The sequence below is a fragment of the Gymnoscopelus microlampas genome (genome assembly GCF_963454915.1).
Source record: "Gymnoscopelus microlampas genome assembly, chromosome: 11".
Classification (NCBI taxonomy): domain Eukaryota; kingdom Metazoa; phylum Chordata; class Actinopteri; order Myctophiformes; family Myctophidae; genus Gymnoscopelus; species Gymnoscopelus microlampas.
The window spans coordinates 30009610-30079175 of NC_139948.1; the positions used below are offsets into that span (position 1 = coordinate 30009610).

The window sequence follows — 69566 nt, forward strand, 5'->3', positions numbered from 1 at the left end:
CGTGCGTGAAGTGCGCGCAATTGTTTTACATTAATTAATTGTATACGTACGTGCGTGCCGTGCGTGTGGGAGGAACTAGGGAGGGAATAGTAATAGTAAACCCTCCAAAAATATATAGAACACACCACTGACCAGAACTAAATACTTTTACTCCTATACACCTATACAAGATGTACTGTAACAAAGAGGCGAGCGGAGCCAAAAACAGGCTAGTGTGAGAGCAGAAGTTAGGCCAATTGCATTTTAGGGAAGAAAGAGAAATTGCAAACCTAAAGGCAAAACCGCACCAATGCAACTCCTTGCAACATTCGGCAATCGTTGGGGAATGGGGATAATGGTTGCAAGTGGTTGCATGTTGCAAGGAGTTGCATGGCGAATCATTGGTGTGGATGTGGAGTGGACTTAAAAGTACTCAGTACTTTACAGCCTACCTAGAAATGTACTTGAGTAAAAGTAAAATATTTGTCTTGGAAATGTACTCAAGTAAGAGAACTAAGTATCAAAAAAATCTAATACTCAAGTAAAGTACAGATCCTCAGAAGATGTACTCAAGTAAAGTACTCAAGAACATTTACTTTATTTACTGGAGGACTATGTGTTGTCATAACTTTACTGCTGTAGCTCTCACAATACAGACCACCAGCTCCTCCCACCCGCTCGAGACAAGCAGCTTTTTTGACCCGTGAAACCACTTTTTCCCCTGTTCGTCTTGCAGATGACCACCCTCAAAACCTCATCTCCTGCCCCCGCCCCAATCTCCCCCACCCCCAATCTTTTTAAATAAATAGGCCTACATCAGATACAGCTGTGCAGTCAACTTCACACTTGTCATGAGGAGGCAGGCAGTGAGTATTGCCTATCCTACGGCTACATTTCGATTTGTCCAGTGTGTCTTTCTTTATTCAGCATATAATGAGTTTTAACCTTCATGTTGTGACCTTGATGCGGAAACTCAAAAATTCCATTTTGTTTGAATTATATGTTCTAATTTAACGTGACAGAGAAATATGTTATCGCATAGGGTAATGACAATGTAATCGGTCTTATGTGTCTTATTGAATGGATTAGAGTCCACTACATTTTCATCTTTATTTCCACCAGAGATTACATATAATCACGTGACCTCAATCTTCATGTATATTTCTTTTTCAGGGTAAACCAGAAGTTGCATCCATCAACCAACCGAACAGAAATCATGTTTCTGTTAAACATTTGCTTCTGGGCTGGTTTCATGATCTCCTTCCCTCAGTGCAGTTTTCAGGCATGTACGGAAGGGACAGCAAATGAGTGTAGAGAGGCAGAATTTGCCCCAGGTACCAATTTGGCAGGGGAAGGCTTTGACATCTCCAAAATGAGACGCAAGGGAGCCTTTGTCATTGACATGAGCCTTTGGAAACATGAAGACAAGACTTGCACCCTGTGTACCAACCCCTTTCTGGAGGGGAAAAAACAGAAGCTTCCCTTGTCAGTGGTAGATTGGCGGCCAAACCAGAAGTGCAGTTTGAAAGTGTCCAGTAAACTCTATAAGTCCAGCGAGTCTCTAGTCAGTTCCATCACCTCTGCAGTGAATAACAACTGGAAAGTCAATCTAGATGTTGATGTGGTTTTTAAATCAGGCTCACTGATGACAGCAGGAACTCAGTCTAAACTGGCTGAATACTCCATGGAGAAAACCAAGAGTGACAAGTTTACTTTCACAAGCCACAGCACGTCTTGTGAGTTCTACAGGTAAACAAATATGTTGCTCCAAAAAATATTCAGCCTTGAAATGTTCCTGAGATGTAAAGACTAGCATTACATGCATTGTTAAATAATGTTACTTATGTCTTGCTCCTCTGTGGAAACAGGTATCGCGTGTCTGGGACACCCAAGCTGCACAGGGAATTCCGTGCAGCAGTGAACAAACTACCCAAAACCTATAGCAAGGACAATAAACAACGCTATTATAAGCTGATTGACAACTTCGGCACCCATTACATCACAAAGGTGAACCAGATAAGAGTTGTTGCAAAGAAAACCATTTAATCCACACATCTCTATGGCAGGAGATTTATAGAATGTAACCCATTAGTAACAGTCTGTTCCATTATTCTGTGTGCTGTCAGGTGAGGTTGGGAGGAAGTGTGCAGTCTGTAACCAGCATCAAACAGTGCCAGGCCAGTTTACAAGGCCTCAGTGTGGAAGATGTGCAGCTGTGCCTTGATGTGGAAGCATCTGCTAGCATAGGTCACGGTGTGGGCAAAAAGAAGTCTGAAGCTAAACACTGCAAGGCAGATGTGGACAAGACAGAGAGCAAGTCTAGCTTCTCCAGCCTCTTCAATGACAGGTAAGGAGTAGGCTATTTTCTGTAGTATAAAGCACTTGCTATTTCCATTTCCCTCATACACTTTGATCGAGTTCTTGCAGAATGCGGCTGTTACAGTCTCGTGTCTTTCAGTTGCCAAAATGGGTTACCTTCTGTCAAAAAAAATATTCTGCTCTCTCTCTTTATGACAGGTTCACAGAAATAAAGGGTGGCCACACCACAGACCCAGAGCTCCTCTTCTCTGCTGATAAAGACCCAGCTGCCTACAAAGAATGGCTTAACACACTGCCACTGAATCCAGACGTAGTCACCTACTCGCTGGATTCCCTTCACGAGTTGCTGCCTACCAACACCTCAATTCGGAAGAACCTGCGCTCTGCCATTAGCCATTACATCCTAGAGCAGGCCCTGTGGAAGAACTGCAGTCAGCCATGTCAGGAGGGCATCAACGACGACAGAGATTCCTGTGTTTGTAACTGCAACAATATCCCTTCCGTAGGCCAGAACTGCTGTCCAACCAAAAAGGGATTGGCACGGGTGATCATTACTGTGCAGCGTGGTGCTGACCTGTGGGGAGACCCAGGCACTGCCACAGATGGTTATGTAAAGGTTTCTTTCAATGGACAAATGGTTATACGTTCCCCAGTCATCTACAACGACAACCACCCCCATTGGAACATGACCATTGACTTGGGCCCCCAGGATCTGTCAGTGGGGAGCAAGGTGAGATTTGAGGTATGGGATGAGGACAACCTTTGGGACGATGACCTGTTGGGAGAGTGTGAAAAATCCCTTACTGCTGGAGTGCAGGAGGACCTTTGTGTTCTCCAGCATGGCCGTCTGTACTACAAATGGGAACTCACTTGTGCTCCGAGTTTGGGCGGTCCCACATGTAGCGAATATAAAGCCTCTCCAATGAGTCAGGATCTGCAGAATGTGTATGTGTCACGACATGCTCACCCTGTTCCGAAGGCCACCCTGATGAAAATGGGAGTGTTTGTGGATGAATGTCGCCCAAAGGGTAATCATAGTCTTATTGCCAGTAGCAAACAGTGTGGTGGAATTTAATTGTATTCACAGTTCACACCCACAAGAACTGCTGTATGCTCACTCAGAGTGCATACATATTTTAAGTTTTAGCAAAATATCTATGTTGCTGCAATAGAGATGTTTTACTAAAACAAAGGGATGCTTTCTGGATCTTTATCTTTACTCTGCAAACTTTGCAAAATCTTTAAATCTAATGTTATAGTCTTAAGATATGCTTTAAAATATTAGATGCTAGCTTTGATTGATTGATTGATGTTTTTGACAAAAATGCATATTCATGACATGACCACATGTTCTTATCTCAGGTACCATGTGTAAATATGTGGATAACGTGTTTTTTTTTTATTCTCTTGTTTGATCTCCTTTCCCCCTTGCGCCCCCCCCCCCTCTCTTCTTCTTCCCTTTCTTTTTTTGGGAAAAAAATAATACGATAGGAATTATGCACGAAAACAAATGTCATCCACTTTTTTACTTCTGTAAACCTGTGATGTGACAATAAAGCTGATTCTGATTCTGATTCTGATTCTGATTAAGGTCTTGTACCTTTTTTTTCCTTCTCATTTTACATGCATTACACAATTTCTGGTGTTCAGATTTAAGTTTTGCTAATGCGCCAAAAAAAAAGGGGAAAAAAGAAGCCATCTCTGTAATTGACTTGATGTTGCTTACACAGAATAAGCATACAATACAGAGAGACTGGGTTTGTGATTTCAAAAAATAATTGCCATTATATTTTCATTTCCCCCAGAGATTACATTTGTGCATTTGACCTAAATCTTCATGATCAGTTTTCTTTTTCAGTGTAAACCAGTAGATGATTTATTGAACGGTCACTAAATTGAGTACTTCATTAGTATTCAAATTGCGCGTCAGACGGTCATAGCACAGCAAAATCTTGAATCTTCAATACAGTTTGTGTCTTCAATGCCAAGTTAATACTATTCGATACAGGAATTAACACTGCTATTATATCTGATAAGCCTAACCAGCATTTATTTATAACAATCCTTGCACTATTCTATGGTAATAATCCATACTTTGTATTGAAAATGCATCTAAAGCTAAAAAACACGGCTTGTGTGAGAGCAGAAGTTAGGCCAATTGCATTTTAGGGAAGGAAGAGAAATTGCCAACCTAAAGGCAAAACGGCACCAATGCAACTAGCCACAACTGCCATTGGGGAATGGGGATAATGGTTGCAAGTGGTTGCAAGTAGTTGCATGTTGCAAGGAGTTGCATTGCGAATCATTGGTGTGGATGTGGAGTGGGCTTAAAAGTACTCAGTACTTTACAGCCTTCCTAGAAATGTACTTGAGTAAAAGTAAAATATTTGTCTTGGAAATGTACTCAAGTAGGAGGACTATCAAAAAATGATAATACTCAAGTAAAGTACAGATCCTCAGAATACGTACTCAAGTAAAGTACTCAATTACATTTACTCCGTTACTGTCCACCACTGCACAGGGTTAGGGGACTGGAGGCCTAGCTGTCAGCTATCCTATAATACAATCCGAGATAAGTCGCATGCGTGAAGTGGGTTTGTAAGTTTGTCAAAAGTTTGTCAACACAAATGCGCACTGCGCATGTGTATGCATGGACACACTGTCTCTGTGCCGTTCATCCACTTGCGAGGGATCATATTTCACCGTGCGGGAGCACCTTCGTTGCCACATCCGTGAAACGGGCAAGAAACAAGCGCTGCCGTGGTCTATGCAAACTAGCCCCAAAAGCGCGCCCAAATAAGCCCAAAATCACTTATACAAAAGGCAGACCTGGCAACACAGGCTACGCCAATCATGTTCGAGAGATCTACAGGCTATGGGGCAGAGACGCTATGTGCCTTGTGCCACACACCGTATCTTAGCAACAACGAAAGCGCGACCTCTCATTGGTCGTGTCATGCTGAGGGCAGTTTCCAGATAGCAGCAGCATCCAAAACTCTCTCAGACACACAGCTCCCTGTCCCTGCCGACATCACAGATGCAGTAACGGCAGGGCTCCGTGATAGTTTGGCGAGCTAAGCTGGACAGACTAATAAATCGCCCTGTCATTCCTATTGTCAAGACGTTTAGGTCACTGCAGCCTGCTACTAATGTAACAAATGTTTATGTCCACTACTGTGATAGCGTTTGTTGTATTTGAATGATTAGTGGCCAGGGGTGCTTAACATGAGCCGTTAGCATGCGGCTAATGCTAACGCACTTTTACCGTAGCATGTAGCTAACGCTAACGTGGTTGTCGTGGCTGACGCAGCTGTGAAATCACGTTGTCAACAATCACAGTTAGTGTGGTGCATGTTACTATTCCTGCTCAGTTAGTCCATTGTAGATGGTGTGCCCACATAAGCCCAAAATCGCTTATACGACAAACAGACCTGCCAACCCTCATCGTACACAGTAGGGTTGCCAACAGTCCCGTATTAGCCGGGACGCCCCGTATTTGAGCCAAAAGGGGCGTGTCCCGTATGGGACTTTGTTTGTCCCGGACTCCGGTGCAAAGGGAAAAATAAAAAATATATTTCTGTTTGCGCACACTGCAGTGTGTCTGGCTGCGTGTTTGTGTGCTGTATGCGAAGGGCACTAGGACCGCTCAGTTGACAGGGCAGGCACAGTGCTCGCACGAGTGCTTGTGTGTGTGTGTGTGTGTGTGTGTGTGTGTGAGAGATTTTCTCCGGTGGGAACGGCATCATTGTTTGTGTGGCATGTCAGCCTGTTCCCAACCCTAACCCTAACTCTAAAACCGAAATAAAGTAACAAAAAAAGTAACTTTACCCGCGGGAAACCCGAAAAAAATCGCGCGGGGGACCCATGCACGCGCGCCCGTTTCTCCAGTTCTGGATGTTGCCAACCCTAGTACACACACAGCATTAGCTGCTAACGTGGCCTGCAACTTGGATTCTGTTGCTGCTGGTTGTTAATGCAGCCTGCTAATAGTGTCTAAAGCATGTATGTGAATGTTTATGTCCATTACTTAGACCGTCCAGAAAAATGCGTTTATGCGATCGCAGAATTTACCGCATAATCAGCAAAATGGCGCATAATTATGCAGGGGTAACGTTTTTTCAAAAAGGCCGCATCGCATAATATGCGCATCGCATCGCATAATATGCGATTCGCATCGCATATTTCCGCATATTTCACAACTTTTAACATATTTCGCAACTTTTCGCATATCGCATATTTCGCATATTTCGCATATTGCCGCATATTGCCGCATATTGCCGCATATTTCACAACTTTCCGCATATTTCGCAACTTCCCGCAATTTCACCGCATAAAAGTGCAAAAAAAAATGCATATTTCGTCACAGAATCAAGGATTTTAGCCCGCATAATCAAGAGTTTTAGCCCGCATAATCAAGAGTTTTAGCCCGCATAATAAAGGATTTTTGCCCGCGTTTTTCTGGAGGGTCTAATTACTGTGTTGCCGTTAGTTGGGTTACATGACTATTAGCCAAGCGCTGCCTATAATGAGCCGTTAGCGTGTAGCTAAGCTAACGAACGAGTAGCGTTAGCATGCGGCTAATGCTAACGCTGTTGTCGTGACTGAAACGGCTATGTTACACATCGTACCAACAACCTGTATGAACGTTAGTCTGGTAAATGTCATCAATGCTACCTAATTAGCCCATTAAAGAGTTTCATTTTTGTGTATTTTTTGTGGGTTTTTGGGACACAATGTAACGGCAGCGACGTAAGACTTTGTGAGCCCCCCAGACAGTTTTAAGTTGCTCGATTCAGTATTTAGATGTCAACAATGAACGTTAGTGTGGTGAATGTTGTGTGTGGTGCTGATGTTTGTTGTGTGAAGCTCATCAGAGTGTTTGTGTTGGAGCGCCTCAGTGCGGGTGCAGAGTTCATGTGCAACATCTTGCACGCGCGGCTGTGGCTTTACAGTTTTCCTTCGCCGTGTCTGTAGGTCCCAGGGACCCCCAAGGGTCTCCAGGGACCCCTAAGGGGGGGGGGGGGGGGGGCCTGGGTATTTTTTTTATCCCATGATTTTGTACCCCCAAACGATCGGCCCGCTTGTCTTATAACAGGATGTTTGGTGGAAGTGGCCATATGTCATGTTACAACAAATTGATAAACTTATAAGCTCTCCTTGACTAACTTTCAATTCTGAGAATTTAGAGTAAGACATCTTGGGTTTCGATTCCTCGACATATACCACCAATTCCGAGAAATGACAAGCCTGTGACATATAATACTTTATTTACTGGAGGACTATGGGTTGTCATAACTTTACTGCTGTAGCTCTCACAATACAGACCACCAGCTCCTCCCACCCGCTCGAGACAAGCAGCTTTTCTGTACCTGTGAAACCACTTTTTCCCCTGTTCGTCATGCAGAAGACCACCCTCAAAACCTCATCTCCTGCCCCCCCCCCGCACCAATCTTTTTAAATAAATAGGCCTACATCAGATACAGCTGTGCAGTCAACTTCACACTTGTCATGAGGAGGCAGGCAGATAGTGAGTATTGCCTATCTTACGGCTAAATTTCGATTTGTCCAGTGTGTCTTTCTTTATTCAGCATATAATGAGTTTTAACCTTCATGTTGTGACCTTGATGCGGAAACTCAAAAATTCCATTTTGTTGGGGAATTATATATTCTAATTTAACGTGAGAGAGAACTATGTTATCGCATAAAGTAATGACAATGTAATCGGTCTTATGTGTCTTATTGAATGGATTAGAGTCCACTACATTTTCATCTTTATTTCCACCAGAGATTAAATATAATCACGTGACCTCAATCTTCATGTATATTTCTTTTTCAGGGTAAACCAGAAGTTGCATCCATCAACCAACCGAACAGAAATCATGTTTCTGTTAAACATTTGCTTCTGGGCTGGTTTCATGATCTCCTTCCCTCAGTGCAGTTTTCAGGCATGTACGGAAGGGACAGCAAATGAGTGTAGAGAGGCAGAATTTGCCCCAGGTACCAATTTGGCAGGCGAAGGCTTTGACATCTCCAAAATGAAACGCAAGGGAGCCTTTGTCATTGACATGAGCCTTTGGAAACATAAAGACAAGACTTGCACCCTGTGTACCAACCCCTTTCTGGAGGGGAAAAAACAGAAGCTTCCCTTGTCAGTGGTAGATTGGCGGCCAAACCAGAAGTGCAGTTTGAAAGTGTCCAGTAAACTCTATAAGTCCAGCGAGTCTCTAGTCAGTTCCAGCACCTCTGCAGTGAATAACAACTGGAAAGTCAATCTAGATGTTGACGTGGGTGCTAGATCAGGCTCACTGATGACAGCAGGAACTCAGTCTAAACTGGCTGAATACTCCATGGAGAAAACCAAGAGTGACAAGTTTACTTTCACAAGCCACAGCATGTCTTGTGAGTTCTACAGGTAAACAAATATGCTGCTCCAAAAACACTCAGCCTTGAAATTTTCCTGAGATGTAAAGACTAGCATTACATGCATTGTTAAATAATGTTACTTATGTCTTGCTCCTCTGTGGAAACAGCTATCGCGTGTCTGGGACACCCAAGCTGCACAGGGAATTCCGCGCAGCGTTGAAAAAACTACCCAAAACCTATAACAAGGAAAATAAACAACGCTTTTATAAGCTGATTGACAACTTCGGCACCCATTACATCACAAAGGTGAACCAGATAAGAGTTGTTGCAAAGAAAACCATTTAATCCACACATCTCCATGGCAGGAGATTTATAGAATGTAACCCATTAGTAACAGTCTGTTCCATTATTCTGTGTGCTGTCAGGTAAAGTTGGGAGGAAGTGTGCAGTCTGTAACCAGCATCAAACAGTGCCAGGCCAGTTTACAAGGCCTCAGTGTGGAAGATGTGCAGCTGTGCCTTGATGTGGAGGCATCTGCTAGCATAGGTGTGGTCGAAACGAAGTCTGAAGCTAAACACTGCAAGGCAGATGTGGACAAGACAGAGAGCAAGTCTAGCTTCTCCAGCCTCTTCAATGACAGGTAAGGAGTAGGCTATTTTCTGTAGTATAAAGCACTTGCTATTTACATTTCCCTCATACACTTTGATCGAGTTCTTGCAGAATGTGGCTGTTACAGACAGTGGTGTCTTTTAGTTGCCAAAATGGGTTACCTTCTCTCAAAAAGAATATTCTGCTCCCTCTCTTTATGACAGGTTTACAGAAATAAAGGGTGGCCACACCACAGACCCAGAGCTCCTCTTCTCTGCTGATAAAGACCCAGCTGCCTACAAAGAATGGCTTAACACACTGCCACTGAATCCAGACATAGTCACCTACTCGCTGGATTCCCTTCACGAGTTGCTCCCTACCAACAACCCATTTCGGAAGAACCTGCGCTCTGCCATTAGCCATTACATCCTAGAGCAGGCCCTGTGGAAGAACTGCAGTCAGCCATGTCAGGATGGCATCAACAACGACAGAGATTCCTGTGTTTGTAACTGCAACAATATCCCTTCCGTAGGCCAGAACTGCTGTCCAACCAAAAAGGGATTGGCACGGGTGGTCATTACTGTGCAGCGTGGCGCTGACCTGTGGGGAGACCACAGCAGTGGCACAGATGGTTATGTAAAGGTTTCTTTCAATGGACAAATGGTTAAACGTTCCCCAGTTATCTACAACAACAACCACCCCCGTTGGGACATGACCATTGACTTGGGCCCCCAGGATCTGTCAGTGGGGAGCAAGGTGAGATTTGAGGTATGGGATGAGGACAACCGTTGGGACGATGACCTGTTGGGAGAGTGTGAAAAATCCCTTACTGCTGGAGTGCAGGAGGACCTTTGTGTTCTCCAGCATGGCCGTCTGTACTACAAATGGGAACTGACTTGTGCTCCGAGTTTGGGCGGTCCCACATGTAGCGAATATAAAGCCTCTCCAATGAGTCAGGATCTGCAGAATGTGTATGTGTCACGACATGCTCACCCTGTTCCGAAGGCCATCCTGATGAAAATGGGAGTGTTTGTGGATGAATGTCGCCCAATGGGCAATCATAGTCTTATTGCCAGTAGCAAACAGTGTGGTGGAATTTAATTGTACTCACAGTTCACACCCACAAGAACTGCTGTATGCTCACTCAGAGTGCATACATTTTAAGTTTTAGCAAAATATCTATGTAGATATAATAATAGAGATGTTTTACTAAAAACAACAGAGATGTTTTACTAAAAACAATAGATGCTTTCTGGATCTTTATCTTTACTCTGCAAACTTTGCAAAATCCTTAAATCTAATGTTATAGTCTTAAGATATGCTTTAAAATATGCTAGCTTTGATTGATTGATTGATGTTTTTGACAAAGATGCATATTCATGACATGACCATATATTTGTACATGTACAAATATATGGTCATGTCATGAATATGTAGTGAAAAGAAAACCTTTTGACACATACGTACCGTATGTATACGGTACATAGGTATGTGTCAAAAGGTTTTCTTTTCACTCTAATTATGTGATTATTTACCCCGTCATTTGTGGACAAGGGTTCATGCCCTTTAATCAAATTTTGCGCAAGTAAGTCGCTCTGGAAAAGTGATTATTTGTTTCATATGCCGGTTTGTGACTATTCATTATTCTATATAGATGAAGCCTGATTGACTTTCATGCAAGAGCCAATTGCATGCACCTGTCTGCACTCCTCCACTCTGGAGAATATATTTTTGTAATTTCATTCTCCACATGTTCTTATCTCAGGTACCATGTGTAAATATGTCGTTTTTTTATTCTCTTGTTTGATCTCCTTTCCCCCTTGCGACCCCCCCCCTCTTCTTCTTCGCTTTCTTTTTTTTAAAATAACGATACGATAGGAATTATTCTCGAAAACAAATGTCACCCACTTTTTTACTTCTGTAAACCTGTGATGTGACAATAAAGCTGATTCTGATTCTGATTAAGGTCTTGTACCTTTTTTTTCCCCTTCTCATTTTACATGCATTACACAATTTCTGGTGTGCAGGTTTAAGTTTTGCTAATGCTCCAAAAAAAAGGGGGGAAAAAGAAGCCTTCTCTGTAATTGACTTGATGTTGCTTCCACAGAATAAGCATACAATACAGAGAGATTGGGTGTGTGATTTCAAAAAATAATTGCCATTATATTTTCATTTCCCCCAGAGATTACATTTGTGCATGTGACCTAAATCTTCATGAACAGTTTTCTTTTGCAGTGTAAACCAGTAGATGATTTATAAAAAGCATTTATCAACAGGATTGTTTAGTTGATATCACAGTGTGTTGTTACCCCATATAGGAAAGGAAGTGGCAGAACTTCCTGTGAACGGAAGAGGCTCACACCATGAGAACAAAGTGACAGACACAAAGTACTTGGCCACGGTAAATATAATGTAAAATCCTTTGTCCCAGGAACAAATATTCATTCAACATTATTTGGCAGATAATTTATTTGCTTAATAAATTTAACATTTATCTAAACGTCACCAAAATTAACAGAATGAGGAGACTTGCAGGTAGCTTATAGGTGCTTTCTTGCCTTTAGCATGGATATGACAACAAACACTCCAGTAACAGACAGAGGACCATAGAAGAAGATACCAAACAAAGACAATAGCACAAAACCGAGGAAATATAACAGAACAAGATAGGACAGGACACGACAGAACAAAACTGGGACAAAATGGAATGAAACAAAGAAGAAGCTAAAACTTTTTTTTTTTTTACAATCATGAAAAAAAAAACGATTCACTTGGGTGTGTCCATGTCGTTTCAATTAGCCTGGGTAAAGAAGGAGATAGAGGGAGCAGGGTGAGTAATGAGTATACATTAAAGGGGAAATCCACCCATTTTCAATATTTAACTATGTCATTAATATAGCATAAAGGAGTTGTGTCGAAATAAGAAAAAAGTTCCCCCCTTTCTGTATTGCCTTGAACTGGAAGATTGATTTTGGGTTTAACATGGCAAATTACAACACGATGAGTCATCATGTTGTAATTTGCAATGTTAAACCCAAAATCAATCCTCCAGTTCAAGGCAACACAGAAAGGGGGGAACTTTTTTCTTATTTCCACACAACTCCTTTATGCTATATTAATGACATAGTTAAATATTGAAAATGGGTGGATTTCCCCTTTAAATGGCACACCAAACAACAGAATTTAATAGTGCTGCAACACAGTATCTGAGTCATACATTGTTGCACAATAAACCACCCTTCCTCCTCACCTTTGTATCCAGTTCCAAGGACACCATTCAGTGCGCCATATTTTCCACCTTGCCCTCCTGTGAAAGGATCAACCCACATTGTAAATGTGCTCATGGAAGGATAGCAGTAGTGAACAAATAAGCTGAGAAGGTTTGCTTATATGACATCCTAAACATGACCTAAGTCCAGCAGTTGAAAATATGCCAACTTTGTCGAAAGGACAAAGTATACATTGCCTAAGTATCACTTGTTTGATTATAGAGCACACGATCAGCTAAAAAACTAAACTCTCCTGGACCTCATCTAGTCCCCATACAAATACCTATTTTACAGTAAATTGTCTAAATGTAATTGTTTGCCAATGCGCTATGTATAGCAAAACAAATTTCAGCTCAGGCATTAGGTGGAAGTGGCTATACATGCCATACTGGCACCCTGTGTGTGTGTGTGTGTGTGTGTGTGTGTGTGTGTGTGTGTGTGTGTGTGTGTGTGTGTGTGTGTGTGTGTGTGTGTGTGTGTGTGTGTGTGTGTGTGTGTGTGTGTGTGTGTGTGTGTGTGTGTGTGTGTGTGTGTGTGTGCGCGCGTGCGTGCGTGCGTGCAGCGTGCTTGAGGTGGTAGGTATACAGTATGTTATACATGTATTGAGTGAATGAAGTGAACGATTACCAGCTTGCTGAGCTCCATAGCCTGCTCCTAATACGACAAAAAAGACGCAAACATACATACAGTAAGAACAACAATTTTGAAGTTATAATTAGACAAACATCACACAACCAGCACCTATGTGCCTATGTTACATATTTTACAGTAAATTGTCTAAATGTAATTGTTTGCCAATACGCTGTGTATACACAATGCACTCTAAAAGTCATGTGTGTGAAGTGTAAATGTTTTGTAATAAGACATAGGCCATCAGAAGGAGTGAACTGGAAGGAGGATACAATATGAGCTCTAAAAGCTGTGAGATGCAAACCGTGTCAGCCCTTTTTTGTTGTTGTTAACAGTGTCGTCAGACTCTTGTCTTAAGACTCTAAATCCGCCTTAAGAAACATGCTTATTGCTTACCACCATAGGCATCCTGTCCTGCACCTTGCTGTGCAGCATAGGCTTGGTAAACACATGCAAGAAAAAGGAACAATATAAGAAGAAGTCAAAAGACATTATGCAAGACATTTGTATCACAAACACTTTTAACTCCTGATGCTATTAACTATGTCTGTGCAATGCTATAAGATGAGTCTGATGCTTGATGTGCTGGGAATCTGCTCCTCCCTGCTCATGTCATTTGTGAAAGTGACTGCAAAGTTGCAACGGAGCCCCTGTGTGTTTTAAAAGAAAAAGCTCAGCCAGGATATGAGGTTAAGAGTGTGTGTGTGTGTGTGTGTGTGTGTGTGTGTGTGTGTGTGTGTGTGTGTGTGTGTGTGTGTGTGTGTGTGTGTGTGTGTGTGTGTGTGTGTGTCACAAGCTTCAGCTCATCATTTCTCTGAATTGGCAGCTCTGGTCATAATTAAAGGTCACTCAGAGAGAGCTTGATGACGTCTAACAATTTCCAGCTCAGGCATTAGGTGAAAGTAAGTGACTATACATGCAACTGCCTTACTGGCACCCTGTGTGTGTGTGTGTGTGTGTGTGTGTGTGTGTGTGTGTGTGTGTGTGTGTGTGTGTGTGTGTGTGTGTGTGTGTGTGTGTGTGTGTGTGTGTGTGCACATGTGTTTGAGGTGGTAGGTATACAGTATTGTGTACATTGAGTGTATTGAGTGAATAAAAGATTACCTGCTTGCTGAGCTCCATAGCCTGCTCCTAATATGACAAAAAAAAAGATACAAGCATAAAGTAAGAACAACAATATTGAAGTCATAATAAGACTTATACACAAGCAGCATAAGAGCAGCCACATGGCGAGGTAAACAAAACATATAGAGCGACAGACGGACATGTACACATAGACATGTACCATTTTTGCATTTAGGCTTCCCACCAGTACCATCAGCCTCCAGTCCATAAGCTTGGCTACCCAGAGGCAACCCACCATCTTAGAGAGATGGGCAGATTAATAGGCCCAAAGAGAAAGTAGAAACAAGTCAGATTTTGGAGAGCAATGTGGAGTGTATGCTAAAGTAAACCGGCAACCTTGTGTTCAGTATTATGCCATCCATCATGTAAAACCTAGATTGGCATCTCTTATATACTCAGCGAATTGCTCCACAACCTACACTTTGCAATTAGCTAGTGGGTCGCATGTCAATGTCCATTCTGTAGTTGGCGTGGTTCTGTGTTCAGTTTTAATTGTTGGGTTGTCATTGCAACTCACTCTGTGTACTAGGGTGTGTTCTGTTTCGATACAACTGCCGTCATGCAGAACCTTTCGTGCATGCACACTTCACGAGCGCTCTCACACGTATCACAGCATACTTTTGCACAGTGAACATCACATACAGATAAAGGCTCATTCTCACCATATTTGCTGGCAGATTTGGCAGCCTCCGCCCCCAGGGCAAGTTGTTGAGCACCATAGCCAATCTCACCTAGGTGAAAGAGGGATTATGTTTTTGAGAAGCAAAGAACTCAATTTAATTCAGTTGTAACTTGCAATCAATACGATTACAAAGATGTTATGTTGCATGCACGTGCAGGGCAGGGGTACACCCAGAGTTCTTACCTTCCAGTCCAGTTGGAATGACTGGAGCACCACCATAAGGACCAACTCCTGCCCCTGTAACAAACAGATGAGTGCAATGATATCCCTAATCTGCTTGCCATTTTACCTCTATGTTCTCTGGTAAAACCCTGAAATCCTGAAAGAGACCACTCTACTGTAATTCTTTCTCAAACCTGCTTCTTTACATGTTTGGGCGGTCATAGCTTAGTAGGTAGAGAGGCCGTCTGATAACCAAAAGGTCACTGGTTTGTCTCCCGGCCCCAGTATGTGTGTTGAAATGTCCCTTAGCAAGCTTAACCCCTAACTGCTAAACCCACCCCACCCGCTGAGTGCTTATCTGATGAGCTGGGTGAAGCTGAAACTGAATTTCCCCACACACAGGATTAAAGAGATCCAAACTGTTCCAGTTTAATTCCAACACAAAAACATTGCACTCATAATACTTAATGAGGTATTGGTGATCACCATAACAAAATATTATTGAGGAAAAGAATAACAACCATGGCTGACTATCAGATGGCAGCAGCAGATGGCAAAAACAGTGCAATAAATACTACCTTAGACAACAAAATCATAGTTATTATACCAAATATTGATTTAATTCATTTCAATTTGTTTATGGTGCATCGCCACTCCAAGGGGTCTCTGTACACCTCACAACAGAAAAAAACACTATCAAGATTTCTGAACTCCTCCTAGGTTAAAATGATAATAGGCATATTGTGTAAAAATGTCAGTAGTTTATAAATATAATGAAAATGTTCATTTTACTAAAACACATAATAGGAAACCAAAGAATATGATACGTTTGCAGTGATCTCTTATTTTGTTCCATAGTTGTGGTTCTCAGTCTCACAAATAGATAGTAAAACTATGTCAACGGACGGCTGACTAAGATATTTGACGAATAGCGTGAGAATCATGTCTTTGCTGCTCACCATATTTACCACCAACTGACTCTATTCGACCACCAAGTGCTGCTGACACCAGCAGAGGAAAACTGACATCATCATTTACATTTTAAGGCAAGCCATGTTGCTAAGTTTGAGGTGTTGCATGCACTCTTCACTTCACAGCTGTGTCCATTTTTATAATTTCCCCTTTTTGGTTTCAGCATCTACATGTACATCTCCATTTTCAGTGCATTCTCTCAACAATGCCTCTCTCCCTTACTTCCAATTTATCACCATAGTTTAGACTCTAAGCCCAGGAGTTCTAAAACGTTTTCATATCTATTACATGCACACATACTCTAACCATGTTGCTGTGGATCCAAAGATGAGGAAATGTTGATTTTGCATTGCTATAAGAAATTATTATTTTGTTGTGAGGTGATAAAAGCAAATGAGATAGAAGCTCTCTCAGCGGAAAGTGAAATCCCAAGCACATATCTATTCCTTTCAATAGATGCTCCTGAGGCACCTGTAGGGTTTCTTCTAAGTGTGTTTCTACTTCTAACCCAGGTGTGTACAGTATTTACCCATGCCAGAGTCAGACCCGAGGCTCAAGGCCCGGGTAACCCCATAGGACCCCCCGTTGTACCCGGCTGACTTCTCATCAGCCCCCAGCCCTGTGGGGACCATTCCCTGGCCCCCATAGGCAAGGGCACCAGCAGGGCCAGAGCCACCGCCCCCTACAGACATACAAAGGATACTGCATGAAGGAGGATTAAAGGTTACATGAAGGTGGCCAAACAATGACAAGAGATGGAAGGGATCAGTTGAGGCAATTAGGTGAGTTTATCAAAGACAAATGGAGTCACCATGAAGATTTAACAAGTATATTTTCATGTATTTGGATTGATAATGAAAATCTGATGTGAGTTCAGTTGAGAGATGTGTGGCCAATCCACACCAATGCAACTCCTTGCAACTACTTGCAACCATTACCCCCAAATGGCAGTTGCAAGAAGTTGCAGAAGTTGCAAGAAGTTGCAAGGCTTTGCTTTTCAAAACCAGATGCTTTGGAAAACAACTCTATACATAATGTATGACAATATGACACAGAAGGGGTGTTAGTGGAAACAAATAATTGCAATATTTTTTGGAGCGGTGACATAGTTTCTTAAATAAAAAACAAAACAAAAAAAACTATTGAGAGCAGAGAGGAAGAGGCACAGCAAAATCTCAAAATCCAAAATAAAGAAATTGTCAGTAATTTCTCAGAATGAAACAAAGATTTGGATTGTAACAGTCTTGAGATCATAGAAGAAATGTCATGTTCTCGTCAATATGAATGGGGACATCTGGGGATATCTAAATTCAATGAATGGGCTAGATAGAACAGCGGTAACTGCTGCTGAGTGCTGACAAACCTACGTCCACTGCTTTGAAAAAGAATCCCGATACCGTCCCAATATGAAAGCCTGCCCCAAATTATTTCCTTTGCTTCAGTATCTACGATACGGTTATTTGGAAAATGTCTGAATTGTTTCCACCCAGTTTCAGCCCATTCATTGATTTTCCCAGAAGTATCAGTTTAGGCAGAGCTCTCCAGCTAAGCAAGACTAAAATTATGAATTTAGTGTCTTTTCTTTCTGCCCCTTATGCATGAAATGAGAAAGTATTTCTCCTTCCATGCATGCATTTCTCCTTCCATGCATAAATCCTTGTTATGTGTTGCGACATTGAATTGCAGAGGAACACATAGTTCTTCCTAAATTGCTGGTCGCCCATCGGCTTCGTTTCATCCTTGAATTTCTTACCATAAGCCCCCTGGCCTTGAACACCATAACTTCCAGCACCAAGGCCTAGAATATCATCAACACAAACATGTCAGTCATTATTCTCTCTTTTGCTGAAGTTACCTAATTTCTGCTCTGCCGTACGGCGGTGACACATGCTGAAAATAGCCGATCTACAAGTTCACAAGGAAGTTGCGTCCAAAATAGTAGATCTACAAGCTCCAAAAATTGCAGAGATAAAAGCTAACAGCACCATCATACAACAAAGTGTACTGTAAATCATTATTTTATACTTCGTTGCACGATGGTGTCATTGGTGGAAAATAACATATTAATACTTTGTGCGATGAAGTCTTAATTAGGCTTTAGGATATTCTCTTTTTAGTTGACCAAAAACAATCAGATTAAAGCAGACCAATTCCACAAGTCAACAATTCTATAAATAGAAAATAGCTACACCCAGTGGAGAAACTGAATACGATTAGTGTCCACGTATTGAACCAAATAATATTTGCTTGGCAATCAAAACTCAAAGGTTAAGTTAGACTATCTATAGATTGCTGTTATTGTATGTTAAAGCTGCAATCCGCAAGTTTCAAGTCCTACCAGTGATTCAAACCACGTTCTCCCATGGGAGACCAAACTTCTACTGCTCTTCCAAGACTGGACACTAGGGTCTGAAGTTCTCATAGGAAGAGTAGGGAGACCACCACCAACTACTGCAGATGTGCAGATGTATTACTGTGTATTGTATTAACAATAGAACATATAGTTCTATTCATTGAAATAAGTTCCAGATTGCAGCTTTAAGGTGTTACAAATTAATATTACGCCCAAAGAATGATTACCTTCACTTTTCCCAGATTTTCTCCCCATCCCCTCACCATCAGCTAACACAGATGGATAACCAAGCCCTGAAACATAATTATAATCATTGCTAAATTATAATTATGCATGTGAGTTGGTGAGTTTATTAGTAGATTACATTCCTCTGTGCTCTTTTGTCAGTACTTACCTGCTGCATAACCATTGCCGGCATCACCATAGGTATTCCCATAACCTGCGGAGAGGAGGGTGCACAGGTTAGGTACTTCAAGAAATAGCAGTGAACTGAATGCTGAATATCAGAGTTTAACACTACACAGCATGTCTCCGTTCCACCGGACGTGCTGCGGACCTGCCTCGTGTTTGACTTGTCTTGTCCTGTCTGCGTACCAAAATGAAAGGAAGACATTTAAGAGATTGGGGTGGTGGTTGGGGGGGGGGGGCATAGACAGACACATGCACACACACACAGGCAGACATTATGCCAATGCCTAAACACCTGCAGGCATTGTCTCGGCACCACCAGCTGGATCTCCACCTACAGTGAGAATAAAAGATGGAACCTCACTCACTCCATGCAGGCCATGTAGAGATACATGTTAACTGAAGGACCATTGCAGGGTCAACACCAGCACAGTAATGTGTACACTGTGGGTCCATTTTAACACTCTCAGGGTTACAGTAACACTCGGGATTTGGTGGTTGTATGAAGAACTCTGTTCCCTCGTCATTCCCTTCAAATTGTCACTAACTTGTGTTTCAAAGTATTCCTTAAAATGCCTAGATTCTGCATAAGTTGTCCTCTATACTTGTTTACCAATTACTTGCATCCGTGAATGGCTCGCTATGTGCAACACAGCAGCACATGAATTAGATTTCCGCAAAGACAGTTTTGTTTCCCTTACCATAGCCATTGCCTGCACCAGCACCTGCGTATCCTCCTGCACCATCACCATAGCCTGTTATGAAACGTACACTTTATAGCACTTGTCAGGTCAATTCAGTAGAGGGACAATGTCACCGGGAACGAGATACACATCATTTAGAGATGATAAAAGTTCAGGGACAGATTCGATTCCACACACCAACATCCATACAAACAAAAAGAGGAATATTAACAGAGATAATAGGCTGAAGATTGATTGGTTATTCAGGTGGAATTCATATGTTGACCTTGAAGGAATACAATTAATCATCAGATAATTTTAAGAGAGAGAGTGATCCAAGCACCTTTCTACAGTGACCTCAAAAAGTATTTGAATATTTTCAAACTAGCCTCGCAAGCAAATCGTTGGTTTACAAGGCAAAGTAGGTTGTGACATCAGATTCCTGCCCATTGCAATAAGCAAATATTTGGATCCCCTCCGCGTTTCCTCTGTTGTGCATTTGGAGCCTCATTTTGACTGTGATTGTAAACAGAGGAGATAATCCTACATTTCCTTTCATTTGCATGGAGGGACAAATACGTGGGGGGGGGGGGGGGGGGGATTAAAAGCCAGAGTGGGAGGAGCAAGTAAAGATGAGGGAGTTAAGAGAGAAACATTTTTAATAAGGCATGTGGGTAGAAGACAGAGAGAAGGGAGGAGGAGGGATGGAAAAACAATTATCTAGGGATACCTACCGTGGCCGAGACCAACACCTGGAGAGTCAGAGAGAGCGAGAGAGAGCGAGAGAGCGAGAAACAAAACAAGGGAAGGAACATGTTTTAACATTGTGCTATGATAACTGTCTAACATTTAAAAGTGTTGCAACAGGAAACAAAATGAAGTTTCAAAGTGGACCACTTGGATAAAGGTGCTATAGATACCATTTACAATTTACAATGCTCACCTGCGAGTTTGCCAGCTCCACCACCAAGAGGGTACCCTCCTTGTCCCAAAGCTGTGGATGATTTATGGCAGTACATTACCAAAGGCTGCTTGCCTCTATATCCAGCCCTCCCTCAGCTAACATGGATGTGATTGTTAGTGCTCACATGTTATCTGTCAGTGTCCAACATTACATTACCTGCTCCATAAGCGCCAGTGCCAAGGCTCGCTCCGTAGTTCCCAATGTAACCTGTGAAAGAAGAAATCAAGACTCAGTAAAAATCACCCGTGATTGGCTGTGGGCCCGAGGGATCCAGACCCATTCACATTAGCAGCATTTACTGATCTGCATGTACTGTAGGCGAAGGAGTGGGAAGAAAAAGTGAGTGTAAATCACACTGGGCTCATAGATAGCCCAGGCACAAACAACAACATCCATGCAAATCACACGTAATTGTGAGCAGCCTCTTAGTCCATGAGCCAGAGCCCCAAAATTGAGCAATGATTACCGAAAGAGTGGGCAAAACCATACCTATATTAAATTGTTCATAGGGTCAATATAAGTAAATAAATATATGATAACCTTTCCACAGGAGTAGCTTTTTCATAGTTATCACACATTTTGTTATTTTCCCCATATACTGTACATGACAGGTGAAAAGAATCAGAGAATTTTAAAAATAGTTATCATAATGAAACTTCCCCAGTTGATTACTTACATGAAGACAATGATTTATTGTATTACAAGTTTTCTGAAATTGTATATTTAAATATGCAAATTAGGTATTATATAGGAAAACATGCTAATCCTAATTTGCATATTTAAATATACAATTTCAGAAAACTTGTAATACGATAATTCATTGTCTTCATGTAAGTACTCAACTGGGGAAGTTTCATGATAACTATTTTCTTAATTTTGTGATTTTTTTTCACCTGTCATGTATGTATGGGGAAAATAACAAAATGTGTGATAACTATGAAAAAAGCTACTCCTGTGGAAAGGTTATCATATATTTATTTACTTATATTGACCCTATGAACAATTTAATATAGGTATGGTTTTGCCCACTCTTTCGGTAATGAAATCTTGTCTGGCTCATGGACTATCTGACTTTTGACACACAACAACACCCATGCATCAACCGAACAAGCAACAAACCCAGCTGTGGTGCAAAACATGCCAAACCATCAGAATCAGGTCAAATTCAAATCATCGTGCCTTCTCGCAAGTCAACAGTCAAACACATATTAACCACATGAACCCTATATTCAGCTATTTTTGCTATTTGTCATACAACAAAGTATATAGGGTTTAAGTGGTTAAAAGTTATGTTTGTAAATTATGAAACTACGTGTATATTACTGCAACAATAAGACAGAAACAACATTCAGAGATGAGGCATAACATCCCCCTTCATGCCGTGGTATTTGTGTACACAAAATTATGTGTTCAACACATGCAACTCAAAGCGGAACAAAGGGACAAATCAATCATCTATTCTACATAGTCTATATAACCAGTTTTGGTTTCCATTGTGAAGTCCCTCGCAGCTCTTTCAAGCCAAACCCTAAAAATCATAACACCACCCACAGAAGTTGCTGTTAATCCCTCCGTGATGACTTGAAGCATGCTCCATGCATTATGACTCAAACAAAGACGCACACAGAGATAGGCGATTTAAGCTTTACCATTGCCATTAACACCATTACGCACTCCAGTATCAGCACCAACTCCTAGAATCCACAACAGTGTTCACTGAATACAAAAACAACAACAGCAGCAGCAGCACTACAATAGATATACTGTGGACTACTTTAGACTCTGGTTATACCTACAGTATAGCCTACATGACTGAAGCTTCCAATTTCACTGCATAACAACTCATTAAGATAAAAACATGAACTGAAAGACATGCAGGCAGACATGTAGCAGTGCCTTTGCCACTCTGACCTGGAACTTCAGTATCTTGAATTTTCCTATCTGTTCCAGGGCCATGTCAGACCATTGACTGTCTTACTGCGTTGTATAATATTGCCTCAAACTAAAACTAAAATAGAAACACAGATAGAGAAGGTTACCATTGCTTTTGGCTGCTTTTCCATTTCGACCCCCATTTCCTGGAGTATATCCTACAGACCATAACATTATTAGTGTATTCCCTTCAGATATCCCAACAGTAAGCACAGGATCATACTGCAGATGTATTGTATGTGAATTGTGAAGAGAAAATGTTTGAATAGAAAAAGATGGTAGCACACTATATTCACATTGTATCAGAGCTATGAGTGTGCTCACCACCATCCACAGGTACAGGTAGAAAGACATCTTAAACTACACTAGACTTGTCACCATGAGCTCAGCGTTGCCAATGGCAGATATAAAACCAAGCTTCAACATTAGCACATGTGGGCCCTGTGCACACATCAGTTTCAAAGTTCAGTGTGAGTGACTTCACTGACTAAGGACGGATGCAGAAATAGAAACATTGACCAGATGCTTACCATTGTGTTTAGCAGCAGAGGGCCCTGCCGCTATACCTGGACCATAACCTGGGAACCAAGGTTATTCGGTACCAATTAATAACCAACCTATGTCTGAAGACAGTCTTTACTGTAAGTTTTCAACATGCTCGTTTAATTTAGGTTAAAGGTATGTCAAAAAGATTTTTTATCAATAAGCATTATTTTTTAATTTAGAGGTCAAGTGCACTGATCTCTAGTTGATTCACAACAATAGATTTGTACTTTTCCTTTGAAAACCTATTTGTAATGCACTTGGACAGACATACAATACATACACATACAAATACATGCAGGTAACAGTTTACCATTGCCTCTGATTGCCCCGCCATTGAGACCTCCATTCCTGGGACCATATCCTACAGACCAGGACACTGATTACTGCTCATTGAGGAGCTGTCAGAAATATTGATGTGTTCCATACAAAAAATAAACTACATCATTTCAGCATTTAACATGTTACACGCTGTGCGCGCGTACAAGCAAGAGGTTTTACCATTTTTAGGACCATTGGGCTCACCAGCTGTGGCACCATAACCTGGGGACCACAACACAAAATGCATACAAGCTGCAGCTGAATCTCAACAAAAAAATCACACCCTGTGTGAAGGTAGCGGCGCCTTTGATACATTTTGTCATCGATATGTGTTTATAATGTGTTTATAGCCATGTGTCACGTGAAGCTTGACCAATCACTTTGTTGACGGGTCTGACCAATTAGAACGTTGACGGGTCTGACCAATCAGAACGTTGACGGGTCTGACCAATCAGAACGTTGACGGGTCTGACCAATCAGAACGTTGACGGTGAACACGGACAAAGTCAGGTATAGAGCAGGATCCGCTCTATACCTTTAGGTATAGAGCCGCTAAAAATATAGCAGGCCCCTAAGCAGAGAGCTCTATTCACAGTACTCAACAGTATGCATGGGCATGCATCACCCTACACAGTTTGCTGTGGTGATTGAAGTGGATATAATTAGTCAATTATCAGTTGTATTGTTATAGTCATCCATTCTCAAATTGATTCAAAATATACATATCTTGTTTCACATACAGTATTACAATTCTGAATACATTAGGACAGACACTCATAGACATGCTGGACAGTTTACCATTGCCTTTGACTGGCCCTCCTCCATTGAGACCTCCATTCCCTGGACCAAATCCTACAAACCAGGACACTGATTACTGCTCTCATTGACAAGCAGGCTCATCCTCTCAATCACAAAGTCCTGATGACTGTTGTGGGATTCTAAATACATGCAGAAGTTCTCCATTCAACATGCTAAATGCCGTGCACACACAAGCAGAGGTTTTACCATTTCTAGCACCATTGGTCACCCCAGCTGCTGCACCATAACCTGGAGACCACAACAACTGTTAATGACTCTAGAAAGACTTCTATACACTGTTAATCACAATATCTCAAGACAATTATTTCATTTAACACTGGTTTTATACTGTATATATTCATATACAGTAAATACTATTCAAATACAAAGTGGGAGCAGAATCCAACACTCGAAAAGAACGGCAGAAAAGCACCATTGCCATTTTTAGCATCATTATAACCTCTAGCTTTGTTCCCCTATCCTGATGACCACAACAGTGATTAGTGAGTGTCTGATGAGCACAACGCCGAAATGCAATTAAAACTGCTACTGAACAAAAACTCTGAGGCAAATGAATCATGCACACTACTAGAGAGTTCAGTTTACATGTAATTCCCTTTATCGTACAACACAGTTTGCTGTGTGCCTCTATAGGTTAGAGAAGACAGGAACATGTTACCATTGCTTTTAGCGACTGAGGGCCCCGCTACAACTGGAACATGACCTAGGAACCAAGATTAATCAGTAGTAGTACCAATTAAAAAGTTTATCTCCTTTTTTTTCCTCCAACATACTCAACATTAAAGACATGCCAAAAATTCCTTGATCAAGAATATTCATACTGTATAAGCATGTACTTTGTAGTTGTTCCATAAAAAACAAACATTTCACAATACATTAGGGCAGACACTCATACAGTAGACATGCTGGTAACAGTTTACCATTGCCCTTGACTGGCCCTCCATTGAGACCTCCATTCCCTGGACCAAATCCTACGAAACCAGGACACTGATTACTGCTCTCATTGACAAGCTGTCAAGGCTTCACTTTCTCAATCATAAAGTCCTGATGACTGTTGTGTGATTCTAAATCCATGCAGAAGTTCTCCATTCAACATGCTAAATGCCGTGCACATACTGTACAAGCAGAGCTTTTACCATTTTTAGCACCATTGGTCACCCCAGCTGCTGCACCATAACCTGGAGACCACAACAGCTGTTACATAATGATCACAGAAAGACCGGTGATCACAATGTCTCAAATCACTGAGATGGCAACATCTGTCTCATTTAACACTGGCTTTCTGGTATATTTTTCTATATTCTACTATAAATACTTTCTATACTATAATATACTTGTATAGACACACACACACACACACACACACACACACACACACACACACACACACACACACACACACACACACACACACACACACACACACACACACACACACACACACACACACACACACACACACACACACACACACACACACACACACACACCCTCACTTAAAAAAGCTGTAAAGACATTTCTTTTTGTAGAAATAGCATTTGAGAGGAATGCACCTTTAAAAGTACAAGAGTAAAATGAGTAAAATGTGTATTTATAATCATTAATATGTTTAATAGAAGTAGATTTTTTGTGTACTAATTTTACTTTATAAGCATAACTACTTTGAACAGATAAAGCATTTGAGAGGAATGAACCTCTAAATGTATTAGAAGTTGAACTTGAAAGAAAGAAGAAAACAATGATAGAATGAAAGCGTGCAAGACAGTAGAGTTGTGTTAATGCAAAAACAAAAGGGAGTCAGTCAATCATATTGGGTGTTGGGAGGCACTAGACAGTTTCTAGGGTGTTAAGTGTGGTTGCTAGGGCATTGCCTGGGTGTTTGGTTTGGAGCAAGAGACAGTTGTTAGGGTAAAACAGGCGGTTGCCAGGGTGTAGTAGGGAGTTGCGAGGGGAAAACAAGTGGCTAAAGTGTAGCGTTTTTTAGGGCAGTGCTAGGGTAAAACAACAGGTGTTTGAACACATGTGACTAGGGTTTTGCTGTGGTAAAACAGGTGGTTCTAGGGTGTACAAGGCAGTTGCTGGGGCATTGCTAGACTGCATCTTGTTAGACAACACAGGAACATGTTACCATTGCTTTTAGCAGCTGAGGGCCCGGCTACAACTGGACCACGACCTGGGAACCAAGATTAATCAGTACCAATCAAAAGTCTGCCTTAGTTTTGAATAGAATCGTTTTTCCTATTTCTCTTCAAACATGCCAAAATGCCTTGATCAATGATATTGCTAAAGCATCTGTTTTCTAGTTGATCCATAAGACATAAAATAAAATATTTTCAATACATCAGAACAGACACACAGAGACATGCTGGTAACAGTTTACCATTGCCTTTGACTGGCCCTCCATTGAGAACACCATTCCCTGGACCAAATCCTACAAACCAGGACACTGATTACTGCTCTCATTGACAAGCTGTCAGAGCCTTCAGCATCTCATTCACAAAGTCCTGATGACTGTTGTGTGATTCTAAATCCATGCAGAAGTTCACCATTCAACATGCTAAATGCCATGCACATACTGTACAAGCAGAGGTTTTACCATTTTTAGCACCATTGGTCACCCCAGCTGCTGCACCATAACCTAGAGACCACAACAGCTGTTAATGACCACGGAAAGACTTCTATACAGTGAAGACAGTTACATACTGTGACAGACTAGCAAAATGTTCAAAGAATATCAAGATAAACACATTGGTCCTTTAAAAAAAGTATGGAGAAATACAGACAACAGAAATGTACCATTAACATTATGTTAAGTAATATTGTGACCTTCAGCTCTTCAGAATTTCCTTACTACCACGACAATTGCTAAGTAGTAAGTGATAGTAAACTGTTAATAATACGAATCTGAGAAAAGAAACTGAAATACTACATCTATTGACATTGAGCTCTAAACTGACTGGTATCTATAAAGTTAAACACATGTACGTGCACTCATTGAAGGGTGATTAATACTTTGTTGCATGACAAAAAAAATGTTTTTTGTAAAGTGACGTGGTTATGAAACAAAGTATAGTTTAACCTCTACATCCTTGTGGTGATACTGTTTAAACACCATTGTTTAAACACCAGGTTGGGTTATTTAATTAATGGACTTTTACCATTGCCGTTAGCACCCTGTCCATTGGGAACACCACCAGCTCCTGGGACAAATCCTGCAGACCATAACAATGATTACTTATAAATGAAACAGGAATATGGGCTCCAGCAATCACTTTTCCATAAAACGATTACACATTGGTAAGAAGAAAATAGTAGCTATGATCCTGAAATTACCAGAGGGAATATGGTCAGCACTTGTGCATTCATGCCCATGCACTCATGTTTAAAATACACACAGAAAATTATATGACAGCATGCAATTTAAAACACATAGTCTGCTTTAACCTGTGACCCAGACCCGAATCACAAGATCGTTCTTGGGTTATGCTACAGTCAGTCACGGTTAGACACTTCAATTACTGTGTGGGTCAATGTTCTGAGTGCCCAACATAATCTACAGCACAGCAACAACAACATAAACACAGAGATGCATCACAGACATTAAACAGCCCAATATCACCGGCAGGACAACAGATACGCAAATACAAGGCAGCATGACATTCACCATTGCCTTTCACACTATGATCCATATCCACTTCTTCAATTTCACCCACACATACAGTAATACTCAGGCATAGTATATTGAAAACACCAAAGTTGTACATCAATATATATATGCCAAAACAAAGAATGAGGATCCAAATCAAATAGAGCAATATTTTATAGGTAAGAAAGTTAAAGGTAGGGTAAGTGATTTTCTTTGGTTAAAATAAGTGTTAAATAGCTCTATATTCTGATAGTACTCATTGCTATAGAGTGTTTGTTCAGTAAAAGGAGTCTCCTTGTCTCTCCAGCTCTTTATAAAACAGAAAATGCATTTTCGTTTCAGTTTCAGTTTCATTTCCAATTTTATCCAATCAGGATAGAGAACTCAATCAGGATTTAGATTAAACAAGTGAAATTGGAAGTGATGACACTACGAAATGAGCAGACAAAATTGGAACTGGAACACTATAAAAATGAAGCTTAAAAATTGGTACTTTCTCCAGATTGGCTGAGATTTTGTTTTGACACCTACCGGAAAATGTATTTTCTGTTTATTAAAGAGCTGGAGAGACGGGGAGACTCCTGTTACTGAACAAACACTCTATAGCAATGATTACTATCAGAATATAGTGCTTTAACCTTTTAACAAAATACTTTTTGTTTTAACCCAAAAATATCACTTACCCTACCTTTAACCCTAACCGTATTTATATAAACTTTCTAGACAACTGGGCAAAAGAGCACCCATACAATTATATGGTACACATTAAAATACTCAGTGTTCATATAACTGGTGTAAAATGTACCCAAATAGATGACCTGTAAGGTTCTACTTACACTAAGAGTTACAGTACATGAACACTATGAATTTTACTGTTTAAGAGCTACAGTAGATAGAAACAGGAAACAATATACTACAGAATGTTGTATGTAGCACATACAGAGACATGTTATTCTTGTTAGGAAGCAAGACACAGTTTAATTCCAATAATAAGTCTGAATACAAGAGGCGAACCATCCAAACAATGTTCAAGGCTAAATTGGGACACAACAGCCATACAAAAACAAACCACAGACAATGACATGACTGATGAGCAGTGACAATAATGAGATGGAAGTAGGTTTCCAGGATGGACTATGGAATATCTGACAAGACATGAAATGAACAAAGTTAAAAAGAAATGAATACAACTTTACCCTTATTTGCCTTTCCATTCAGCATTGGGTGACCAAGACTATTAGACACAGTGACATCGCGTTTAACAGGGAGGGAAGAGGCCTTTTCCTACCTATCCATCCTTCTAGATACAGTTACACTGTCCAAACTTTGGGTTCCACTTGGCAGCACTGGCCCATGGCTCCCTGTGTCGAAAAGTTACACAACCAAGATATTTGCTGCCTTCACTGCCACAGATCCAAGACCTTTGATACCTTGCCCATCTGAACGGGCAGATGCATCATTTTTGGTGCCCTGAGTTATGTGAACAGAGAATACATACTTTCTCATTTGGACTTTGCGAAAGCAGCAGTCCACCTCCCTGTGTTGTCAAGGGACTGAGACTTTTTCTGTTTTTATCAACAGGCACCTGAGGCGCCAGACTTTTGGCAAGCCTTTGTGCTTCTGAAGCCACCAACAGAGGGCCTTTCAATCCCATTCTATCTGACACGTTACTGGTATGTCCATAGTTTATGGCAGTCAGATTTTGTGGAACAGATGATACATAGCTGGTCCCCAGTATTTGAGAAAATGGAGGACTCTGATTTTTATTGCTCTCTTTAGCAAAAGGCGCCTGTGTTTCTAGACCACCAGTCTCCTGCATGTCTGTTACCACAGGTCCACAGGTTTTTGTTCCTTTACCTTGTGAGACAGCAGGATCAAATATTTGACTGTGTTATCAAGGTAGCATAGGTCAGAGACGTGCTCCCTGAATGGCCGAGCTAGTGGGCCAAGACTTTTTAACCATGCTCTCCAGGTGCAAGCAGGTCTCAAAACCATTCAAGACTTGTGAGGGGTTTTTTTTTCAACAGAAGGATTAATGAGAGTTTTACTTTTTGCTCCTTTCAGAATCTGAACAATGTCCCTCACAGTGTTATTTTCAGTTCCACCTAATGCTTCTGCAGACACATCTGACAAAGTGATAGCATCATGATTCATTCATGAGTTATGGAGGGCTGAGATAAAGCTGCCCCTGTGCAGATCAAGAATACATTTTAGTGCCCGGTAGCAAGAAAACATTTACAATTTAATATGTGTATCAAACCACTTAATCTGATATATCTCATTATCTGACAATAAACAAGACTAAAAGTCAGCATCAACTATGACCTGAAAACAGACCCCCATTTCAGTCATCATAATTCAAGAGGCTAAAACAAATAAAACTGACCAAAAAACAATAGACAAAGTCATTATAGAAACAACAATAATGTGACAAACATAACAAATATAAAGCCACATCTAGAACACATATCCAAAAAAACAATGCCATCCAAAGTTATTACCACAAAGACAACTGATGGACAGTCAGAAACAGAGACAATTACGCCCTGAGCCAACACAAACATCAAGTACAAGAGGACAAGTTATAGGCCTAACTAACTACTAATATCTACAAATGCAATTGTTACATCATATACCTTCAGTTAAATATAATGAAAGTGATCAAAGTAATCAGAAACATGATATGACTGTTTACCCGCTGTGGTTTTGTACCCTGCCCATTGGGTCCTCCAACTCCACCAACCCCTGCAGACTACCCCCACAGTTACTGAAAACACGTCTGATTAAAGTGATTCAAACTCAAAAAACTAAACCTCTGTCTAGCTCAGGAACATTATGTTGGAGTCCTATAGTCCTAGTCCTTTCTACTGGTTGCTTTAAACATACTTTTCTTAAATTGTTAAATGTCCCATTGACCATATCCACACGGCAGCCATTTTGCTCTTACATCATACTCACTTAGCCTACTTGGTGAGAAATTCTACCCCAGGTTTGACATAGTATGTAGCATAGAGGCCGTGTGAATATGATGAATTGCCCAATCTGCGATATATGAATTATATGTATACTGTGTCTACACTCCACTTTCTGTCACACAAATACACAAGACACAGAGGTTTAAAACCCTGCAGACCACAACACTCATTACTCAACTCATTAGCTCACTGATCAGAACGTTGTCACAGTGTTAGGGAACTCATGCCACACACACACACACACACACACACACACACACACACACACACACACACACACACACACACACACACACACACACACACACACACACACACACACACACACACACACACACACACACACACACACACACACACACACACACACACACGATTATTATAAACAAAACACTGATTCATTAGTGCTGAATAAAGCCTAATTTATACATGGTCGCTGGCCAAAAAGAACAGATTTGCAAGCAACATATTGTAGATCAGTTATTTTTGGCAAGCTTAATTTAGATGATTTCATACAGACTAACTGCTGGAGAACTCATGCCAAATACATCACACATGCCAATGCCACATACAGTACATCAGACAGTTCTCATTAACATATCGGCTTGTAGTGTACATCTCCTGTACACACAAACTCAAAAGAGGAATTCGTAAGACTCCTCACCGAGGCAGTTGATGAGTATTATATAAACAGGACTGACATGCAAATCAACCAGTATGCATTTGCATGCATGACGATGTCAGTGAACTGCAAGTCATGGAGGTTACATCCAACACAGGTCGATGACAACAACAACATAAACAGACATGAACACCAACAGCTGCTAATATTACCAGGTTTTGGTTTCTTGGACCCCTGGCCAGCTCCTGCACCTGGTGATGGCAGATAGAAGCACCCTAATTGGAATCATCAAACATCCTAACTGGCCCCAGACCAATCAATGGATGTGGCTACATGTCATCTTGCCAGTTCAGTTCCTATATCTGATGAAGCACTTTGTAATGGTCATGGTTATGGTTATGCAACACTACATAATTGCTCCTCATTGCTTAACCACTTAAGTCCTTTTAAACCTTTTGCACGCGAAATTATTTCTTTCTTTCTTTCCTTCTTTCTACCCCACCCAAATAACATGCCCCAAATAGGAATGCCAAGTTGAAAGTGGTTAGCCTAATGACAGTGAGATACCTCAGTAGCACATTCCCTTTAATGCACTCAGTCACACCCACAGCTGTGATTGATTATGGCTGACAGGGTGTCACCAAAATCTCAATGTCACGTATTTATGGAGAGAGCTATACAGGAAGTTGCTCTCCTGTATACAAACAGGGTGCGGTCTAGAGGCGAGCTATGATTCGTCACTCACCTGGTCGTGCTCCTGGATAGCCAGCCCCATATCCTAGCAACAAGACAAGAGACAAGGTCAGAGAGGGTAGGACATGTTTTGAATCAGAGTAATGACATCTATCACACATTACATCACAATTTTGACGGCAAGGTCACTCTGTAATTTATTTGCCGAGGAGCAATCTGCTCCGTGTATCATGTTCACAGACAATGACAAATTGCAGCGTAGCTGAATTTAATCTGACAAACAAATAAGCATGGGGCTTAAAGGGAAGTCTTATTGTCTCCGCCAGGCCGAAAGGCATGGCGAGAGAGTATGTTTTACCCCCCGTCCGTCCGTCCGTGTGTCCGTGTGTCCGTCCGTCATTCTGTCTGTGTACAGCTTAATCTCTGGCACCGTTGGCTTGATCGCAGCGAAACTGCGCACACACACTCCATAAATGCCAAAGCAGAACCTCTGCCCCAATTTTTTCACATGGGCACCAGGAGGCCAATTTGTGCAAAAAAAAAATTGGACAGTACTCCTATAGATTTTGTCCAAAAATCACGCAAATCGGTACATCGTATCTTTATAGTCATTAAACGAAACGGGTCTTTCAGATTTTTCATATTCCATACTGATTGGCTAAAATTTTGTTTGCAGGAGTGACCCGTTTTGAACAAAATGCCGCAAATCATGAACGCAATGTCCGATTGCAGTGAAACTTTGCACGCACATTTGCACTACGTTGAGGAACAAATGCCACCCTTTGAACATTGCCCTATTATAGCGCCACCAGGAGATTTTTCCAACACTTTTCTTTTTCATATTACTTTTGTCCAAACATCATGCAAATCGGTACACATTATCTCTATAGTCCAGTGATCAAGATGGTTCCGTTGTCCGCTGGCCCACAATAACCTACCTGACCTGGCACTCTTACTTGTGCAAACAATATATAGTATGTGCAAACCACCAGACAGGACAATCACTTACCCGGATTGCCATAGCCACCACCATAACCTGAAATGTCACAGAAACACACATTTTATTATACAATACTGTACTTCTGAAATAACAAATCTTAGCTGATCTCTCTGTTTAAATTTTAGCTTACCTCCACCACGCTTCATTCCCTGTCCCAAGTTATATCCCATTCCGTTCCCAAGTCCAGCTCCCAGTGCCATTCCCATTCCACCTGCTGTAAGAGTGGAGTGTAGAAGTTATACTTCATAATGTGACTACGTTGCTTGCTGAAAAAAACTGATTTTCAAAGGTCAAAAGCGACGCATCACGTCCACATATCTAATTTGTGGACAGGGAACAAAGATAGCCCTTTTAATAGCTGATATTCCATACACTGCATGTATTTCATAGGATATGGAATAGCAGCCATTCTAGGGCTAGGTATGAGTGACAGTTTGATAAACAAGACATGACACACAGTCACGTATACCAGCTTGCTTTCTTTTCTCTGTGTGTGTGTGTGTGTGTGTGTGTGTGTGTGTGTGTGTGTGTGTGTGTGTGTGTGTGTGTGTGTGTGTGTGTGTGTGTGTGTGTGTGTGTGTGTGTGTGTGTGTGTGTGTGTGTGTGTGTGTGTGTGTGTGTGTGTGTGTGTGTGTGCCGTGTATGCGTGGCTTGTTTCCATAGACCTGGTTCCTGATTTGTCTCCCAGAATCTGGCAACACTGCTAGTGGCTCCCCATTGGCTTAGACCTGTTGCTTATTTCTCTCGCAGAATCTGACAACACTGCAAGGCCAGATCGCACGCTAGGCAGCTCGTATGCAGAGGTGTAAAGTAACTAAGTACATTTACTCAAGTAGTTTACTTACATTTTTAGTTTTTTTTTCACTTCAGTCCTATATATTTCTCTGTGTCACGGTGATTTGAACCGACGGCAGGCGTGTATAGTAGCCATAGAGGCGAGAGGTGTGTCTAGTAGCCATAGTAGCCATAGTTTGGGAGGACGAGACCGCCCATTCAGAGTATGGTAAAGTATCCCAATTGGCTTAAAGGACAGCCAATGAACGAAAACATGTTGAGAATCTGTCGAACACATGTTGACTAGTGGTCAGTCTCTTCTTAGACCAGGTCGCAAGCTGGTAAAAATGACCTACCGTAGCCACCTTGGGTTCCATACCCACCACCTTGCTTCAGTGCACCTCTTGCTGCAAAGCCTCTGTATCCCCCTTAGGAATAGATGCAAGGAGTTTTACAAACTACCATAATGACAAAGCCAAAAAATATAATGTTGTCATGAGTTGTATACATACAACTTACCGGCACCAAGGTGGGCCCCTGCATAACGTCCACCTGATGATTTCAAGCAAAGGACAATTAATATGATTTAATCTTACCCAAAGATAATACAGGACCAAGCTGCTTAAACAATTCCTATAATTATCCAGCCTTACCCAATTTACTTCCATAGCCTTGGGCTCCCAACGCTCCCATTGCTCCCAGAGCACCAACACCTGAGAATGAATGAATGAATGAATGAATGAATGAATGAATGAATGAATGAATGAATGAATGAATGAATGAATGAATGAATGAATGAATGAATGAATGAATGATGTCTGTAATGTCATCATACTGGGAGTTAGCCAAGATGCAGAGATAACATTTGGAGGTTGTGAAGAACAGATCTTTCGTCAACTGAACGTGGATTAATTAACATTGCAAGTTTTGCTATACATTAGTAGTCATCGTTCAGTGGAGTTAAAAGGTCAGGGGTCACTGACCTGCATGTTTCACTCCTCCCATTCCCAGGGCAGCAGCTGAGTAACAATAGAGGGAAAAAAGTTAATACATACAGTCAGAGACAGGTCCGCATTGATACATGGACACGCACGCACGCACGCACGCACACACACGCACGCACGCACACGCACACACACTCTACAGTATACAAATGCATACACACAGTTGTGTTTGAAACACACTTGTGCGCTTGTGCGTGCACGCACGCACACACGCACATGCACGCACGCACACACGCACACGCGCGGACACACACAAGATTTGTTGTGTGTGTGGGGGGGGTTGATCTTACCTCTGCCTGGCACGATTCTCCCCATGGTTCCGCTCTGAGGTCTAACCCCTGAAATATTCAAAAACATACTTAATTAACATTCCAATATCCCTATAACACAGTGGCTATAACATTTCCATGTACAGTAAGTCTCATAATTTACATAAAAAACAACACTGTGTTCCGTGTCCTCCCAACAGAATATTCACAAAGTAACCTTCCAGAGGAACAACAGACTAATCACATACAGTATGAGATACTGTATATCATCAAACTGCCACAAATATCACAGGTGTTTCATGCATGCATAATACCCACATTATATAATCTATACAGGTCCATTTGCCCCTGTTTTTTAAGCTAACCACGTTAACTACAGTATCACTATTTTGGGTATGTCATTAGAGGAGAAACTCTTCACAATTACTGAGGGTCTGACTAGGCAACGGAGGAGGGAGAAACAAGCCCCTATTGATGGCATTAGAGAATGAGACAAACAGGAGAGACTGTGTGCCGGTTGTAAAGTTTCCCCTCACGATGGGTTGTCATATTTGGACTGCATTTGCCACCACCTCATTCCACGCTTTGATCCTAAGCAATTGGATGGTTACTACAGACACTTGGCTTGATCACTGGACATGGAGCAGGTCCATCTCACTGAGATCTCATCAACAAGGCCCATGCTGTCTTTGATGTAACACAGACATTGGGTATTTAACACATAAATGATAGTGGAGTCAGTGAGGTAGCTTATCAGAGATATGACATTGATGCCAATTTAAATTCTGCCCTTGTGTCATCATGTCTTTGATTAATTAATCTTGAAAAGCATTTCGCTACCAGGAGGTTGGCTCCAGTTAATAGCCGGTTACTCTGTGTGAAAACCAACAGAAATGATACTAGACCGGGCACCCATTGTACCCATTGTATCCATTGTCAGAGTACCCGTCTCTCTGTCTGTGTCCTTTTTATACTCATATATGGAGATTTCTGTATCTGTTTGTTTGATTAATTGATTGATTGAATTCTTTATCAATATGATTGCTAATAGATACAATAGAATATTTACTTAACAGTCCTCAAGTAAATGTACTTAGTTACTGTCCACCGCTGCATATATGGGCATCTCTGTATCTGTCCGTCTTTGTCCCTTTTATGCCCATATATGTAGAGCCTTGATGTCATCATCAGTATATGTCCATATGGCATAATATGGGCATATCAAATATACAAAACAGTAAATACTATTATAAAAACAGTATAACAGTCATGTTTCATTCCGTTCAGAAAGAAATACATGGGAAAAAATGGTCTTCAACATTCATACAAAATTGTAATGTACTTGATGCCTGCATTTATAACACTTATAAAACTGCATATAAAACCACTGTGAGCATTCTCCTCTATACATTTTACCTCCTGCTTTTCATCAACACGCATACAGCCCTAAATCTCTTTTAAGGCTAGTTTATGCTTTGTCATCAGTGGTGGAAAGTAACACAAGTACTACACTTTAGTACAATTTTGAAGTACCTTTACTTTACTTGTGTATTTCCATTTTTTATACAGGAGCAGAGACAAATGCCCATTCGATAACACTTTCTACGAAACCCATGTCTATAATGTATTATATATCTCTCTCTCTCTCTCTCTCTCTCTCTCTCTCTCTCTCTCTCTCTCTCTCTCTCTCTCTCTCTCTCTCTCTCTCTCTCTCTCTCTCTCTCTCTCTCTCTCTCTCTCTCTCTCTCTCTCTCTCTCTCTCTCTCTCTCTCTCTCTCTCTCTCTCTGACTGACTGACTGACTGACTGTCCGTCCGAAGTTAATCTCACACATTAATGTGCAGACACAGCCAGTAGGTAGTATTTCTTTTCCATGTTCAATACTTTTTGAAATATTTAACTTTTATTTTATAATTGACGTCAATGGGGCTCTGGCTGAAACCTTGCCCAAACTCAGAGTCATAGAAATGTCATAGATGATTGATGTCATAGAAGATGACTGATGTCACAGTCTGGCCACATGAAGTCTCAGATCCACATTGGAGCCATGTGGTTTCCATGTGGGTCCTGATTTGTTTATTCACTTTACTTAAAGCACACACTGGTCACTTATAGTCATGCTATAATGCAGTATATCAGTTATTATTATGCAATGTAAAAGTATCATAATGTATTAAAACTATGAAAATTGGAATACACTATGATCTTTGAAAAATAAATGTCCATGAGTGACCAATATATGTATGTAATATGTATTTATGATACTCTACCTTATAAGTCTTTATCTTTTTATTATAGTTTTAAGTGCCATACAGTGTAATGGCTTCATGAATGTTACCAGACTTTTTATTCCATTACAATTATCTGACATCTTTATTTACTGTTTACTTTGCAGATTTAGATTATGATTACAAAACATTTTTGATCAGTTAACATGCAATTAACTGATTGAATAGCGCTATATTCTGATAGCAATCATTGTTATAGAGTGAGCTTTTTAGGAAATTAGGTCAGTATACCAATTTTGTCCAATCAGGAGAGAGAACTCATAGAATATAGGAGAAATAAGTGAAATTGGATGTGATGACACAAAGAAGTGAGCAGACAAAAGCTGATAAATGGGTACTTATTTGATTTCCTGATTGGCTGAAATTGGCAACCCACCTGCAAATGTATTTTCTGTTTATTAAAGAGCTGGAGAGACGCCTGTTATTGAACAAACACTTAATAGCAATGGTTACTATCAGAATATACTGCTTTACCTTTTAACATAAATGTAGCTTTAACCCAAAAATATGACACTACTTTTCAGCTACCCAGCAGCACATACTGTATACTGTAGTAATTAAATCAGCCCCATGTTTTCCAGTTAAGGAAGTTTTAGTCCCCAATCTTTTGGGGTGCGTTTGTTACTGTACATTTGCATATAGGTGAAATGTGTCCTGCATTTACCCCTCCTAACTATTAGGAGGGCACTATTAATAATAGCTGATAAAAACTTTTTTTTTTCTGTCTAGTGACATGACCATACAATAAAGTATCACCATTTCCACTGGTCATCTCTTACCTCGTTGCAGAGTGAGCTGTGCCAGCCACAGGACCAGCGTGGTCTGGAGAAGAACTCGTACCAACATAGTGCAGGAGACCTGGTCCAACAAACAAAGGGAGCAGAGCAGTCTGAAAGCAAAGAGACTGACCGGCTAGAGAGAGATATAGAAGACAACTGGACAGCTCTATCATGTAGATACATCTTTTATATGGTTCTGACACTGACTACCCACTCCCACCCCCCTGACCAGTCCTGCCCATCGTGTTTAGAACCCAGTACCTGCAACCACACCCTCCTCCATGTTGGCAGGGGCAGGAGATGAGACCCACTTCAGACCTTCTCATAGTAGACAGAGCACATGCACCAAGCAAGGAGGGAAGCCAGGGTTAGTAATATTTACACTGGAATGTAATGTGTGTGTCAGTGGAGAAGATGTGAAACGAAAGATGTAATGAGGGTTAGATCATGGTTGAGATAGGAACATAGGGCAGAGAGGTCCATTGTAAAAGTAACTGCCCTGATGTTCAGAGACTAAAGGATGGAAAATGGAATGATCTGAGGGGCAGCTTGCCAGGAAAGAGCAAGTCATTATCGGTGTTGTCAAATTCCTCTTCAGGTAAAGATTATTTCACCATATCATGCAAACACAATAAATCAACTTCCTTTTTAAATGAAAATTCTGTGACATTTAACCTGCCCAGTACACCTCTGCATACGAGCAGGCCCTCATTTGAAATCCTTGCAAGGCCTTCTGTCTTTCAACCAGCACTCTGATGCTCTCTCTTCCATCTCCATATAACGATAATACTTATAGTGATGCCTGATTTATTCTATGGTGAAAAAGTGTCATGCGACAAATGCCTTGATATAAATGGTGTATTTTCAACTGAGGTAAAAATGACAAAAACCCGCTCACTGATACTGAGACCTACTGATGTAAACAATGTAAATGATAAAGACAATAGGCTACACATTTTTGGATTGAAGATCATGGCTAAACCTTACCCTGCCTAATTAATCATACTGGTACATAAAAAGGTGGGGAAAGCTTCAGAATGTGTACAGATTAAAACAAATTAGTGTTAGACAAACAGAAAAGGAAGAGTTTTAAAACACTGGCTTCAAGTGTTTCTCATGGAGACTGAAAGCCATAGAGGAAATTCCTCTCAGTGAGAAAAGTGCTGAAGATGCTGCCCAGAGCAAACACCCAGTGGGTCAGCCTGACGTCTCTACCACTTACTGTACTATTTACAAAGTGATGCTAGGGAAAGGATGGCAGGATTACAACACACACACACCTGACATTCTTTCTCTCACACACACACACACACACACACACACACACACACACACACACACACACACACACACACACACACACACACACACACACACACACACACACACACACACACACACACACACACACACACAGGTGTCAAATTAGGAAATTATAATTTTTTCTTTTACAAGACTTTTTCACAGGTGAAACAAACTGGACCAGCTTCCCAAGCAAAATCACCTGATTGTTAATGAAAGATGTGTTTTGGTTAAAGAGAAATTATATTATGCCTGTTAAAAACAGGAAGGGGAAAATCATTAGAATAAGTAAACAGCATGTCTAAAAATCTCTTAAACATCCCAACGAAAAGAAAAAAGTATACAGTAATTGTTGAGTAAATATGACATCATTTTCTGGGGGAAGTTCCTACGCCAGGTGCTGGACAAGTGAGTGAAAGACAAGGTAGAATAAATGTTTAACATGGAAACCTGTGCAGACAGGTTGAAATATTCCCCAATGAAGCCACCTCTATTAAACACTTTCCGTGGTGTTTCTACAGAAGAGCATTGTAATCAAGTTCCATCAAAACAGGCTGTCTATACTCTGAGCTCTTTGTGGTAGACATGTGTTAGTTTTGTCTGTTCAGTCTGTGAACAAGAGGCATGAAGCATGGCATCATTGACATCACAGCCTGTCTTCTTTACATCCTATAGCCTGGGAGGTCCCAGGGCCAATATGATGGCACCACTTCACTTGGCAACACAACATATGTTTAAGTTTCTGTTCAAACTGTGGCCAACCTGGGGTCTTCTCATAATTCCTACATCCCATTATTCCGAACATTAGGTTAGTGTGAGGTTAGGGGTAGGGTTAGGGTTAGGGATAAGGCAAATGTTTGATTGGAGATCTATTCATATTAGATTTTCTTTATCCCCCCAAAAAAGTTGGTTGTTTTCCTACTACATTAAGGACACATTCAGACCACCTCATCGACTTCCATGGTGTTCTGACAATAAGACAATAACATAACCCACGTCTGAGTCATAGATGGTGAGAAGCTACTGCATCGCACACGAATCCCCTCTAAATATTTATTTCTACTCACGTTTACAGCGGCCCTAAACAAAACCTGCATGGAGTGCTTTAAGCTTTCACGCTGAAGAGTAGGTACTGGGTGAGATGCGGTTCTGATTCAGGTTACAGACTGCTGAGACAGGTAAAGTAAAGAGAAGTCAGACGTACTGTACAGACACCTGTTTGCTGGTTCATTAACTCGGATGAGGTGAGGACAGGGTTTGCAAAGACTGAAGAGACATCTGGATGGCTGTTTCAGTGTGGTCGGTCATAGTTGGAAAGAAACACCATGTGCCCACAAAACATACAGGTGAGACGGAAAAAGAGAGTAATTCTTTGTCGGTTTGTGTTTCTCGTATGTGTGCTTTTGTTTGTGTCTGTGTGAATGGCGACAAACATACTGTTAATTGCTCTCAATTGACTGCCCACCATGTCTGTATCTCAATAACCTATCCAATCTCCAACATGTATTGCCTTGGTTAAATCACTTCAAAAAGCACTGACTTGTGCTCATGGCATCATGCTCCAGCAGACATAATCTTGGTGTTAAACGTTATTGGCACGTGCTTTCCACTGCTAGTCAGAACCAAAGACCAGGGACTTGAAGTGTTATTGTTGGTTTCACACTCTTCCAGTAACATGCTGCTTCCAGCTTGTAAGATGCTCTGGGCCACCTCTGGGGGGGCTTGGTATTAGTGTTCAGCTTTACGAAGCATAACCAAAATGGGATAAGAAGACAAAGAAGCACAGAGAGACATTACACGATCTCCTGGTCTGTCCAAAAAGTCTGTCCGGGTGCAGGTGCTTGAGTCTGGGCCTTAGATTAGGACAGTGTTTTGAGAAATCGGCATACAATAATCAGGCCCATCATGTTGTTAGGAGGACATTTTGTTTTATGAGAAAAGAGACATTGCTGACATCTACACAAGGATGACACCATAACTCTTTGAACTCCAGTCAGAAAGTGGAACTGTGACATTACCCAAAATAACCTCTTAGTTGAGAAGTTGAGAGGGGCTTTGGGGTCAACAGGACCAGGCATTCCGAGAAGTGGAGCACACTGCTCAGCGAGAGAGCTGAGTAAACACTCATATGGAATCTAGCCTGATGAAAGAGTTTAAAGAAGAGGAGGGAGAGAGACGAGCTTTCCTGCCAAATTGTCATTACTCTGCCAAACCCATACTGAGAAAGAATGGCCTGACAGAGAGAGTCTGGCCCAGTCCTGTGATCTATGGCTTCCTGCCCCATAGGTCAGGCAACGAGACAACAGTTAGACCATTAACATAACCTATCAGTGAAGTAATTACCAAGGACTCCAATTCACCAGCGCATTGAGACACTCAATCTCAATGAACTGACATCCTAAGATAACCTAATAATTAACACTTCCCTGGTGCTGAATGTCCTGTTCAAATACAAAGTTACTACTGAACATCACACTGCTTTCAAGATGACGAAACTGGCCCTTGAGGACTGGGGGGGGGGGGGGGGGGGGGGTACAGACCTGGTGCACATCAGGCAGATATACGACCCAGGGAAATCTATGGCCCAGGCAGAGCTTAGTGCAAAGCCAATACCCAGCCCATGGGAAGGCGGAGTTGGACAGAGCAGCCCTGCCCAACTCCAGTATATTCTTCTCTCTTTTTTTTTTACCAGTGAAGTAGCAACTCAGGGCATCAACTTGGAGGCTGGTCAGCCAGCCAGGCTGAACAAGCGCCACCATCCATGAGTGACATGCGTGGCTTGGGTACACCTCACAGGGTTCAAGCCCGCTGTCTGTCTTTGCGCCTGCTTTGTTTTCAAGTGATATAAGTGATGTATTTATATCATAAATCAGTCATAGTCAAACTCAGCCTCCAGTCCAAATCACTCCCGAAAGACAACTTCACTCTACAACAATGATGTAGCACCAGCTAACTTCAACTCAGCCTACTATTCGCTCCCTAAAGGCAACCTCACCATTAAGTAGCACACAGCCAATTTGCGCTGCTGAGGTCATGTGATTTACTGTACTGTTAAATGCAGTGCCTCTTCTGGAAGTCCGTCATCTTGTCTACATCCAAGTGCTCTTGGGTGACATACTCATTGTACTGTAGGCATGTGTGGACAATCCAACTCTGCTGTCAATTCTCTATCGATCTCTTTTTGACCTACAAGTACCAGACAAAAGTTTGGACACACACCTTCCATTCAATGGTTGTTCTTTATTGTCTCCGCGAGGCAGAAAGGCATGGCCGAGACTATGTTTAGCACCCTGTCCGTCAGTCTGTCAGTCCGTCCGTCTGTCCGTGTGTGGTTCCGTCTGTGAACAGCTAATCTCCGGCACTGTTGGCTTGATCACAGCAAAACACACTCCCTGAATGCCAGAGCTGAACCTCTGCCCCAAATTGTTCTCATGGGCCTGTTACCAGGAGGTCGATTTTTGCAACAAAAAAAAATGTTGACAGTAGGCTACTCCTACAGATTTTGTCCAAACATCACGCAATTCGTTACACAGTATCATAGTCATTAAACAAAACGCGTCTTTCAGATTTCCCCACTAGGCCTATAACTGCACAGATCTGTGTAAAACCTTGTATGCGCACTCCCTAGAGGCCAAGGAAAAACCTTTGCCCTGAATATTTCACATCTGCCTTTTATAGCGCCACCAGGAGGCCGGCATATGTAAAACTATTTTTTTTTTAATATTACTCCTTTAGATTTTATCCACATTTCAAGTAAATCGGTACACATGATCTCGATAATTTGTTTTTCAACAAGTCAATGACCCCCAACAGACCTCCAGGCTATAAGGGCTATTTGACGAAGAAGGAGAGTGATGGAGAGTTGTGTCGGATGACCTGGCCTCCACAATCACCTAACCAAAACTCAATTGAAATGTGTTCTTTAATAGTTCCGATGTCTTCAGCATTAATGTACAATGTAGAAAATAATAAATATTAACCAGGAACCGACCAGGATACTGACCAGGATACTGACACCAGGATACTGACCAGGATACTGACACCAGGATACTGACCAGAATGCTGACACCAGGATACTGACACCAGGAACTGACCAGGATACTGACAACAGGATACTGACAACAGGATACTGAAACCAGGATACTGACCAGGATACTGATCAGGATACGGACACTAGGATACTGACACCAGGATACTTGATACCAGCCTGTATACTGATACAGGGCCGTATATTTGGACCCCTTTGGACCCCTTTGTCCAAAAATGTCTCAGCTTCTGTGCAACCTGTCAACTCGAGCGACGGCCTAAAGCAATGTCCACTCTCACATCGTTTCGACACCCTTGCATCCTCAGCCAAGGCCCCTGCTGACTGAGTCAGACAGTGACAATATTGATGGTGGATTCCGTGTCCTCATGGTTTGTTCAAGTGTCTACAGTCAGGGCTGCCCCTCCAAAGTCAGACAGGCATTGCCCTGTCTAGCTCAGACTAGAAAATAAATAAAAAGCGTGTTACAGAGACGCACCCAGTAACACCCTTTTATTGCAGTTCAGGCTTTCACATCAACTCATTGTCCTTCTCCTCTGAATCACATTAGGCAGGTGTGCTATATTAGGCCAACATCACACAGCAGTGTCCACAAATAAAAATATGATTAACCATTTTTAACCTGGCATCCCTATTTTGGGCATGTCATTATAGACAAACTTTAAAGAAAATATATATATTCAAAAAGTCAAAATAGCAGATCTACAAGCTCACAGCGCATTGCAACACGACAGCTATTTTTACTTTTTGGCATATATATAGTTAATATAGAAGAATAAAGTGCACTATGAGGAAAGCTGTGTGACTAATTAAACCATTGACCTCTTTGCACCCAATTCTAGACTTGTACTGGAACCTTAATGGATCTCTTCAATTGCTTCTACCCTCCCCTCAGGTGACCATGTCGCTCTCTTGACAGCTGTTCATCTATCTTTCCTCCTCCTCCTAGAATTCTCTCTGTCCACAATCCACATACTGCTCTTCCTACATTTGCGCCAGCGAGCCTAGACTTATTCTGTTTGCAAACTTTCAAAAACTTTTCCATTGTGTGTCTGTACTCTGTACCAAGAGTGTGTCTGTATATTCTGTGTATCTGACATGAACGTACACATGTTCATATTAATGACATCTATTCTTATGTCTATCTCAATATTTAATACATTTATGTACACAAATGATTGTGTTACGCATTTACTACTCTCCTGGTTCTTACCCCTGGTTCTTGCTATGTGCCACAAAAAGACCGAAAAGGTTATAGAGCACGTCATTTGAAACCACATTTTAGTTCAGCTCAAGGCCATCTAAAAACAGGCCGAGCTTTTAAAGAATTTGCATTGCAAAGAACCAAGCAAAATCCTGTTTTATTTATTATTGTTATTATTTATGTCGCACTTTCAGATATCCAGCAACTTGCATAACCATTGCAAACATAAATTATCCTGACAGACTGAGTGGTGTGAAGACATAAAGAAATGCGATGAGAGACTTTCTATGTGTTAAATGTGACCCAGATTTAAGTGAATAAAGGTGCATTGTAAATGCACAGGAAAAATGTCTATGAGGGGAATAAAAGGTTTTAATGTTTTACGCTGAGTTCAATGAACGCTCAGGATTTTACAATGTGGTGTCCACATGAACGTACATGTATATCTGTGTTTATATACGTGTAAGTGTGTGTGTGTGTGTGTGTGTGTGTGTGTGTGTGTGTGTGTGTGTGTGTGTGTGTGTGTGTGTGTGTGTGTGTGTGTGTGTGTGTGTGTGTGTGTGTGTGTGTGTGTGTGTGTGTGTGTGTGTGTGTGTTTCCCATGTGCATTGTTCTGTGTTGAGTCTAGATGTCTCTCAACATGTGTGAAATACTATCCTTGATCTGATTCAAACAGCAGACCTTTCAATTTGGCTCAAACTGCAGTGTGCCAATCTATCATCCTGGCAGGCACAGGACTTGTGGGCTCCAGACTGGATGCAAACTTGTGTTAAGAGGCAGCTAGGGTTCAAGTTGCTGGCATTAATGACACTATTGCTTTGGTGCTGTGACCTGGATCATGTGACTGAGATAAGTGAGATTACTCCAGCTGGGAGTAAGCTAAATTTACATCCATGAATGCCACTTGTAATGCATACACGCTTCCGTGTGTGTCAGTCTCTCTCCAGTGTACACTGACTCTTACAGTAACACATGGCTGTTGCCCACAATAACAGTGGCCCTAGATGTTCAGACAGGCTGATGGGCATGACTAAACCAAACCCTAACTGACTTCAGTCCTGGCTATGGCTGCTAAAACAGAGGCAGGCAAATTCATTACAAGTACTAATGCTAATAAAAAAAACCTGTTCTACCTGTTCTAACAAGTAGTCTACAGTATCTGTTGACTTTAAAGTTGGAATCCGTATGTTTCATGTCCTACCTGGGATTTGAAGTGAACCCCGGTCTCTCGTATGGAAGACTACATTTGTACAACTCTGTCAAGAGGAAATCCCTGTTTGACCAGGGGAGATATTGTGCTTATGAGCTTCAGGCAGTACTACTAGTCAAACAGTAGGTATTCTACCCAGCATCAGGGTCTACATTTCTGAATGGAAGAGTATGGAGACCACCGCCAACCACTTCAGATGTGCTATTTATACTATACTAACACACTAAAGTCTAGATACCATACAGATTGGTTAAAATATCACTTTATTCATAAAATAAAGTTTCGGATTGCAGCTTTAAATTATTCTGGAGAGATCTTGGTTATTGCAGCTTTGTACACTGAACGTAAACTTTGGGACAAAATAGCCTCAAGATCAAATACTTGATTCAATATTTGACCTAATATCCCCTACACATTCATGACCGGATTATGAGCCATCAATATCTCCAACCTGTCTGGAAAACTATATGAATCCTCTGCCATTTTATTGAACTTTAAGTATGAAATCGGAAAAGTGATAAACCCAACGGTGTCCAGATACTGGATAAACAAGGAGAACCCTTGAATCAATCAATCAATCAATCAATCAAACCCATTGCAAAGCTGAGTGGTGTTCGTCACTTTTGTATAACATACGACAAGAAAGTATGGTACTAGGATAGGCTCAAATTAACTGGCATTCTTAAAAGTTATGTGTCCTGATAAATAACTAAAACAATAATAAATCAGAAATGCCACAAATTATATTCTGTGAGGTTTCTTTTAAGAAGCCTACTGCTATGTTCATTATTCTGACAGTGGCTACAAGCTCTGGTCTAGTATCCCTGTCCTCTCCTGCTCCTCAGGTTACACAGGGTCACCATTGCAGTGTAACGTACATCCAAGTTACACTAGCAAATCTAACCAACAGACAGTTGACTGTTGAGGTGACTGCAAAACCTGAGGAAACAAAGGTGACATACGGCAGTGCTTCTTTGTTGTTATAATTGCCAGGGCTAAGACTTTGATTAATTAAAATACGTTTCATTCATTATACTCTATTCTGTTTACTTCACAGTTGAAAGTTTAAATCACACACACACACACACACACACACACACACACACACACACACACACACACACACACACACACACACACACACACACACACACACACACACACACACACACACACACACACACTTGGGGTAATTAGCTGCAGAACTTGTGTCACCTTTTTATGTGTTTAAATAAATGATACACAATCAGTTGGTACAAACATGTTGCATGTTTTCATAATTATATGTGAACAGCCAAGGCAATTCACATATAATCCACAGTTTTTTTTCGTACAGACAGTTCACAGCCCCATAATGCAGAATTGCAGATGTTGCTGTGTCAGGGGGTTGAATCGCAGTTATACTACTCCATCTAGTGGACAGTCATAATAATTGGTTTTCTGAATGGCAGACAGTTATGTGGAGCTACTCTGGGACAGGGTAAGCAAGGTCCAGATGGACCTGATCCAAGTGTAAATCAAGATCCAGGAAAAGGACGGTTCAGCCCTGTGATTAGCAGTCACACCTGTCACTCATATTGTATGAGTCACCATACACTCTGCCCTCACCATACTGTGATTATAGGATTAATGTTGAATTGATTACAAATAGATCCAGTTCCACATGGTGCTCTTGTTGTTTTTTCTTTTCTAGTACCCCCCCCCCCCCTTTTTCCTGCTATTTGATTTGGACTGTTTACAAAAAGCAACCACATCTTCCTGAAATGCTGGTAACTAAAAAAGTCTTGGGTAACTTACACTCTTTGCTGCTTTCTGTGAGGCTAGGAGAAAACTAAAGGAGAAGTTGAGGAAGAGGGAGAGAGTTTTGTCAAAGCTAACCAGAGGGCAAGGCTAGGCAAGTAGAATGAGTAAATAACAGAGAAAGATGTCGTCTCACATGAGCTCATTTGTGACCAGTGATATCATGCAATGCAGCTGTGCAGCTGTCACACTGTGAACAGCAGCTGGGTTCAATGAGATTGAATCCATTCCATCACTTTTCACCACCTGAAGTTCAGTTAATGAATTAACTAAAATTGACCCTTCAATTAGCCAAACTTATGCTTAGCATTATGCTTCATTTATAAAATAACCGATCTACAAGCACACAACGTGTCGGGTCATATCAGGCCTCCTCTTCTTCAGCGACCTTATTTCAACCTAAGCACAGCAGTGAAGATACAACATATGGCCACTCAGTACAAATACACTCACACCTGTGGCATTGTCCTAAAACCATAAACAGCCACCCCTCTTTGACTCTATCCCTCTGTTTACAGGTCTGCCTTCCCTGTGCACTTGACCAAATATAAACTTCATGTTTCTTGGCACACATACAGATAAAAGTGGGGAGGAGTCTCACGGCTGAGTTCAGTCCAGGACAGACTGAAGGACAAACAAGCAGGAAGGTGGAGAAAGAGCTCGAAGTAACATACAAAGGATTTTCCAAAGAATTTAGACCAAAACAAAGACCATCAAGGCTCTGTGACTAATCAACAGTAAGTTTTTATATTATTTATTTACATTTACAGGCCAAAAAGGAGCATTAACATGCTTATGACCATTAGACCTAATAGGCCCTGCATTAACCCTAGCCTAGGTATAGTTTTTTTAATGTAATCTTTATATGACATGCTTTCAAGAATTGTATATGTTCTCTCTTTACAAATTATTTAATACACAGTGTATGGTTTGTCAACATGCCTGTATAGCCATTCGTTTCACTTGTTCCTATCCAAATGTTTGTCTATATGTGATGTAATGTTACAGTTTTACATTAATACTGGAATTAATTTGAATAGAATTGGAACAAACTTCAGCTGTTGTATATTGAAATACATAGATTATAGACATCAAAGTAATGCATTTATTTAAAACATGCTGTTCATGGTCACACGACACATGTGCATTGCACAAGTGTGGAAATATGTGTTCTCTAGTCTGTACAGATGTTTGTGCCAGAATATTACACTGTTTTTCTTGTCCCCCTGGAACATCATGTAGACATGTCTCTCTCCACTGCTGGCATGGCTGCCCGCCGGGTACTCGCCGCTGCGTCACATTCAAGCCATGAGGGAGGAGGTCAGTGTCTTCTTGTTCCTGTCAATTATAATTAATATACCTTCCTGATGATCCACAGCTATACTACAGCATCACTTGGCCACATGATAATGTTGGGAGGTTTTTGTTGAGTTTCAAGAGGAATTTGCTTCAACAGTTTGAAATACATGCCATGCTTGAGTGTGCCATGTTGTCTGTCTGTCTGTCTGTCTGTCTGTCTGCTCTGCATGTTATCAGGGAAGTTGATTTGTTTCAGTGGCAATGCATGAGGATCCACAAGACTGTTTTCACATCTGAACTGACAGATATTATGATGATATTGTAATTTATTACGTTTCTTCATATTACCTAGTCTCCAACGTAACTTTAATTTCCTTTTCACAGCAAGAACCTGGAAGATCTTGACATTTGTGTTGGCCATTCCTGGTGTTACCGTCTGCATGGTCAATGCCTATATGAAGATGCAACACGATCACGGAAGACCCGAGTTTGTGGCATATCCAGCTCTGCGCATCCGTACCAAGGTGGGCCTCGTTGTACTGTACCTCAGTAGTAAAGTCTATGCACCTTTCATCACAAATATATGTTTTACTTTTACATTGCAAACTTACACATTAGCAAGTTGTAGGATATTATGGAATGTACAGTGTTAATGTGAATATATCTATACATGTGTATCTCCATTTGCTTTGTTGAAACGTTTTCAATTTCCTCTCCAGAGATTCCCCTGGGGTGATGGAAACCACTCTCTTATTCATAACCCTCACACAAACGCTCTCCCTGATGGCTACGAGAGCTCCCACCACTGACAGGATCACTATGCTGTCTTCTGATATATTCTCAATTGTTGGCTGGTATATGTTGAAAAAACACTGTTTTGTAGCTACCTAGGGGCCAAACTATAAAAATAATAAAACCAGATATTTGACTTTATCACAATGAGTGGCATTTCATTTGTTTTTAGGTGGTGGGGGCGCTGGGGGTTAATGTCTGTGTAGCTTGTATGCATCACTGACTAAAGGAATTGGCTTCCATGCTAGGCATCTAATAAAACTATTTATTCCTGGGGTACAAGAAGGAAGTGGTCAGTCTATAATCTATGATGTACAAGATGTGCTCGCTGCATAAAGATTAAGGGAAACTCCTTAGACAGAGAAAGAAGAAAATAGAATTTGTGCTCCCCCCCCCCCCCCCCCCCAGCAACAAGCAACACACTGGTGGCTTGGAGTCACCGGCTTCTACCCCTGTCTACACTGTGTAGCTTGTAAATACTCTGCACACTCATTATAGAGCACAAGTGCCATTAGATGCAAGGACATTAAATCTCCCATTGCCAGACACTTTATGGAAGCCGGTCACACTATAACAAATCTGTCATTCATAGTTAAGAAATAAGTTAAGAAATGAGGTGGTGATTATACCGCAAACTCCTTCAAACTGAATCCAGATGGCTTTTCCAGTCTGTTAACCCGGGTGGCATGAATGAAGACCTCTCCCTCCAGTGCTACCTCTAGGAACCCATATTGAATATCCTATGTACTAGGGTGACATGTTTTTCAAAAAGAATCTTTCCATGGTTTTACAAAAATGCTAACATGTCTGTGTAATGGTCTGTACAATGAACTTCATGATTTCAAATGTAATACTTAGGTTCTTTTCTGTAACATGTCCACGCCCCACCATTGCCATGGTGATGACCTTGAGTAATGATCATCAGCACCTGAGCTGATCTAGAGCCCTATAAAAGCATTGTTTGTCTGTGATGCACTCATAGCACTGACGAAGGTCCCAGGACCGAAACCTTTGCTCATTTTATTCACCCCTCACTATGAGCACTTTGAGAATATATCAATCAAATTTCTTAAGTCTCTAAGGAGTTTTCCTTAATATTTATGGAGCGAGCAAGTATTTTTCTGTCAGTTTTCCTTTGTTTTTGAGACCACATCTGCAGTCAACCCTGAATAAAGGACAAAAAAGGGCGCAACAGTTTTCCCTGTTCTTTGATGTACAAGATGCACATGATTCTGTTTCAATGCATAAACAACTTCACCAAAGTTTCATTAGATTCTGGAATCACAGTAAATACCAAAATACCGACACACTCACAGCATACCACTTTTGAAATGCTGTTTCAATGTATTTATTCAGGAGCATAACTTTACATGGGGCAGGGGAAACCTGTGCATACATTTCTGATATTCCAATCTCTGCTTCTTTATCTCTATGTACAAAATACACAAATGGCACCTAGACCAACCCTGATAGTTCCATTTCTTCCAGCTAAATGATATTTATCAAATGCAATGACATAGCATTTCATTTTCAAAATAAAAATGAAGGGGGAAAAATACAAATGTCTTGAAATGAATGAGTGAACAGTTTTTCATACAGCGTTGCAATGCTGGCAACTAAGCTGTCAATGTACAAGGAAGCTTGATTAAGTATAAACATGCTTTCTAAACTACAAAAACTAACCAAAGCTGAATAAATTTGTAAACAGTGCTGGGGGAAAAAGGCTTTCATTTGAAACAAGACATACAGCTTGTTTCCAGGTAATTGTTGTTGAACCTGCACAGTTGCACTATTAAAGAGTAATGTTTCTAAGATTTATCACAATGGTATCTTGTCTGAAAGCTATAGCACATGCCCTCTTACAAGCCTCACTTCTCATATGCCCTCTAGTCTCATAATTATCATGCACTGTCACTCCCTTATTATTCCCTCAGGTCAGAGCTATTGTGGCCAAATTCAATATATCCCGTTTCAGAGTCTCTGTACAGTCTGCCTCTCTGGCTAGTCTACGCAGGCAATCTCCAGCAGAGGTGTGAGGGAAGGGCTGAGGGGAGCCCTGACAACCCAGCAGGAGTAGCAGGCAGGCCTTGCCCAGGCCCGGAAAACTGTACTGCTGGGAAAACCAGTACGCCTGGGGGGCCCAGCAACTTCCATCACTGGCTTTTGTAGAGCAGGGAGAATCCTGAGCTGCTGGGTCCAAAACCTGCCGAGAGGTCTTCAATGAGTTCTTTGGCGATAACCTTAACGCTTGCGGAGTCAAGGACTTGTTCATGATTGACATACGGCTTGATTTGGTAACCAGACGGACACTGGTGATTGGCGTCACGTCTGCACTTGACTTAAGAGCCCTGTTGATCTTGGTGTGTGGTCCGGGGGCAGGTGGCTGTTTGCGATCTGTTTGGTGAGGGGAATCAGATGCAGGATTGCCTGGTTTCTCCATCTGTCCTGATGAATATTCTGGCTCTGGCTCGATAACACTCAGCTCCAAACTGGATGTACGATTAGCCAAGCTCTCATCAGCAGACTCCCCTTCTAAGCACTCTGGGTCCATGTTACATGCACCGCTCTCCCTGTTTCCCTCTGTGGATACCATTGCAGCTCCACTAGCGGACTTAGTGAAGCAAGACCGGAGAAGAGAGATGCAGAGATCCTCCGCCTCCCTCTGCAGCTCAGTCACCAGGAATCTACACGCTCCAATCATCATCTCACCTATAGGTGTGCTCTGGAAAGTCTGCTCCTCCATTAAGTGCTCCTCTGTGACCTCTGGGCAGATACCCGGACCCTCCAATGCCAGTGATCCCAAAACCTCACATCGTCCTCTAACCCCCGTCTCTCCATCTTGTTCTTTTGTGTTTTCTGTGTCCGTGGCCAGGCGACAGCCATGCAGGTAATGTAGTACTGGTAGCAGCATACCTCTGTTAACATCCTTAATAGGGATAACTGCTCCAGTGCTGCCTTGTGCTTCTCCAAATCCACCCTTCAAAAGGGCCCTGAAGTACTCGGACGCCACTGCATCTGTTCCATCCATTCCAGCCAAGACATTTCTGTTGGCTGACACCTGGGTCCCATCGTCCAGCAGGAAGAAGAGGTCGAAGGTTGAGTCTTGGTAGGGACAAAATCTATCTAGGCGAGGCTTTTTCAAGGGAGGGGATGAACATCTTCCTGTTGCACCATCTGAGAGAGCTTTGACTGAACCAAGTGTCCTTGGCTGTCGACTGTCTAGCTCTGTTTTGAGGCCACCCATCAGGTTAGACAGGCATCCAATCAGGAGAGAGCAGTACAGCGAATGGGGCTGAGATGCGGGGGCTAAATGGGGGGAACTAAAACAATCAGAAAGACCACAGTCAACAGCCTTGTCTTCCTCATCCTCCTCATCACAACCCAGGGGCTGCAGAGCCAAGCGTAGCCCGCCATGATCCAAAAGAAGTTTCTTCAAGAAAGCTTTGTTGCTATAATGGGGAAAAAAAGAGGATATGTCAAATAGCTGAATATAGAGGTAATCTAGCTAATTGTGTGTGGCAATACATGATTAATATTGAACACATTTTATCTATTTTGTTCAGTGTTTCAGACTGGCTTTATCCCACTACTCACCTGCTGACTAGTGGCAAAGACAGTGCACAGATCATCTTGTCTGACTCTGAACCTGAGAGGATCATATGGGCCAGAACCCCAGAACCAAACCCAGACTCACATTGAACGCGCAGATTGTTGAGTAGAGCAACACCTACAAAAAGACAATCACCAATTATATAACTACTACTATTTTATTAAGTGGTCCAGAACGTATGTGTGAACATACACTTTAAATCCTCAGTGTTCATTTAACTCAAACTCAAGTGTACAAATGTAACCAAATTGACCCTTACGGTTACATGAGTAGTACAATCCCACTACAAATGTATTAACACTGAGGATTTTACTCTGTACAACACTTGAGATCTAGCTTACTTACCAAGCTGTTTAACTTTGGCTTTTACTCGTTTAGTCTGCTTCTCCCATCTTCCTGGCAGTTCCTCTCTCTGACAGAGATAGTGACGAATCAGAGCCACTGAGCCAGTTCTGACCAGCGCCTCCAGGCATAAAGGGTTGCAGCTCAGTCGGCACATCATGCGGAAGCACCTAACACTGGGATCCTTGTGGCGGGTGAGGTAGAACAACAGGCCAGAGACTGTCCCCGAGTTGATCAGCGAAGTGCTGGGGTCAGTGGCGTGAGAGAAGCGCGAGAGCAGCAGCAAGATGGGAGACTCAGGGGCCCAGGGCTCAGGGTGATATGGGTTGTAGTAGGTCGAAGGAGGTCGGGGTGCTGAGGGCGGGGTCTCCAGAGCAAACAACAGGCGGGCTGGCGTATGGACCCGGGGCCTCTTCTTGTGTGAAGAAGAGAACTTTGATGGGGAAATGGGTGTTTGGGGGGTTTTAGTGGGGGAGGACAGAGATGAGGGAGGGGAGAGTTGGATTTGAAGCGAGGGTGTACTGGAGGACTGCGAGGAAAGGATGGAATCAGGCTGTGGGGTGGAGGCAGATAGAGCTGGGCTTTTAGATGAGGATGACGGGAGGGGCTGGGGTGATGGTTGAATGTGTTTGGGATTGAAGGAAGGGGACTGACAGGGGCTTTTGAGGGAGTCAGGGTTTGTGGAGGATGTTTGAGGAGATGCAGAAGGCTGAATCTGAAGACTCCCCCAGTCTCCTTCAACTCCAGATGGAGACTCAAGCAGGTCCCCCTCAGATGTGATCAGACCCTCAGATACCAACCAGGACCTGGACAAAAAGGCACAAACTATGATCATACTGTTATAGAATCATTTGGAGTGAAGATCAACAAGCAAGAGGGAAAAGGGTGTTTTGTGTGCGAGTCCTATGTTTCTATATGTTTTTCTTCACTAACCTCAAACTTAGAAAACTGGATGATCCAGGACCCTGGTCCTCCCTCCTGTTCACCTCAGTTGGGAAGTCAAAACATTCAAAACAAGATGGGGACAGGAGCTCTGAGGGAGACATGTTGGAGGTAGGATTTCCATCAATCTTCTCAGAAGATGGCTCCTCCCCTTTAGCAAATTCAACCAGTCGAGAAATTAGCAGAGGGACCAGCCCTAATTCCTGCATCTGTTCCAGGGCAGATTCATCATAAATAAAGTCAGCACAGGCAGAAATGGCTAGTCGGGAAAGTGGATGATTCTGGTGTCTGGCCAAAAAAACAATCAGCGCCTCCAACCCACCACTTTCCGTCACTTTGTAACGGTTCACAGCTTCCTTGCAACACAAGCAGAGTGCCCTGAGGAAAATGCCAGACTTACTAAGGGGGTCTCTCTTAACCTCTTCAGTGAACTTCTGAATGACCCCCAGTGACCCCATAAGAGGACGTAAGCAGCCTTGGGAGCACATGTTGGCAAGGGTTTTCAGTGCCAGCTCTTCAAAAGGACTGTCAGACTCCCCTGATGCCATGACGCCAAGTTGCGCGACGACGCCTGAGCGGGAGACCTCGCGGGCGCATTGGATGCTACAGCCCCGGGTTAGCTCATGAATGGTCCGGAGAGCTGCCCGCCTCAGCCCATCTGGGTGTTCTGGAGCAATGAGTGGAGCCAGAGCGGTTAATGTCCCTTGAGTGAGCAGCAAGAGGCGGTTAGAGGGCGTATCAGAGAGGTACTGCAGGGCACGGGTAGCTGACTGAGCACACAACAATTTAGGACATGGGGCTTTGGCCGGAGTATCTGTCGGGGAGGATGGGGAGGAGGACAGAGAAAGACAGAGGAGGAGAAGGGGAACACCACCTGTAAATAAAATGAAGAAAACCAAAGAATTAGTCACCAGAAAGTACACAACAACCTTTTTGATGGTAAAACATAGTATAGTTGGACCAAAACATTATGCAATAAAACTAGGAATTATTTTGATGCGGTATAAACTTAAGGTCAAAGTGGCTTTGGGGTTACAAGAATTTATTAGAACATAACATCCATGATGTAAGGCGTCAACCAACCACAGAAAAAAATGTGGCTGCCCTAATCAAATCAGAACTACTGTTTTGGTAAATGTCAACATTGACATTTGCAAACATACCAGCAGTATGGATGAGAGCTGAATTCTCTGGATCCATAGCCAAGTTCCCCAGAGCCCGAGCCGCTCTGTTCTGAATGGTCTCTGTGGCAACATTTCTCTTCAGGATATCAACTGAGGAAGGAAAACAATTAAAACCTTACTGATGTTAAGTGTCAAGCCATCTTTATTTATCTAGCACATTCTCAGGGTTCTTTAGTATTTATATGATTGTATTGTATTTATTCAGCTTTGTGCAGTTATGTGCCCTTATTAATGGCTTGATTTGTATCAGTGTGTACTGTATGTCTTCCTGTCTTGTACTGTTATGTATAGCATGTGTGTATCTCCTGCATATTGGCCAGTGCATACTTGTAAAAGAGACTTTGTTTCCATGTATTTTGACTGGTTAAATAAAGTTTTTTTTATATATCACATTTAAAAACAACAACAGTTGACCCAACGTGCTTTCCAATGAAAGATTACCAGTAACAACAAAATAGTCATAAAAGCAAAAAAAAAAAAGTAAAATCACAGCAAACTGTAGCTAGTGTGCTGGCTACAGTTGGCTTCTAAATGTGTTAATATTATTAGTCCCTCTAGCAAGAGGCAGGGCTCAAAAGTTCACATTGTCAGTCAATGCAAACCATTTGGTCCTGTTGAGTCTTGGGTGTAAGTAATAGCACAGCCTCAAGGGGCCACTAGCAGGCCTCTTCTTGTTATGTTGTGATATCTGACAGGAAGGATTGCATCTCAGATGTGATTATAAGTGTTTCAAACAAATATAAAGTATTGTTTATCCTTCTCTCAATAATAAATACATTCTCCACATTTATATTTTCACTTACCCACAACAGTTATTCCATCAAGCTTACGAACCTACAATGAAAATGAAATAGAAACAAATGTATGAAAGGAAATAGTAATCTCTGTGAAAATACTAAGAATAGAGCCTACATTATCTCCTTGGACCATCATCTCACCTCAACACGCGTCTCTAACTCAGTGCAGCAGTTGGCAAGAATACTGAGAGCCAGGTCCAGGGTCTTCTTGGAGCACTCAGGGTGCTTGAGAAGGTTCAAGAGGGGTTTATGTCCTCCCTGAGTTCTGAATCGGGCAATCCCAACACAGCCACCCTTGATGTGCTGCGTGCGGATGGCCACCAGTGCGCGCCACTGGGCAACTTTGGTCTTTTTATCGACCTCTTTGCCCCCACCTGTCTCTGTGTCTACCGTCTCGTTCCTCTGGTCCTCAGCAGCTGAACAAGTTTTGGACAGGTGATACAAACACCAGGTCAGCGATGATTCTGGGGATGATGAACGCACCTCTCTGGAGGGTCCTCGTGTCTGTTTCCAGGTATCTTGCGCAGGTGACGCTGCCATGATGATGTCACTGCCCAGCAGATCTTAGATTCACTTCTTATTTTTCCTCACGCCACTTTGGACTGATATGGATGCCACTGAGCATCTGTAAAAACACAATGGAGGATAGGAAATGTTCCTTTTACTTCAAATGATCAAGCATTAAACATTTTTGTTGAAAGCTCTAATTTCTTTCATTCATGTTGTTTTCAAATTTTACAGTTGTAATGTGGTCCAAAACACGGTTGACAAAAACTACAGATACCAGCATGAAAAAGATAAATTGTACCACCTGACTGCTCTCTCGAATGTGCTGATGGGAGATGTAGTTCCAATACGTCCGGTCCACTCCCTAAAAAAACAGGCCTACATAGTGAGGAGGCCAAACGAACGTTATACTATGTAATAGAGGTGCGTTGCTCAATTTAACATATTTGTTCACTTTACTTGAATAATTAAATGCCTATTTGATCAATGTATTGTTACCAATGGCCGAAAAAAATTTGTGAAACAAAATGCAATCGTCTTGGTTAGCCGCTAACGCCATCTTTAGCCAAGCAACAAACATGGGGCGGTAGGGGGATGGAGTTAGGCAAAAGGGGGCGGGTCGATAGTATTTATCATGGGCTTTGTAGTTTAAATTGTATTCCAACCCACGGCTTGCTTCGTGTATTTTTCCCATAGTAAACTACATGTTCCATGGTAGTGAAACAAGGTTTCGCGTGTCTCCTTTCCCGATGCATGCAGGGATTGTAGTTTAGATGACACACTCAAGGCTTAAACCCCACCATGGTGATAACTAAAAAGAACTGCATTTTCCAAATTCCTTGGTGAGGTTGTTATAATCATCGCTTAGTTGATGCGGAAAAATTCATCGGTGCCACACAGAGGTTGTTAAACTCTACGATAAATCTGCGACTGATAGAAGCCAACAACTTTTATAGCGTCCACCGCAGTTTAATAGCATGGAGGTCATAGAGACCATTGTGGGAAAAAATGTTGAAATAGAAGAAAATGAAACAGTGGTGTCAAACATGGACCACGAGACAACAAAAGCAGGTTAGTGAATCCGCCGTGAAATCAGCAGATCACATCTGGTCAAAGCATGCGAGGAGGGCTCGATGAGTTCATGCCGAGTCTATTCCTACTAGTTACATTCATGTCAATCATAAGTGATATATACCATGATACATTTACTATACATAGTTGAACACATCCAATACATAAAAATTACAACCATACATTAATTGACCAAACAGAAGCAATTTATGCGTTTAATAAAATCAATTGACATGATCCATTGTTGCTTTCTTCTCTCTAGAATTTGTATGGACTCTGCAGGCCACATGGCACCTAGTTAACATCCGCCTTGAAATGGACCAGGCTTTTGATCAGCCAGTGTGCAAGAAAAAGAAACTTTGGGAAATGGTGGCAGAGAAGGTCAATGTAAAGTTTAGGGAAGCAGGAAACACTGATGTGACTGCTAAGGCTTACGAGTGTGACCTCAAATGGAGAAACATGTTGTCAACATACAGGAAGAATGCTGAGAGAGCCAAGAGGCTTGGAGATGGCAGTGTTCACTGGGAGTTCTTCAAGGCCATGCATGAAGTACTGGGCAGGAGCAGGGAAGAGATAGAAGCGCAGCGGAAGGCCAAACTTAATGGGACTAAACTGGGCAAAGCCATAGCCAGCAAGCGGTTCACCCCTATTCTCCCTACACCTCGTCTTATGGCTGCACCCTGCCCCTCTCGCCCTCCACAGGATGTTCTGCAGCTGTACCTGGAGCTACAGGAGAGAAAGATGAACATGTGGGCCCAGCAGAAGGCCCTTGAAGAGAGGAAGATTGAGGCTATCAACAACCTGGCACAGGCCATTGCTAGTCTGGCTCAAAGTAACAGTGTTCAGTTGTCAAAGGATGGACATTGAGCAAACTGCACTGAGCTTCCATGTGTTTGTCAGCATTTAAAGACAATACACTATGGAATAGGTTGAAATTGTTACACATTTTTTAGTCTTTGTTTAATCTTGGAACATTCTCTGGGTTTATTTCTTCTTACTCATTTTTATTACAATGGCATGGGGTTAGCTTCAGGTGTAGGGTAATACAATAATAAACAAGGCATCCTACCCCCACTACACCAGACATTGATTGAATATGCATACACATCCCTTCAAACCTTTTCCAAGAAAACAATTGGAATTCAACAAAAAAAGGGTTTGTTTCAACTTAGCCTATGTGCTTGTAGTTTCAAAACTACAATACTAAAGTATTTTACATAAAGATTATAAGTGAAACATAAAACCAAGGATGATTATACTGAACATTGCACAAGATAAATTGCACTAGTTGATTAAAACGTAATGTCCTCAAAGCTTTGGAAGAAATTTGTTCTGCATCCAATCTCGCTGATTGCAAATTGGTCCCAAGATTTGATGGATATCATTGTGTCTTATTGCACCCATTTTCAGTATTTCAAATCAGTGGCTGAAACAGTGATGGGATTAAAATCATTTATTTGTTATTACAATCGCAAGGTTGTTCCAATCAACTTGGTAGTTGGTCTGATGTAATGCAATATTATGGATGCACTGGCTTCGAAGACATGAGGGATTCTGTTAATTTATTTCTATAAACACAATAAAAAGTCCATAGTCATCACGTCCTTTGAGAGTCCAACTCTTTATACAACAGGTCTGAGATGGCCTCGCGTCTGTCAATACCCCCATCATCTACCTCCCCCTCTCCTTCCTGGATGCTGCCTTCCTCCTCCACGTCTCCTTTGACCACTTGCCCTATGTCTAGAAATACATTGTGCAGTATACAGGTAGTCAACACAACTGCTCTGGCCCTTTCATAATTGCCTGTGTCCAGATGCCTGAGCCTTTGAAATCTAGCTTTCAGGTTAGCAATAGCTTGGTCTAGAATGTTAAAATGGTCCTCCAAAGTCTTGTTGAAGAGATTCTCCCTTGCTCCATGACAAGCAACATATGGTGTTAAAATCTGAGCAGTCAGGGGGTACCCGACTCTAGCAACTAGGCATGAACCTGGGGGCATTAGTTCAGGGTGCTGTTCAAGTCTGTCTCTCAGAGTACTGGCCTTGTCCATGTCTGATCCCTTGCTGATTCTACAGTGCAGGAACCGGCCTTTGCCATCACACACTAGCTCCAGGTTTAGCCAAGAGTCAGGGTGAGCCTCCTTCTTCATCCTCTTCACCTCTGGCACAGTGCTCTCCATATCATGTCCCCCTCTAGGCAGGCGGATCGGGATGTGGGTGTGCCCCAAAACACCCAGAACCTTGGGGACACATTGGTCTTCCAGCCGCTCCGATTTCCCCAGTAGATTGGACAGAGGGAAAACGGCATCAATAGACTCCCTCTCTGGTAATGAGAGAGACACAACAGTAACCATAATCATTCGTTGCCACTTTATCCTTTTTTTGGGCGGTGTAGCCGCCCCTATATGTGAGGTTGGGACATTGACATTTGCTGCACTGTGATTGGCCACCCATTGTACCCCCCAAAGCATTGTACCCCCCAAACCCTTCACTGTGATTGGCCACCCATTGTACACCCCTTCCACCCACAATGGGTGGCCCCTGGACACCCCCGCTGACTCTATTCAACACTGTGATTGGCTAGCGAGACACATGATGAAATTATGATGAAATTAATAACCTATAAATAGGACTATGCACTTAAAAAACATTTTTTTTAAGTGAGCTAACATCACTGTGATGACCACTGTGATGACCACACCGCCCCCACTTCACACTGGGTGTGATTTTTAATTAGTCTAGTACTACTGCACTAACTAGGTAGGACCCAAATTGTCATCACCCACACAAGAGCAAACTTACCAACTGGCCACCTGATTTGTTCTTTCTCCAGCATGTTGACACGCTCACAAAAGGAAAAGAAGATCCTGTGGATGTTTCCCTTCTCCAGACGGAATCGATTAGACACAGAGCGATAGGTGATACGCTTGGAAAGGAGTGCGATGGACAGGAGAACCGTGTGTGATAGGGATAAGCGGGCTCGTCCAGCCAGACGAACCCTGTTGTGATTTGACTTAGAATTCTGAAGCAGGTCTGCAATGTGCTGAGAACAGAAAGAACTGTCAGGGACACAGTAGTAATCTGACTTCCATGTGTATATCAAGCCGTTATACGATAACCACCAAACCACATGATGTTTGGGACATGCTTACCTTAATTGCATTACTATCAACAGTGGCAAGTGTTTCTTGGAACCCAGGTTCCTCTTCTTCAGGGGAATCCGACATTGTTGTCGCTTCTGTGGTTGATGAAACTTGAAGCTCTGTGGACGTCTGGGTCTGGGGTGGCACTAGCTGCAGGTAAAGAGTCGCTGTCTCAGCTCGAACCTTGGCGATGAGATCTGCTTCCAGCATTTCCTCCACTGCTTGGTCCAAACGTTGTTCCAGTTCACTCTGGCATAAAGGTTCCCATTCCCGTTCCATCATATCGAGCACGGCTCTGCCTGCTGACTGAATATGATCACTGATATCCATTCTCCCGTCGGCGAAAAAGTCAGTTGATAAATTACACGACAATCTGGCAAAAAGGCGTTTGATTGAGCTAAACACGTTTTAGTCAGCTAGCTAAATCGGATATTAAACTGCTAATCAGGCATTAAAGGTGACCAAGAATTCAGAACCTAGTCTACCAAACTAACGTAAAACGAATACTAATGTGTGCAGATATGTTTCTTCCACGGACTGTTCCATGCGTGCGTGTTATCACAGACTGTGTTGACTACTAAGCCCCACCCACGGGTCTAAAGCAGTGTAGGAAAACAAGCGCGCCTATCCTTGCTCGCGCACTAAACAATGGGGCCCATTCACAACACCGGGAAGCATCCCTACAACAAACCACAGTTCACAGGGATATAAAACAAATGGCTGTTTTAATGTTAACTAAAAGTCAGTTACAGGTGCAGCTTTGATCACGTCCCATTTTAAACAAACCGCAATTTAAATGCATTGCAATATCTCGTCTCAATTAAATCCTAGTCATGAACTGGTAAAACATTCAAATATTCATTTAACATAGTAAAAAAAAAAAAGGAAAACAACCCAGCTTAGTTTTTAATTCAGAATTTAAATGTATATAACATTTCCTTTTTTCAATTCTCCTTTGGTTCCACGGGAAGAAATATGACAATTAGAGTAAAGTAGTGTTTAACACACATTCTGAATAATGAACAGTAAATCTGTGGTCAGAGGGAAATGCGTAGTCCCAAAATCATAGGCACAGTTCTACAATGTCTTTTGATTATGGTGAGTGAGATCTCATCAGCTCCAATCAAATGCTGGAGAATAATATACCTTCTATATTTACTAGTAAGGTAAATTGAGATTCAGAACCACTTAACAGCAATTTTTGATTGCTACTACGCCTGCCAGTCATTTAATTCTAAACTTTCATGTCTACATTATGCATCTTGGACAATGATAGTACATAGACTCACTCTCTGAACCAGGTAACAGTGTAGCTGGCATGATCATGAGTCTGTCAGAGAGGGTAACATTACATTATAGTAACTTCTGAGACACTACAAAGAGAAACTGCAAAACAATACAATTCTTGATATGAAAGGAAATTTTCAACAACCTTTATCTGGTATCTGCTTATGTGCATTCCTACTTTATATTATTCTGATGCCAACAAATGAATCAATTTTATTTCAGATTGGTTTCATGCACAGGTTCTCTAAAATGAAACTAGTAACATACAGATGCACAAAACTCCTAGCTACTGTTGCAACAAATACAACCAGGCCAAAGAGTAAAATGTTAAATCCTAATAGAAACACAAACAAAAGAGAAAAAAGAAAAGAAAAAAAAGTCACTCACCCACTGAGCCCCCCAAAAACAATAAAAAAAAACACAAGTAAGGCTACAATAACCTTACCCTAAATAAAGACTAGAATTAATTAAATAAGAGGTACAATTCTTGTGTTCAGCCTTTACCAATCCCATGGATGACTGACAGTGTTGTGACAAATCCGTCAGGTTATCTTAGAAGGGTGTGAATTTATCAATTTATCTAACATGCGTTCATACATTTCAGCATCAATGTTTTTGTTTGACACCCCTAACTCATTCAGAAAAAGGGAATCCGTATTGGTAATTTTTCTGATGAGCTGAAGATCCATAGTCTGTAAAACTCCCCCAAGGCATCACTTCCCACATTTCACCAGTTCAGCCCCCCCCCCCCATTCCCTCCCCCCATGCTTCCGTCTTTCCTTCACTGTACAGCCTGTTCGTTGGCTGTGCTGCCCGAGTCCTGAGGTTTCATGACGTCAGGAAGCTCTGGGGGGCTAGAGAAGGTCTCAATCCTCAGCTGCTCAAATGAATCATCTGGGAGAGTGAAGAGGTAGAATGACAAAACAGACACAGAACAGCTGCAGTGTTAATTAACAAACTAAATTAGCTGAGCAAGGGGAAATTGACATATCAAGAATGTGTGTGTGGAGGGTGCTTTGAATTTATTTAAATAAATTAGAAGTTTCAATTGAGTTGTTTTGCAGATGTTTTTTTGTTTAGTTTATATTCTTCTGAACTTTTATTTTAGTTTGTAGGTTCTTTCCATATCTGGCTTCAGCCGTCTGTCAGTAGTAGATGATAAAATTCAGTGTATAAAAAACATATTTTAATAGAAACAAAAAGAGGAAGAGGCGATTTGAGCACTCAAAAATGTGGAGCAGAGTAAGTAAAATTAAAACAAAGTTATACAAAAAAGAATTGTGGCAATTTTTATCGAATAAACTTTGTTATAACTTTACTTCCTCTCATCCACATTTTTTGAGTGCTCAGATCTCTTCCTTTTTAAGTCTACATTCCCGTCGATCCTAGAAGCACGTTCAATATACGTATACAAGACCATCTCCTTTGACCACCCGTTTTTTCCCCCTTGGAAACAAAACCACTCACCCAAAAATGTTGAGATATACTAGCTAACTAAACTAGAAAATAACAGGCCTTGTTAAGACATTCATAGGTAAGGGCACCCAGTTCTTTATACAAGGATTCCTAAAATGCTTATGTTGTATAACAATGTATCTTACCACCCAACCGGAAAGATAATCCAACAGTGGCTGGGGCCTGGGGTCTGGCTGTCTGATTTGTGAACCCACAGTCTCCAAGTGTTTTACTATCATCAAGCAACATGTCATCCTGGTATGATAAAAACAAAAGAACAGAGGATATTGGTTACAGTAAAGCCAGATCATTAAATGTATGTGCACCAGTCATGTTTTCAATAGCCGGGCCTCTGGTTAACTCTTTTCACTGCCAAGTTTAAAATACATAAATGAGTCGCCCACTGCCAGCGATTTTTGGTTTTCTTTACCTTTTCAACTAGTCACAGAATATTTATATCCATTATGATTGATCCCCTGGCGGTTGCTAAACACGGAGGGTTTCACTGTGCTTCCGCCTTCCGCGAGAAAGAAAAAAGTCATTGCGACCCCCGGTCGCTTACAGACCATTGAATATACTGCAGCTTGTCTCGTCAAAAATGCAGGGAGAAAAACAAGTTATAGCCGTTTCCCCACATACGCTAAGCAGGAAGGGAATGGTGGTGTAGATCTTTTGATCACGTGATCTCCTGGATCTGTGTGAATTGAGGAAAATGGTCACTCGGATGTTAGAGAACAGTGCCAACTGGTGGAAAACCACTGAAAACGAAAAAGTTGTAAAATCGTCTTTGGCAGTCTGAGCCTTTGGAAAAAAAGTTGTAAAAGTCGTCCAAAGCAGTGAAAGAGCAGCAAGTGCAGAAATGCAGTTTTTCCGAACATGGTTGATAGTGTTAGAGAGTGTTTCAGGTTGTGAGACAACGCAACAGATGAAGATGAAACCTTCTTCATGAAACCTGTATGATGCCAGTTTTAACCGGGCAAACTACTATCTCAGTCACAACGTCAAATTCCTTGTATGTGCAAATATATGTGGCAAAATAAAAAGGTTTCTCATATTTCTACTAGAACAGATGTACTAAACTAATGGTCCACAAGCCAGTAAATGTTCCGCCCTCAACTTGACAAACTGCTGAATGAGACGCTCCTATCAATTGGATGATTTTCATTCTCTAAATTGACCTCTTTTTAAACCAATCGATGACACTAATATTTATAACTACATGTTTGTGTTATTCTAACAGTAAACTAAAAGCATGGTAATTACGATGGAACAGACTGATCATTGCATAGCAATGACATCCTCAAAACTGCGACAGTACAGACATTAATCAATGCTTCAAATTGACAGATTTACGTTAGTACATACTTTTTTGCTTTATCTGGCCCAACCTTTTTCTTTATCATTCTTAATGCCAATGGAAGAAGTAATGCAACTATAATTCAAAAGCACTTTCAGAAGGTTCAATACAGAGTAAATAAATAAAATCAGGATGAGAATCTGACAACCACGAGAAATAAATAAATAAAACAATAATCTGTATCAGGCCTAAAGATCCTGTCCGGAGCCACCTTATGGAGGATTTACAGACAGGATCTGACGGTGTACACCACAAAGGAAGTGGAGAATATCACATCTATGCAACCAAACCTTCTGACTGTCATGTAAATTAGAAGCCAGGAGTAAGTGTTGTGTCAGCAGACCCCATTTGGCTACCATAAACACTTAATGCGACTTTGTTTGTTTTTCCCTGGAGTCCCCAAAATGACGAGTCGAGGGTTGTTTTAAAAATGGTGACTTCTTTGGCAAATCTAACAAGCCTTTTCTTTGATGTATGTATATACACTATCATTTCCCATAGGTTTGAGGAAGAGTGTGAATCACATTGAGAGACAGAATCGGTCTGGTGTCTCTACTTGAGGTCTGGTGGCTCAAGTATGTGTGTATGGTATTAGGAATATATGGCCATATTATTGGGCTTGTTTTTCGAGGTGAGATTTGGCTTATTTCTCTCACACGATTTGCTTTGTTTTTGGAGGTGGGTTGGCTTATTTCTCTTACAAGAGTTGGCAACACTGTCTGTGCCCTGTCCTTGGCCAAGTGTACTTAAAGCCTGTTCTAAACAATGATAGGGAAATTTAACACTGTTCACCACTAGTCCAGAGTACATTGTTTCTGTAAACACACCCAATTATTTAACCAACCAATCAAAAACATAATCATAATTTTAACATCTGAGGTCAAGCTCATTTCAATACCTGAATGCTGAGGATTTTGTCCAAGCACCAAAGTTCATGCTACTTTTACAGACAGACAGCTGCTCTCTGGTTCTTCCTGTGTTAACAGTCCAATCAACAACTGCACAGCAAAAGAAACATGGAGCTAACAGATAGTGGGTTTTTATTAATGTGCTAGTGCTTTTTCTTAAGTTGCTACAGTAAAAAAAAAAAACATATCTAAAACCTCTTCAGCGCCTTTGAGGTACAAGATTCGCGAGATGTTTTGGTCTGACACACTATAATGCTCACTACTTTTGAAAGACTAACTGGGAAAATGGTTTGAGAATGTAATTGTGTTCGTTATAAGTCGACTTGTTTCTATAATGGAGGAGCAACTTAGAATGTTGAATGACCAAGGCATCCCACAGCATATACTGGTCAGAACGCCAACACAGATTAAGCCAATTGGATCACCAGAGACCTATGTAGCACACGACAAATGGCAGAACATTCTCAAAAACAACACTTATCACCAGAGGTTGATAGGAATGGCAATGGATGAGGTGCATATCATCGTTCCAAGCTTACAAGTAGGGTAAAAAAAAGGTAAAGAGTTATTTACTTGCGCACACACTGGGGCGTTACATCTCAGTCACGCTGACTTTATTTGGTTAAAGCACAACATACAACTCAAGGATCTGTTTTGAGAGATTACGTATAACATACCTTATACAGCCTCTGTTCCTCGGGCGCCCTCTTTAAGATACCTTCCACAATGCGCTTCAGCTCATAAACCGTGGTCGATTCTTTGGCATCTGTGAAGATGGTCGTCTTGTGACGTCGGATCATTAGAAACACATCCTAGAAGGGGAGGTAATGTTATAACAGTTAAGTTAGATCTGAAAGCATGACTAATCATTTTTGTATATAAACTTTTTTTGTATGGCTGTCTGATTTCACTAGGGTAAATACAAATTATTTGCAAAAATCTGGTAGGCTAAATTTAGGTTGTGGTTGGCTGGTCTGTTCATCATATAAGTCAGACAAGTAAGCAGGTAGTCAGACTCAGCCATAACGTCAACACTAGCCTATAATGTGTACATCTGGGTGGCTGTTAAAACATCAAACATGAACATCAACCGTTTAATTATTTTAAGGTCCACCAACCACTGTGGCCAGTGAACTAAGTGGCATTTTCCGGCTGGAAGTCACAATGAATAAAAGAGAAATTGGTTTGATGTCTGCAGTGAACAGTACAATATAAATGATATAGTATTCTGTATATTGCCAGTTTATCATTGAATAGATATCCATTTCCAGAAAAGAACTCATCATAAATTACCGTCTTCTGTGGTTTCTAGTTTTACAAAGTGGTTGCTCTTAATATCTGAAATATTAGTTGAACTGGCAATGATTGGGGGGATATCATGTGTAGCCTACTCTATCAACTCTAGTTTTTGGTGGACATAACTACGTAATATGCTGAATATAAATGATGTAAATGCTTTGTGTTAAATTTTGTCCCGAGTGCTCAAGCACTAGTAGAAGTTCCAGCTCCAATCTGGCACTGGCTGAACTAAAACTAAAATATTTACAACCCTCATCCGTGAGTGGAGATGGTAAATGATTCAGTACGTGGGCCACTGGTTCTCAGTGTGAGGTCCGGAGACCAGCTATTAACAAAAAACAAATGCAACTCCGAATTCGCAAATGGATCCATTTGTACACTCTCAAAGTTCAATTAACACCATGGATTTTTCAGTGTAGATTGGAGTCCCAGAGATAGAAAAAAAAACTTTAAATGGGGGTCTGTGGCCTACTAATTATCAAACTGGGGTCCTTGACATGTAAAAGGCTGAGACTCACTGATCTAAGCAACCAGCCAATTAAACAGTTATACCGGATCCCGATATGACATAAGTGTAAAATCAAGAATGTAAACATTTCTACTAGCTAATCAAGCCATATTCGACAACTGGCAAACAATGTAGAATGTTGCATAAACTTTAATTCTGCACCATCTGGTCAGTTTCCACTTGACTTGAGATTGTAGGGTGTAGCAGTTGAGAGGCTAAAGTTAATGCTAGCATTTCGGACAGACTTACTAAGCGTTAACTTGTAACTAAGCTATAAGAGGCCTACATACATAGTTAACACCAACTGGCACTATGTGTACTCCATTTAACATTATGGCTAGCTAAGTTAGTTGAAAAGGCTACTTTAACACTAACACCAACGGGTTATTATTATGTTAGCTAGTTAGGTTAGCTTAGTGCTAGTTTGGCTGTTAGCTGGGAGCTAGCTAAACAAAGACATCAGCGTCTGGATAGTGGTTTAATGGAACGAGGTGTGCTCAGCTCGACACCGCACATTTCAAACACACATATTGGTCAGAACGGACAACGTAAGTAAGACTTATCGTTGAGCCAAGTTATGAAATGACATGCAATTTCTTTTTCCAACACTCACCATTGCTTTCGGTTGGTTGCACACTGCGCCGTTGAATGTCGATTGTCGAGTGAGCGGCTGTTGAGAAAAAGGCTAATTCCGGTCTGTGATTTCAAAATAAAATATATTTTGACCAGTGTGTTCCTTGAAGCTCCGGCCGAAATGTATATAAGTGGTTTATGTATGTTTTGTAATAGTTACAATCAAATCAAATCAAAATCTACAAAGTAAGTACTAAGTAGTAGTAACGAAGTTTTCAAATAATTGTAGTGGAGTAAAACGTACAATATTTTCCTCTGAGATGTAGTGGAGTAGAAGTAAATGTACTGAAAACTGGAAATACTCCAGTAAAGTGAAAAATACCTCAAAATGTGCAACTTCACCCTTTTATTTTGTATACAATCGAGTATCTGTAGTCTTGTGGCTGACAACTTGACGCAGCTACAATGGCTGCTATCTGCTTTTAGTCAACGTATCCCATGCTGCACCGCGACCATCACAACAGCTGTCAAGAGGTTCAAGAATTAACTGCTATTATTCCAGGAGAGGGCAGTAAGTGATTATAGAATTAATACCTCACTCATGTCATGGGTTATCAGTCAAATTGAGTAACATTTTTGATTTGCAAGTCGGCAAGAGGTGACAAACCGGAAAGATGTACATTTATGCAATATACAAATCATTAAAAAAAATATATATATATATATACACACACACACGCATATATATATATATATATATATATACACACACAC

General features: G+C 41.5%; 8 protein-coding genes across 14 annotated transcripts; 4 read left to right on the forward strand and 4 right to left on the reverse strand.

The window, feature by feature from the left end:
* The first annotated feature begins 1164 nt into the window (after positions 1 to 1164).
* Positions 1165 to 3713, forward strand: LOC311055317 (perforin-1-like). Its single transcript, XM_084071456.1, has 4 exons — positions 1165 to 1728; positions 1848 to 1986; positions 2106 to 2326; positions 2497 to 3713. The coding sequence occupies exons 1-4, from the start codon at positions 1196 to 1198 to the stop codon at positions 3371 to 3373; spliced, it is 1770 nt and encodes a 589-aa protein (XP_083927582.1). The 5' UTR covers positions 1165 to 1195; the 3' UTR covers positions 3374 to 3713.
* Positions 3714 to 7793: 4080 nt separating this feature from the next.
* LOC311055318 (perforin-1-like) lies at positions 7794 to 10647 on the forward strand. Its single transcript, XM_084071457.1, has 5 exons — positions 7794 to 7825; positions 8135 to 8710; positions 8829 to 8967; positions 9087 to 9301; positions 9474 to 10647. The coding sequence occupies exons 2-5, from the start codon at positions 8178 to 8180 to the stop codon at positions 10348 to 10350; spliced, it is 1764 nt and encodes a 587-aa protein (XP_083927583.1). The 5' UTR covers positions 7794 to 7825; positions 8135 to 8177; the 3' UTR covers positions 10351 to 10647.
* Positions 10648 to 11681: 1034 nt separating this feature from the next.
* Positions 11682 to 38239, reverse strand: LOC311055321 (uncharacterized protein). Of its 7 annotated transcripts, XM_084071460.1 has the most exons (25): positions 38162 to 38239; positions 35117 to 35164; positions 34806 to 34841; positions 34476 to 34535; positions 34342 to 34374; positions 34179 to 34250; positions 33179 to 33262; positions 33058 to 33084; positions 32101 to 32133; positions 20654 to 20704; positions 20477 to 20527; positions 20268 to 20285; positions 19552 to 19605; positions 18837 to 18881; positions 18670 to 18735; positions 17843 to 17887; positions 16619 to 16771; positions 15139 to 15192; positions 14936 to 15004; positions 14434 to 14511; positions 14253 to 14279; positions 13545 to 13586; positions 13146 to 13172; positions 12500 to 12556; positions 11682 to 12049 (listed from the first exon to the last, which is right to left on the reverse strand). In XM_084071460.1, the coding sequence occupies exons 1-25, from the start codon at positions 38226 to 38228 to the stop codon at positions 12045 to 12047; spliced, it is 1302 nt and encodes a 433-aa protein (XP_083927586.1). In that variant the 5' UTR covers positions 38229 to 38239; the 3' UTR covers positions 11682 to 12044. The 7 variants fall into 7 exon arrangements, with proteins under 7 accessions (XP_083927586.1, XP_083927587.1, XP_083927590.1 ...); XM_084071461.1 differs by lacking the exon at positions 18670 to 18735; XM_084071464.1 differs by lacking the exon at positions 16619 to 16771.
* A 10083-nt stretch (positions 38240 to 48322) lies between these two features.
* On the forward strand, positions 48323 to 49954 carry cox6a2 (cytochrome c oxidase subunit 6A2). The gene is made up of 4 exons (XM_084071488.1): positions 48323 to 48459; positions 48965 to 49042; positions 49406 to 49545; positions 49741 to 49954. Exons 2-4 carry the CDS (start codon positions 48967 to 48969, stop codon positions 49828 to 49830), a joined length of 306 nt encoding a protein of 101 aa, XP_083927614.1. The 5' UTR covers positions 48323 to 48459; positions 48965 to 48966; the 3' UTR covers positions 49831 to 49954.
* Positions 49955 to 51178: 1224 nt separating this feature from the next.
* On the reverse strand, positions 51179 to 57749 carry armc5 (armadillo repeat containing 5). Its single transcript, XM_084071447.1, has 8 exons — positions 57500 to 57749; positions 56830 to 57313; positions 56695 to 56725; positions 55871 to 55981; positions 54699 to 55581; positions 53769 to 54571; positions 53408 to 53540; positions 51179 to 53262 (listed from the first exon to the last, which is right to left on the reverse strand). The coding sequence occupies exons 2-8, from the start codon at positions 57226 to 57228 to the stop codon at positions 51744 to 51746; spliced, it is 3879 nt and encodes a 1292-aa protein (XP_083927573.1). The 5' UTR covers positions 57229 to 57313; positions 57500 to 57749; the 3' UTR covers positions 51179 to 51743.
* A 236-nt stretch (positions 57750 to 57985) lies between these two features.
* LOC311055334 (uncharacterized protein) lies at positions 57986 to 59133 on the forward strand (the record flags this gene model as incomplete). The annotated part of the gene is made up of 2 exons (XM_084071484.1): positions 57986 to 58266; positions 58529 to 59133. The coding sequence occupies exons 1-2, from the start codon at positions 58173 to 58175 to the stop codon at positions 59131 to 59133; spliced, it is 699 nt and encodes a 232-aa protein (XP_083927610.1). The 5' UTR covers positions 57986 to 58172.
* A 720-nt stretch (positions 59134 to 59853) lies between these two features.
* On the reverse strand, positions 59854 to 61967 carry LOC311055324 (uncharacterized protein). Its single transcript, XM_084071468.1, has 3 exons — positions 61415 to 61967; positions 61065 to 61305; positions 59854 to 60585 (listed from the first exon to the last, which is right to left on the reverse strand). Exons 1-3 carry the CDS (start codon positions 61733 to 61735, stop codon positions 59864 to 59866), a joined length of 1284 nt encoding a protein of 427 aa, XP_083927594.1. The 5' UTR covers positions 61736 to 61967; the 3' UTR covers positions 59854 to 59863.
* A 144-nt stretch (positions 61968 to 62111) lies between these two features.
* Positions 62112 to 68956, reverse strand: elob (elongin B). The gene is made up of 4 exons (XM_084071487.1): positions 68833 to 68956; positions 67090 to 67224; positions 64294 to 64402; positions 62112 to 63586 (listed from the first exon to the last, which is right to left on the reverse strand). The coding sequence occupies exons 1-4, from the start codon at positions 68833 to 68835 to the stop codon at positions 63474 to 63476; spliced, it is 360 nt and encodes a 119-aa protein (XP_083927613.1). The 5' UTR covers positions 68836 to 68956; the 3' UTR covers positions 62112 to 63473.
* Positions 68957 to 69566: the final 610 nt, after the last annotated feature.

Excerpts from the sequence above, each read along its gene's own strand:
- LOC311055317 (XM_084071456.1), top strand. The coding sequence starts at position 1,196 with ATGTTTCTGTTAAACATTTGCTTCTGGGCTGGTTTCATGATCTCCTTC. Across the intron at positions 1,987-2,105 it reads GCACCCATTACATCACAAAG|GTGAGGTTGGGAGGAAGTGT; the intron begins GTGAACCAGATA and ends GTGTGCTGTCAG. Across the intron at positions 2,327-2,496 it reads TCCAGCCTCTTCAATGACAG|GTTCACAGAAATAAAGGGTG; the intron begins GTAAGGAGTAGG and ends TCTTTATGACAG.
- LOC311055318 (XM_084071457.1), top strand. The coding sequence starts at position 8,178 with ATGTTTCTGTTAAACATTTGCTTCTGGGCTGGTTTCATGATCTCCTTC. Across the intron at positions 8,968-9,086 it reads GCACCCATTACATCACAAAG|GTAAAGTTGGGAGGAAGTGT; the intron begins GTGAACCAGATA and ends GTGTGCTGTCAG. Across the intron at positions 9,302-9,473 it reads TCCAGCCTCTTCAATGACAG|GTTTACAGAAATAAAGGGTG; the intron begins GTAAGGAGTAGG and ends TCTTTATGACAG.
- LOC311055321 (XM_084071460.1), bottom strand. The coding sequence starts at position 38,228 with ATGTTGGTACGAGTTCTTCTCCAGACCACGCTGGTCCTGTGGCTGGCA. Across the intron at positions 20,528-20,653 it reads CACTGGCGCTTATGGAGCAG|CTTTGGGACAAGGAGGGTAC; the intron begins GTAATGTAATGT and ends AATCATCCACAG. Across the intron at positions 14,280-14,433 it reads GAAGCCTAAATGCAAAAATG|GAGCAGGCTATGGAGCTCAG; the intron begins GTACATGTCTAT and ends TTGTCATATTAG.
- cox6a2 (XM_084071488.1), top strand. The coding sequence starts at position 48,967 with ATGTCTCTCTCCACTGCTGGCATGGCTGCCCGCCGGGTACTCGCCGCT. Across the intron at positions 49,043-49,405 it reads TTCAAGCCATGAGGGAGGAG|CAAGAACCTGGAAGATCTTG; the intron begins GTCAGTGTCTTC and ends TCCTTTTCACAG. Across the intron at positions 49,546-49,740 it reads CTCTGCGCATCCGTACCAAG|AGATTCCCCTGGGGTGATGG; the intron begins GTGGGCCTCGTT and ends TTTCCTCTCCAG.
- armc5 (XM_084071447.1), bottom strand. The coding sequence starts at position 57,228 with ATGGCAGCGTCACCTGCGCAAGATACCTGGAAACAGACACGAGGACCC. Across the intron at positions 55,582-55,870 it reads AGCTCTCATCCATACTGCTG|GTGGTGTTCCCCTTCTCCTC; the intron begins GTATGTTTGCAA and ends TTTTATTTACAG. Across the intron at positions 53,263-53,407 it reads TCTTTGCCACTAGTCAGCAG|CAACAAAGCTTTCTTGAAGA; the intron begins GTGAGTAGTGGG and ends TCCCCATTATAG.
- LOC311055324 (XM_084071468.1), bottom strand. The coding sequence starts at position 61,735 with ATGGATATCAGTGATCATATTCAGTCAGCAGGCAGAGCCGTGCTCGAT. Across the intron at positions 61,306-61,414 it reads TTGATAGTAATGCAATTAAG|CACATTGCAGACCTGCTTCA; the intron begins GTAAGCATGTCC and ends TTCTGTTCTCAG. Across the intron at positions 60,586-61,064 it reads ACAAATCAGGTGGCCAGTTG|AGAGGGAGTCTATTGATGCC; the intron begins GTAAGTTTGCTC and ends TCTCATTACCAG.
- elob (XM_084071487.1), bottom strand. Across the intron at positions 64,403-67,089 it reads AGGAACAGAGGCTGTATAAG|GATGACATGTTGCTTGATGA; the intron begins GTATGTTATACG and ends TTATCATACCAG. Across the intron at positions 63,587-64,293 it reads ATTATCTTTCCGGTTGGGTG|ATGATTCATTTGAGCAGCTG; the intron begins GTAAGATACATT and ends TCACTCTCCCAG.